Below are 59256 nucleotides of genomic sequence, written 5' to 3'. Positions count from 1 at the left end.
CACTCAAGGGGAAAACTATCATATGAAAGAGACACAGACTTGAGGGAGAGATTGTTGGAGTAGTGATGCAATCCTACCCCCCAAGGATATTGGATAAAAGACTCCAAGAGGATTGGGATAGAGCTGCTAAAGAAGGCCTTAGGGTTCTCATGAACCTCAGGGTAGACTTCAGAGCCCATGGGCTAAGTTTGAGTCCACTCTTCTTTGTAAATATTAGAATAGGTTTTTCCTTCTTTTGGACCTTGTATTTTGGTCATTCTAGTATTATAGGGCTTTAGCCTTGTATTTCAGGGCATTTTGAGTAGTCTTTGTAGTATGAACTTTTTTGTATTTTCATGTATTTTGGCATGGGCGTGAGTTTAGCTATTATAGGGGGTGTGTAGCTAAGCTTTAGTTTCTCATCTCAAGGAGGTGAGCTTAGCTATTAGAGGGGTGTGTGTAGTTAAGCTCTAGCTTCTCTAGGAATCTTCTCAAGGAAACTTCTCAAGGAGGTGAGCTTAGTTATTAGAGGGTGTGCGTAGCTAAGCTCTAGCTTCTCAAGGAAACTACCTAGGCTATAAATAGAAGCATGTGTAACACTTGTTGTAACTTTGATGAATGAGAGTCTTGTGAGACACACTTCAAAGTTCAACTTCTCTCTCTCTCATTGAATCTCAAAGATCCAGCCTCCATAGAAGCTTCACAAGCAAGCTTCCATCAAGTAGTGTGAAGTTAAATTTCACATCCTGAGTCTTAAGGCTTTAGGTTAAAGTGTGATGTCAAGTTCGTTTAAGTGGTTATTCATGACCCATTGATGTAAAAATAAAATCTCCCCTATATTTAACCCTTTCGATTTCACCACAATATATTTTGAAAAGGTGTAGCATCAAGAGGTTTAGTTAGTATGTCAGCTAGATCAATTATGGATATAGGTAGGACTTAGGAGATAAATTTTTTTGGACAGATGTTCTCTCACGGAAAGTAGGATTAGCTGCAATGAGTTGTGCAGATTGATTGTCACAGTAAAGCATGGCTGGAGTAGTGAATTGTAAATTTGTCGCTTGGATTCTTGAAGAATATATATTAGCCATTGTAATTAACAAACAGGAGGGGCTAAGGCCTCGTATCCAGCTTTGGATGAGGACTTAGATACTGTTGTTGCTTCTTTGGACGCCAAGAAACCAAGGATTCACCAAGGAGTATGCAAAATCCTGTGGTAGACTTGTCGGTATCCATACAATGGGCCCAATCTGATTCTGAAAAGGCTTTTAACTATAAGGTGGAGCTGGCAGAATAAAAGAGTTCATGTGCAAGGAGTAGCCTTAATGTATCTTAAGACCTGAATGGGAACTTGCTGGTGAAGAGTGGTAGGATTGCTCAAAAATTGGCTTAGCTGGTGGACAGAAAAAGTTATGTCTACTCTTGTAGTTGTGAGATATAGCAGCCTTCCAATAACTATAAGTCTTCTTTAGGAGTTAGAGCAGGTTTTGCAGCAAGAGTCCGGTATCAAATAGTATTTCCAAAGTATACTTTCTTTGGCAAATGTGAATACCAGATTTTGATCGACCAATCTCCAAACCAAGGAAGTATTTGAGATTTCCTAAGTCTTTGATTCTGCAGTTCTTAAGAAAGAAGTCTCTGCCAATTTTGTGTAGATGCCAATTTTGTGCTGCTAAAAAATCATAGAAGAAGCAAGAACTGAATAACCTCTTGTGATTGAATTGATAGAATGAATTACAAAAGACAAAGAGATTTGCTCCTATAAAGGAATACAGGAAAAAAGGAAAACCCATAGTCCATAAGAAACTCTATCTTTAACTAACTAAAGAAGATGTTATCTCTAATAACTAAATTAACCAACTTTAGTATCAAGATTTTGTGAGTCCAATTGTACTTAATCCAATTGCATGCATGGTCATAATAAAAAGTGGACAGCATGCAACATTATAACTGTATAATTTGATGCAGTGACTGCATGAGTTTCACATAGACTTTCAATCAGTATAATCTCTAGTTTAGGATTTCACATTACTTAGTCCAAGTCTTACGTGAAATCATGTTGTAGACTCAATGTTCAAATAATAAATATTAAGATAACAGGAAAAAAAATAGTTTTCAATCTATCCAAGGGGTGGTACTTGCAATTTGTAAAAGCAGTAAATGAATTCAATAACAACTTTTCTAGAGTCATACAAAGACAGGTTACAGATCAAACAATTGTCATTAAGTAAGGGTACGTGAGGCTAATATACAAAAAATAGCTTTTTGAGACACATGAGGATATTATGAATGACATTTTTGCCCTTGTTTACATGAGTTTGTACTTATATTTTTTATGATATTCTTATGATCTTATCTATAGCTCATTATTTGAAGATAATGTGGCCCCATTTACAAATTATATATTCTCACCCTTTTTCATGAGCATTATCTAAGTGTAGCTTTTCCATACCAATGGTGGAATATCTAGGCCATATATATACTTTCCATTGAAGTTGTTGATCCCTTAAAAATTCAAGCCAAGACAAAATAACCCATTCCCAAAATAGTCAAGACATTGTGACGATTCTTAGGATTACCTGGTCTTGTAAAAAAAAGGATTAGCTGGTTGTTATCGAAATTTTGTTTAAGATGTGGAAAAATTAGTGCACTCTTGGCATCCATGTTAAAGAAGGATGCCTTTCAATGGAGCTGATAAAGCTTTCTCTGCACTTAAATATGCTATGTTAACTACACCAGTCTTGCTTCTCAAGTGTATGTTGATATTTAAAATGGTAAACCAAATGAATGGTACAATGGTGTAAGGTCCTCCTAAATTCTGATAAATCGTTTTTCTGAGTGATATTTTGTATGAGTTTTTGTGTCATTTTGCATGGCTTTTTTAAACAGAATTCATGTTCATACACTAGTTTTTTGTTGTAGAAGTACAACCGTTCAATTGAGTGAAAAAGTTGCAAATTATACAAATTTATGAAGATTTGAAAACTCTAGCTGTGGTACATTGACCATGATCATGATAAACAACATGACTACAATAAAGTGATAGCAGTCCTCCAGAATAGTGTCAAGATCCAACAATGCTTGTTGTCAAATCATGAGGGTCGTGGTCAATTCATGAGAATTGTGGTTAACAAAGAGGGTCATAGTCAATACATAATGGCCCAGAGCTTCACTGTCAATTTTGACCATAGCCATAATGTACCTTTTCGTGCAGGTATCTTTAGAAAGCTATATATAGAGATCTTTGTCATTGTAAAATGAATCTTAAGCTTTATTTGGAACCAAACATTCTAATACTCAATCGATTGCATATTAGTGATCATCTACATGTAATTGGTAGATCTAGGTAGAGAATGTTTTGCACCAAACTGGATGATCAAACTATTTGGATAATCTTCGATAGATTAGTTAATCTTTAATTAATCATCCCTAGAATTGATTTTATCCTTTGACTTAAATTGATAAATCCATGATAATTGGAGTATTGATTTAAGACAAAGAACATCTTCTGACCTTGATCATAGGTTGTTTTAGTTGATTTTGGAAATTGGTAATTAACTGGGGAAGGAATTTCATTAGGACTATGATTTGGAAAAAATCGATACTAGTGAGTCCTAACCCTTAGTCACTCTTATTATAATTCAAAATCTCTCTTTATATTTATTTATTTGTTTTCTTATAAAAATCATAATCATAAAAATATTTAAATCCTCTTTTTAATTATCTCTATTGCTAATTTAATAAACTTGACTAATTGAAAATACAATTGGTGTTTTGAGTTCAATATCCAAATTTTTGAGTTCACATTTACTATTGGATAAGGTTCACTTGCCCTTATACAAGCCTAACATATTTTACGTGTCACACTCATATGTGGGAGAGAGATCTATTTAGCAAGAGAACCCGTGTTCAGTTCCTAACATGTGTAAAATTCTTTTGGACTAGCGGCTATTATGCATCACGAACGATATTAGTCTTTAATCCAATGAATTGAAGGAGACTCGCAATCTTTGACCTAGGACAAAAAAAATATTCAAAATGATAATAAATATAAGCAAACACTTGACCAAAAGTGTAAGTAAACTTTTAATATATTTTTCATCTAATAACTCTACTCAAATAAGATTATGTGGTGTACTTTGGTTTCTTAAGTGTATATATGTTAATATTTAGAGGTGTTAGTGATACTCTCTTTGACATTCTCTTTCTAACACTCTTCATGTGATTGATTGAAATTTGTTGAAAAATTATCAATTTTTATGGATCTTATATTTAAACAAGGAGATAGAATCATTAATGATAAGTTTGTTTCATCAAAATTTATTATTTTTAACAAACTTTAGTTAATCACAGGAAAAGTGTTGAAATGAAAGTATTAGATAGAGTGTAGCTAACATTTCTCTAATTTATTAAATGAAAAAATATTAAAAGTTAAAATGGTAAAATTATTTACTAAATATTTTTATTTCTGAATAACTATCAAACAAATAAATAGGTGAAGGATGTATAAATAATTTACAAATGATACGTAATTTTATAAAATTGAATAAATAAATTTATATAATTATAATAAATTGATTTAATAAATAAATTTATCATTTTAATTTTTAAATTTTTTCATTTAAATATATATATATATATAAACTTAGGAGATAAAAATGCAATTAATAAATACAATAATAGTATACATATATATATATATATATATATATATATATATATATTATATTTTTTACATATAAATTAAATAAGTTAAATAACTTAGTGGCTTTAGATTGTGCAGAAGGAAGGGGTCAAAGGCTCAAACCCCACCTTCATCATGTTTACCATTTAAAGACAAAACTAGTTAAATAACTTGCACGGATAATAATTTTATAATTTATCATTTTTAAATTATTATAATTTTTAATGCTTTTAACTATTATATTTTTATTAATAAAAATATAAGTTATTATTATTTTGGTATTTAAGATAGCATTTAATTTGTTTTTATTATTATTATTATCAATTTAATAAATATTTATGATAATTTAATAAAATAATGATAATAATAAAAATTTACCATAGTTATAAAAATTGTATTAGTGTTAATTAGATTTAAATTTAAATTAAAATCAAAATATATTTGTGTTATTAATTAATTTGAATTAGAAAATATAATTATTTATTAGTTAGAATATTTTAATTATGATTGGTTATTATAATTAGAATAATTACTTCAATTAAAATAAAAATATATATTAATGTTATTGATTAATTTTAATTATAATATGTAATTATATTGGCAAAACATTTTTTTATATACAATATAGTAGATAATAGATAGATAGTAAATAGATGTACAAAATTTTGAAATATAAGTTTAGAATTAAAATGTGCAAGAAAGGAACTTTAGGAGGCATATTTTGCAAAAAAAGTTAAAGTTGGACAAAAAAAATACAATATTTAAGCCTTTTATTTTGTGAAGTAATTTGACTAATCATTATAATTCCAAGAACTAAATTGATTGTTAATTTACAATTTCAAAAAGACAATTTTTCCATTTTAATTAGTTTAAGGACCAATGACCCTCTATTATAATTTCAGAGACTAAATTCATAAATAATATATCATTCAAAGGACCATTTTCTCCACTTTATTAATTTTAGGAACTAATTTTATTGAACAGAACTAAAAGACTTTTTTATGATTAAAAAGTCTTGTGGTATTCAATCAAGACTTTTATAAAATATAAACAAATCTTGTGGTATTCAACTAAGACAATAAAGATTTTTTTTTCAGGGCAACAAAATCTGTTGGTATTCAATTGAGATTTCTTACCACTTTTAAAATGTCTTTTGGTATTCAAAAGTAAATAGATTTTGATGGATTCTTTTGTGGAATGGATTTTGAGAGACTTTTTAGTTAGAAATACACATAAAATACTCCTTCAACAATCTCACCCAAACCCTTGAGACTTTTCATAATCTTCCAAAAACTTTTTCTTCTCCTGCCGAACAAGACACAAATCACTACGAGGTTCATTCTCTTACAACTTTTCAATCAATTTTACCTATTTTTTTAATGGCAATTGATAGTCAATATTGTTCATACTATATGTATATTACGCAAATCAAAAGAAAAGGGTGTTGTATATGCTTCAAGATTTCGTATTCATATTGTTTTCAACGTCCAGGCAATGAATATGCATCAAAAGAATGACAATTGATATGCATCAAGATTTCATATTGCTTTTTTTTAGTACTGTATATGCAAATCAAAATAAAAAACTCTTTTTTTTTTCTGTTTCTTCAACTTGTTTTTTTACAACGTCCATTATTATTATTATTATTTTCTTGTGTTATTATTAAAATGTTAATTATTAATGTGTTATTATTATTTTTTTGACAGCGTGTTATTATTATTATTATTGTGTTAATAATTTTTTAATTGTTATTTTGTTAATAGTTTTTTTTTAAAATAATTTTATGATATATGAGTATTATTTTTATGGAAAATGCTAACATGTGCCCTTAAGACACTTGTTAGTGTATTATGTATAGAAATTTTGTATTGAAAGTTGTGCAATTTACTTTTTTAAAAGTCAAAAATTGTTGTTTTTAAGACATAGTTACTATTGGAAGTATCCTTAACATGTGCCCTAAGTGCGCATGTTAGCATGACCCTTATTTTATTATTAGGTAGTTTTTTATTGGTTTTTCTATTGAATTGTATATTATTCGGGATATAGTCACTACACTTTTGACAATTAGGAAACAATAACTATTTTTGTCAAATAACTAGTTTCTTATATATATATATATTAGCGATCAAATGGGGGATTCACAAGAAAATAACAAAGGAAAGAGTAGAGACAAAGATAATTATGTATCTTGGACTATGGAGGATACCAATGAGTTGTTGCACCTCTTGGTGGATGCTATGAATAGGGGATTGCATGATGCCAATGGGTCACTTAGCAAACAAAATGTAGAACGAATAATACTTCCTCAACTCAATGCAAAAACTAAATTCTCTAAAACTTATAGTCATTATTTGAGTCGGATGAAGTGGTTTCGAAACCAGTATAACATGATGTCAACCCTTATGCGCAACAACTCTGGCTTTGGATGGGACCCAATTGGAAAAACTTTCACTGCTCATGAGGATGTATGGAAAGATTACTTAAAGGTGAGCTAAGTTCATAATCTTTTAAATATATTAATAGTTATAAATTTAGTAAATTATAATATTTGTAGTATATTAACAATGATTTTTTTTAGTCCCACCCAAGTCACAGCAAACTTCGAGGAAAAAGTATGGTTGATTATGAGTATTTGAAGATCGTTGTTGGGGGTGGAGTTTCTAGCGGGAATTTCTATCGTTTTTATTTTCTTTATTCAAACATTATAATTTATTTATCATCTTTTTCATTCACTTTTGTAACTTCCATTATTTTTTTGTTTAAAATGTATTAATCTTTCAAAATCTTAAAAATTCATAAAGTACTTTGAAATCTTAAAAATCTGTGTTAGAAATCCATTAAAATCTTGGGTTAAGAATCCTGATTGTAAAAAGTCTTTTAAAAAAAATCTTTTAAAATCCCACAAAATCAATACAATCCCACATAATCTTTTAAAATCTTCAAGATTATTTTTTTCAAAATATTCTCTCAAAATCCCAATCCAATACACCCCCTAATAATTTAGTTTATTTATAAACATAAAAGACTAATTTAGTACAAAATAAACATAGACTAAATTGAGATCATTAAATAGCATAAAACATTAAAAAGAGTAATTTCAAGTACACGGAGCTGATACAAAAGGCGATAGAAGTACACCAATAATTTGTTTGGAATATAATTTAATTTCAGATAATGCTAAAAATTAACACCAAAAATAACTCCTAAGTACCTTTTGTAGTTTAACGATATTAGAATATAATTAAATAGAATTAGTTTTAAAGTTAAAAGAAACTTTAAATTAAAATGTATAATTTTTATCGAAAGTTTTGAAAATTAATTTTTCTAACGATAAAACAAACTACACTTGAATTAGGAGTACTATTGCTTATAGATGCATTGTATTCTTACAAATGTACGTCCCAAATAGAGGTTCCATAAAATAATGATGTGGTAAACTTTCTTTCATGGAGAGACCCCATGCACGTGATGGCATTGCTGATTAATACAAATGGAGGATCCAAATTTGGAGACAAAATTTGGTCTTTAACAAATTTCAGAAAATAATAATAATAATGTTCTGAGGCTAAAAAAATATCTACGCATTATTATCGTGGCCTTGAAAATCCAAAAGTGCTACAGTGAAATGACCTCAACCATCTAACTACATCCATCAATAACTGAAAATCAAAATAATCTTTTTAGGCGCAACTTTTTAATTAAATAATATTAAGTGACAGCCAGAATATAAATATGCACAAAATGAAATTAATTAAAAATGTACATTGTAATCAGTTAATAATTAAAATATACAAAAATGTAAATTACATATACATATGTCTTATAAAATTTGTCACATGAGCCATCTGACATGAAACGACTGCTCTGTTTATGTCATTTATGCAAAAGTAATATAAATTTAAACATATAATATTGTTTAAAAATCATGTAAAATTAACAAAATTCGCGTCAAATGCAAACACGATGCGCAAATAATTTTAACAATTTTTTTTACTAGTTGGTGCATCCGTACGTGCGATGCACGGGTTTATATTCTTAAATTTATTTTTCGTTATTTACTTATTTCTTTATTATCAAGTTTATTGCACTGCATACATAAATATGACCTAAATTTAAGCTGGAACTTTATATTCTAATATTTATTTATACGCACAAAATGTGACACTCAGTATTTTGACTTTTTAAATTTATGTTAATATTTTCCTTTCTTTAAACAATTTCTTTGTCAAATTGAAGTAATTATTATATTTTAATTTATATAATATATTAAATTGAAATTAAATACTGCTTTTATAATATATAATTAATAATTAATTTAGAAGCATATTAATTTATATAATATGATACAAATGATCATTAAAATGTACATTACAAATTGAAATAACACAACATGAGATATAACTCTTCGAAAATAATGACACATTAAACGCTGTACGTACAGATCAATAAGCAAGTTCAGATTTCTGCATTATATAACAGATGAAAAAGGAACAAATATTTTATAACTAAATTTTATGTGGACGAATACTGACATTCAAATAATTAACACAACCACGTACTTTGTTTTGTATTGCAAAACCTCGGCTATATCAGGATTGATATGAAGCTTGGTGCCAAAAAAAAGCATTAGATATTCCAATAACACCTCTACAGTAACAGATTTAATAAGAATATTTGTTTTAGTTCAATGAATGCTGAAAATCATTAAAAATTAAAAAATAAGAAAGTAATTCAATGTCTGATATAAACCAAGATATTTTTCCGCTTGCATCCTTGGATGACCAAAATTATAGGGCCAGCATTTTCAAGTTTGTCAAGGTGCTGTTGCATTTGCTCTGCAAAATCTTCCCAACGAGTACATTTAATATAGAGCTATTCCTAATACACAATTTGAAACACATCAGAAAGTGCAATATATAATGTAATTATTTTTGGTAGAGGGTTATTGATTTATAGTTTTTATTCAAGATCCTGAAGCATGATGTCAATGAGTTTGCCTAGTTTGCAATTTTTACGTGTTTCTTTGATGTTGTCTTTCTCAACGACGTGACCGATGATGTCTGAAAGAAAATATACGATAATTTTTAAATATTATTTGCATGAAACAAAGTTAATTTAAACACTTAAAAAACGACACTTTATTAACAGATATTCCCTAGCAAGACATCTTCTCTTGTAGCAGCAAGTATGTCTGGGAAAATCATGAAATCAAACTGATATTTAAGAATATCTTCAACTATTTTTTTGCACTCAGATATACCCATAAAATTCAGTTTGAATTTGTGTTTGGTTGTTCTAAACTTATGATCATTTGCAGCAACCAATAAATTTTCAATCACGTTAGTTTGACCCTCTTCCAATATTGTTTTGAAATCATTTATCAAACTTTTCTTCACATGAGCATGAATCTTACCACCCTGAAAAATAATGTTATTAAAGCATCTAATTATAAAGTTGAAGTGGACATTTTGTGCTCTTAAATGGGACCAAATGGATTATTAGTGATTTCTAATGAGAAGCTGAAATATAAATGTATGTTCATACCTTTTCATCAACCAATAGCATCTCCAAGCTAGTTTCTGTGGACGGATTGTTGAAGTTAGTCACTACCCATAGACGCATTATCCTACATTTCAGCTTCCAATGTATCCTACTTGCGACAATGTTCGAAATGGAGGTAAACCTTGACGCCATACTCAATATCACAATGGTTAGAGTGAAACATCAAAGAAATAATTTTTACTACGGGTTCTAAAAGAGAAAAAAAATAAGGAAGATGAAAAATATGTTCTCAACTTTTTAATAACAATAAACATCAAAGTTTAAAAACTACCAAGAGAAGTAAAAGTGAAAGCTTGATAGGAATGAAGCATTGCACCAATCACGCGATGCAAGCACAAACCACTTGGTGCATTTCGCATAACAAATTACATTAGAGCTACTGAGCTGGTAGAATGTTAATGGTTAGGAAAAATATGTTATCTGATGCTTGTCTATGGAATATCCAATTTTTGTTATTCGATATTTCTATTCTGTTTTCGTTTTTGTTTTGGCAACATTCTTGCATGATGCTTATATATAGGAACTTATCATGTAATGAAGGACGACAGAGAGATAATACAATCCTTTTCCTCACCTTTCTCCAGGAGGCCCCTAGTCCTCAAAATCTAGGGTCCGTGCTTGAGTTGTTCCTTTGCACCTAACAACATATTTGGTGCTTTCCTTGAACGTCAATGGTTGACTCCACTCGTTCGAAATCCAATATGGAACATATTGAGGATGCTATCGCCAAGCTCACCTCCAACCAGCTTGCCCTTACAGCTACTCAAAACATTATGTCTACCAAGCTTGATGAGCTTCTTTAGAAGATGACCCTTCTCGAGACCACTCAACACTCCCCATCTTCTTCCTCTACAGACCCACACTATGTGTCTCCATCTCTGAATCCTCATCGTATGAAGTTGGAGTTACCCCGTTTTGATGGGTCGGGACCATTGGGGTGGATCTTCAAGATCACCCAATTTTTCGATTATCATTCCATGCCTGATCATGAACGCTTGCCTATTGCCTCGTTTTATATGGAGGGTCTTGCACTAGCTTGGTATCAATGGATGACCCGTAACCAACAAATCTCATCATGGCCTGACCTCCTGCAAGCTTTGGAAGCTCGATTTGCATCGTCACATTACGAAGACCCCACTAGGACTTTGTTCAAGCTAACCCAGTGTGGCTCCCTCAATGACTACTTGTTGGACTTCGAGATGTTAGTCAACCGCATTGTCGGTCTAGCCCCTCCTTTTTTACTGAGTTGCTTCATCTCGGGTTTGTCACTAGAGATACGCTGTGAAGTCCAGGCATTGCAACCTCCTACCTTGGTTCAAGCAGTGGCCCTAGCTTGTCTCTAGCTAGGAGGAGAAGTTTTGTGACTCGCAACAGTCGTTCCCCAACGAACCCAACCTCACTGTTTTGTTGATAAATATTTGTGTTTTAATTTAAAATTTATAAATATATATTAATTCTATTTTATAAAATAAAATATTTATTTTAGATTTTTTAAGATTTTGTTTTAATGAGTCAAACTAGTTTGTTAGATTTGTTTTGACAACTGTAGGTTGGTTTTCCAACGGTCATATTTCTAACGGTCATATTTTGTTGTTGCAAAATGCCTATATATATCTCTTTCCTCTTTTCTAGAGATGATAGACTGAGAGCTCTGGTTTCTTTCTGCCAACAATTTATCTCTTTCTTTTCCTATACAAAACTTAATTTTTGTGAGAGCAAGAGCATTGGTGTTCATAAGGTTCGGGGATCCTTTCGCTGCACACGATCGGAACCAACGGGTTGTCGTATCTTGGGAGAGGAGCGCAATCAGAATTTCTTACCCGTGCAGTGGGGGCGTTTTCTCTCTAAGGATAGCGTTTACGCGCTTCAACCCAGACTATATCTTTCTTCCCTTAATTTTTCTTTCTTGTGCTTATTGTATGTTATAATGAATTATTCGTGCGTTGTCAATTAAATTTAATTTGCTACTGCTATTTCGTTATTTAATTCAAGACTGTGCATCTTCTTCATATTTATTTTCCTTCATTTTGGTTTTATTTTTCCAACATGTTTCATCAGCCCCCTCATTCCACGGGTTCCACCACCCAACCCACCCCGTTGTTGTTACCCACACCACTGAAACAATCGCTCATATCCTTCAAACGCCTATCACCGAAGGAATTGGCGATGCGTCGCAAAAAGGGTCTCTGCTTCAATTGTGATGAGAAGTACCACAGAGGTCACAAGTGTGCTTTCAAGTTTTTCTTGCTAATTGCGGAGGAATATGACAACACGCCAGCGGACCATGTCTTTCTGGATCCGCCACCTGATAAAAGCTACCCATCACCTTGAGGGCAGGGGTTTTTTTGATGGGTCAGGAAATGATGGAATGAAGCATTGCACCAATCGGAGGATTTCATATAACAAATTACGTTAGAGGTATTGAGTTGGCAGAATGTTAGTGTTTAGGGAAAATATGTTGTCTGTTGCTTGTCAATGGAATATCCAATTTTTGTGTTATTTGATGTTTCCATTCTGTTTTCGTTTTGGTAACATCCTTGTATGATGCTTATATATAGGAATTTATCATGTAATGAAGGACAAGAGACAAAAAACACAATCATGTTCCTCACCTTCTTTCTCCAAGAGGCCCCTAATCCTCCAAATCTAACATCCTTGCTTGAGTTGTTCCTTTGCACCTAATTAACATTACAAATTCTACATTATTATTGTTTTTTCCTAATAACAACGTTAAACAAATTTTGCAGAAAATGTATAAGGACTCGACATTTTAATCAAAATAAGTTAATATCAATGTTTAAAATCCATAAACGTGATTTATATCACAGAAGTAAGAATGAAAGCTATAAATTGTTTGTTTTTAGTGTTTTCCTATTATAAATGGAAAATTCCAATATGAAGAAACAGTATAAGGATTCAGCTATCATATACAGTTTACATGAAGAGGAAGATGAAAAAACTATATGTAGAGGAAGGATACTTTAGAGAGAAGAAAATAAAAAAATATCATTCTGTTATATACTAAAAGAGAGTGAACCATAATTATAAATATAAAACTTAAAGGAAAAGGAAGATGAAAAAACAAAAGAGGAAGGAAACTTAAGGGAGGAGAAGATAACAAAATATTATATAAAAGAAAGTGAACAATAATCGTAACCAGCTGGTTGTAATTAATATAGTTTGGGGACCATGCAAAATAGGAGGAATACAAAAATGCAAATCAAGTTTCCAGAGAATAAAATATATCAATGCAATAACGTATATTCACATTTAGAAAAAATAAACAGACACATTTAATGTTTAATGTGATAAAAAACAACATACAAAGAAGAAAGAGCTTTAAACAGTGGACTTTCCTTTTAACGTTATCAACAGAATATTGGAATACGGAATAAAGCATTGCATGAAAACTTATGGAAATAAAAATATTTACGTTGAGCGAGAATGGAATAAGTGGGGAACTTCTAGGATTTATAATAAGAAGATTCTAATGGTGTTTTTACTACATAAAAAATAGTTGATCTTTGCTTTTCGTAACTGACTTTTAAAATCGTAAATTTTCCCTGTGTTTTTTAAAATATTTAAACTTAGTTTCTAAATTATTACTTTTGAGACTAAATATAAGACCAAAAACTTGTAATAAACACTTTTTTAGAGACTAAAAGTATTATTAACTCTTTCTTTTCACATGCTCTCTCATCTATATCTATATCTAATAACATTTAAGTTTAATGTACCCACGTTAAACATAATGAAATCATCTATTTTTAGATTTTTTTATCAGTAATATATTTTTAGATTAAAATACCTTTAGTTAATCCTCTTTTCTCTAAAAGGAATCATAATTTATATTTCATATTTCTCTGTGTTTTTTTAACTCTTGCACGTGATAGACTGTTGAACGACACATTTTCGGATCATGTCAACATTCCTCAATTTTTTTTACGGACCCTCAATTTTGTTTTTGTTGTACTAACATCATTTTCAATGATATTTTTTTAATACTTTATTTAAGTGAAGAAACTTGTTTCTTATAGTTTTTTTCTCTATTAAAGTAAATTTATAGGATAGAGAGAGTTTCTTAAAAATAATATTTATATCTTTCGAAAGAAATTACTTTTTAATAATAAAAAATAATATTTATTTGACACATAATAATATCATAATTAAATGAAAATATAAAATATATATAAAATTGTAATTTCTTAAAGTTTTCTAAATTTTTTATTATTGAAACAAAATTGTGTATGAATATAACAATGCAAAGATCACAAAAAATATTATAAAAACCAAAAAAAAATTATTTAAGAAAATCATTTTAAGAAATTTTCATTAAAGCTCTAAATGTTATTAATATAACATTATTTCTCTCTATTTCAAATAAAGATGCATTTATAAATAGCTATTAAAAATTTAAAACGTCATTGATCTTAAATCAATATTAGAAAGGTACATCATATAGTTTAATCATTACGTTATCAAATTATAGCACTTTAATTTTATACTCCCTCAGTCTCTTTTATACCACTTAAAATATAAGTGGTGACGAAGCATAATTTTTTTTTATAAGTGGTGACTGATAAAAAAAAGTTATGTAGTAAAAAAAAGTTATAAGTGATGTTTGAGCATTTTTGGGGACTCAAATCATAATATTTTTTATATTAATTATTTTTTCAGAAAAAATATCTTAATTATGAATTTTTTTTTGAGTTCAACACATAATGGAATACGTTAATTTTTTTTGCTTGTTTAATGATTAATTTGGAAACATATATTTACAAAGAATTATCAGGTGGTCATAGACTATCACCTAGTGTATGATTTCAACCAACTTTTACATGAAACTTCCTGATAAAAACTAAAACAATAAATATATTAATGATGGAGATATTGAAAGAATTAGAACTAATAATAATATTTAAAAAAAACAAAAGTATGAGTCATTAATATTAAAAATAAGTCTGAAAATATATAATTTAAAATAAATTTAACACTAAGTAATAAGTACTCACCAATTTTCTTAATTTTCGTGAATTAGTTAGTTAAGCCTTGTTGTGTTAATCAATAAATAAACTTTGCGGGATCAGGGTGGCATAAAAAAATAAACTTTAAGGGGAGAAAGATATTTTGACACGGTGGAGACGCAAACCAATGGCACGAAGACGAAGTCTTACGTGGCAATAACCCAGAGCACCAACAAGGCAGTTGCAGAGCGTATACGGTGAGGACGAGAACAGAGAATAAAATCTGGAATGAATGAGTGAAAAGCTCGTGATTCGATACCATATTCGTCACATCGTATCTCTGGCACGGTGCAGTAACACCACCATCTCTATTATAGGAGTCAAGAAAAACACACACTAACACCCAACAAAGCTCGTGAACAATATTAGAAAGAAAGAAACAACGCTCTCTCTTTCTTCTTCTTCTCTCTCACATTGGTTATTGATCTCAGTGAAGAGAGAGATTTGCGATTCGCAATGGCCTCTTCCGCGACAATGCGGTTCTCCGCGACCTCCACCGGAGCCGAGGCGGCTCTTCCTCGCCGCAACTCCGTCGCCGGATTCATCGGCGTCGCGGCGAGATCCTCCGCCAAATCGAGGCTCCGCTTCATCGGAAGGAACGCGAACTTGAGCCTCCGGAGGAGGATGAGCTCTTTCCCCGTTGTGAAGTGCGTCTCTGGAAGTGAGGCCAAGGCGCAGGATCCAGTGGCAAAACAACAAGGTCTCGAGTTTTTGCTTGTCTCTCTGCTTTTGCATCGTTGTCGTCACGTTTTGTTGTTGATTTTTGTTCAGCTATTCTCCAAAATCGAGTTGAAATTTAGCAACATTTAATTTGGAAATCGTCTATTAAGATGCCTTATTGCTGCTTTGAGTCAAGATAAGTTATTCGGGAGTTTATGGATTTGGATTCTTTTTTATGCTGAAATGGAAATACATGGTTTATTGTTGGAACTCACTAGCCTGTTGTTCTGATGAAATGGAAGAAAACAAAAGAGAGAAAAAAAAATTAAATTTGAAATGAAGGGAAAGCTTGCAAAGATAATTCTGTTTCGTGAATTTTCTTTTGTTTGTACTCTCTCTTTATTTTCTCTTTAAACAAAATGTAGAAATTTTCAAATTTAAAAAATTTTCTTTCCTTCTTATTTTCTTTCTCTTCATCCAAAGATGTAGTAGTTTAACATTATCCAGAGTTAATCATTAATATTTTGTTATCTACTCTTTGAGGGGTAGAATGAGGAAGCGAATTTTTGAAAGAAACTATTCCTAAGTCCTGACCTTTTAACAAGTTACCAATAGTTATCTTGTGTCCAACAACTTCATTATGACCTGATTAATCTTTTGTGTTTATTTTTTCTTTTAGAAGCTACAACCTCTCTCAGCTCCTTCTCGCCAGATGCTTCATCTATTGCCTCAAGTATTAAATACCATGCAGAGTTCACTCCATTGTTTTCTCCAGAGAATTTTGATCTTCCTCAGGCTTTTCTTGCAACTGCACAAAGTGTTCGAGATGCTCTCATTATAAACTGGAATGCTACCTATGATTACTATGAGAAGCTGAATGTTAAGCAGGCATATTACCTTTCGATGGAATTTTTGCAGGTTGGGTGCTACCATAATTATTTGAATAGCTTGGAACATTTCTGGCATCTAATGTTTGTTTCCATTTATTCTTCTATCTTGCAGGGTAGAGCACTATTAAATGCAATAGGAAATCTAGAGTTAACTGGTCCCCATGCTGAGGCTTTGAGCAAGCTCGGGCATAAATTAGAAAATGTGGCATACCAGGTGTGAATTTCCTATTGTATCTCTTCTTTCTCATTTTTAATTCTATAATGTGGAATGTTCCACTGCTCTCTAAACTTACTGTTTATATAACCAGAACCCCATAAGTCAACATCAAAATGACCTCTTCAGTTAAAAATATTTGATGTGCTTTCCAAAATGAATGTTATTAGTCAAAAAAGGACCAATTAAGTTTTTCTTCCAATAGCATGTTTGCAAATTGCAATGGAGAAAGTCAATTGATGTGCTTCATATTCTTAGCAAGTTCCTTTTTCTACATTTTTTCCCCAAAATGTTGCAAACTCTCAAACCTTTTTATTTTACTGAGCACCTACTGCAACAGGAGTGATCTAATTGAAATTCATATTTGGTTGCACTTTCTTAGAGTTGAGCAATTCATTTTGTTTGGCCTATGAATTATGATAGGAGCCAGATGCTGCACTTGGAAATGGTGGTCTTGGGCGTCTTGCTTCATGTTTCTTGGACTCTTTGGCCACCTTGAACTATCCAGCTTGGGGTTATGGATTGAGATATAAGTATGGCTTATTTAAACAGCGAATAACCAAAGATGGGCAGGAGGAAGTTGCTGATGATTGGCTTGAGGTATGTTTCATTATTTGTTGGCAAGTGCTAGTGGCATGTACTTAAAAATTAAAATTATAATGTTTGCACCAACACCAAAGTCTTTCAGTTCTGTTAATATTTCTTTCTTTGCTTGTGATCTCGTCTAACAGATGGGCAATCCCTGGGAGATTATTAGAAATGATGTTTCATATCCTGTAAAGTTCTATGGCAAGGTTGTTTCAGGGTCAGATGGTAAAAAACATTGGATTGGAGGAGAAGATATAAAAGCTGTTGCACATGATGTTCCCATACCAGGATATAAAACTAAGACTACAATCAACTTGAGACTTTGGTCTACAAAAGCTGCATCGGAAGAATTTGATTTGTCTGCTTTTAATGCTGGAAGGCATACTGAAGCATCTGAGGCTCTAGCAAATGCTGAAAAGGTTTGAATGATATAGCCAGTGTAAACTCCTTTATTTTTGGTAAAAGATCCTATAAAACTATTGAAATGGTGTAATTGGATAATGGTGTGAGAATAAGTATTGCAAAAAATAAGTATCATAAAAATCAATCCTCCCCATGAGTATAATGCATATTATTTCATATTGTCTTTGGAATCTTTATATAATGACCTATATGAGTTTGGAGTCTACGTTCTGTGTAAATTTTGTGGAAAATATGATTTACTTTTGATGATATGGAAGCTTTCCAGTTAATTTCAATTTGTTACAATCTGAATGCGAGTTAATAAAAGGACATTTTATATGGTCTTTTTTTTCTTTCAAATGCAGATATGCTATATACTCTACCCTGGGGATGAATCAATAGAGGGCAAGATCCTTCGTCTCAAGCAACAATATACTTTATGTTCTGCTTCTCTTCAAGACATCATTGCTCGTTTTGAGAGAAGATCAGGGACAAATGTGAATTGGGAAGAGTTTCCTGAAAAGGTTGCAGTGCAGATGAATGATACACACCCAACCTTGTGCATCCCAGAACTGATGAGAATCTTAATAGATGTTAAGGGCTTAAGTTGGAAGGATGCTTGGAATATTACACAAAGGTATTCCGTCTTACTTATTTTACTTTTTGTTTTAGTTTTTTGGGGGATAGAGGGATGTCTGGCGATCTCTTATTATCTGTTAATGCATGATCTATGTTGGTTGAGTGAGTATATACTATCTGCCACTGTGATCTAGGACTGTAGCATATACAAACCATACTGTTCTTCCGGAGGCATTAGAGAAATGGAGCTTGGATCTTATGCAAAAACTGCTTCCACGCCATATTGAGATTATAGAAATGATTGATGAGGAGGTAATACTGACATATATGCATAAACTCTTTTCTTTTGGGATACAAGCATTGAGTTGTTGCTGATATTCATGCTTTGCAGCTGATTCGGACCATAATTGCAGAATATGGCACAGAGAATTCAGACTTGCTGGAGAAAAAATTGAAGGAAATGAGAATACTAGAAAATGTTGAATTGCCTGCAGAATTTGCAGATATAGTGGTTAAGTCCAAAGAGGCCATTGATATTCCTAGTGAGGAGCTGCAAAGTTCTGAACAAGCAGAAGTAGAAGAAAGAAAAGATGATGAAGTGGAAGCAGTTGCTAAAAAGAATGGAACAGATGAAAGTTCCATTGAGGATGAGAAAGAAGAGTTGCCTGAGCCAGTACCAGAACCACCAAAATTGGTTCGTATGGCAAATCTGTGTGTTGTAGGTGGTCATGCAGTGAATGGGGTTGCAGAGATACATAGTGAAATTGTAAAAGATGAAGTTTTCAATGCGTTTTATAAGGTAAATATTTCCTTGGTCAATGTGATGTAGTGCTTCAATTGAGTAATGTTTCTAAATACATATCTGCAATGATTAGCTTTTTCCCATTTAAAATCACAAAATAACTCTTAGCAGTCAACACTTGTCTATGACCAATGGTAGGAAACAACTCTTTCTTGCCAAAAGGGCGTAATAGCCATATAAAATATGGATATTTCCACATTTTTCCTGTTTCAAACTGATTGCTCCATGCTCTTAGAATGTGGGTTATGAGCCTAAATCAGTCCTACAAAAACCAGCTTGTAAAGATGAGGGTTGTCCCCCACTTACATATTTCAATTTGGCCATATCACTAGTGATGTGGGATCATGGATACTTCTAATGTGCACTATGGTAACTGATATACACTAACACATGCATGCTTCCATTAAAAGATAAAAGAAACTTCTCACACATTTTATGACATGTATTTAGTATATGCACCTTTAATAGCATTTCATCCTTTTCTGTTTTCTTTAGATTATGACAAGGTTCTAGGAAAATTGTTTATATCATTGACCTCTATGCTATGTTTCTTGTAGTTGTGGCCTGAGAAGTTCCAAAACAAAACAAATGGTGTGACACCAAGGAGATGGATCAGGTTCTGCAATCCAGATCTGAGTAAAATAATAACCGAGTGGATAGGCACTGAGGATTGGGTCCTAAATACTGGAAAATTGGCGGAGCTACGGAAGGTAGTTACTATTATTTAATTTATCGTTCTTATCCTAGTCTTGAATTTTTCGTTGAACCTATCTGCCAAGCCCCTGTAATTAAAGCTGAGCACACCGGTGTCATTTATTACTAGTTTGTAGACAATGAGGATCTACAAGTGCAGTGGAGGGAAGCAAAGAGGAGTAACAAAGTTAAAGTGGCAGCATTCATCAGAGAAAAAACAGGGTATTCTGTCAGTCCTGATGCAATGTTTGACATCCAGGTAAGATGTTTCCTTTAGATTGGTTTTTTTCTTCTTTTTCTTTTACCACCAATTTTGATTGCGCTGTAAGTTTTAAAGATGGAGTGGAAATTGAAAAATGTCGTAACGGTCTCACATTGGTCATATTGTGATTATTGTAATTTAGTTTACAATCAAGGCACAGACTATTAGGTACCATGGATCTAGCCTTATTTTTGGAAAGTAGTGATTGTGTTTTGCCTATATAATGTGCAAAGTATCATAAGTAATGAACATTAAAATGTCCTTTTCAAATGCCTAAGCTTGCCTTGTTTGATGTATAGTCTAGGTCAACATAGGCTGAAAAAAGGCTAGGCTGTAGGTCATTGATAGGCCGCCTGTCATATTCCCATTTCCCTCCCCAATTATAAATTACTTTTAAACATCAAATCTTGTACTTTGAAGATACTATCCTTTCTCCTGACAGTTATGCTACTTGTGAATTCAATTTCTACCCAATCCATCAGTATTCCCTATATAGTTTTGCTAAACTATTCACTGTTGGCTTTATCATTTTTGTTTAGGTGAAGAGAATCCATGAATATAAGCGACAATTATTGAACATATTTGGAATTGTTTACCGATACAAGAAGATGAAAGAAATGAGTGCTGCAGAAAGGAAAGCAAATTTTGTTCCTAGAGTTTGTATATTTGGGGGAAAAGCATTTGCTACATATGTGCAAGCCAAGAGAATTGTGAAATTTATTACAGATGTTGGGGCAACAGTAAATCATGATCCTGAAATAGGAGATCTACTTAAGGTACATATGACTCTTTTAAAACATTTCTTTTTCATTTGTTGGTTTATGTTTTGTGCTAGATTTCTTAGGCATATTGTTCAAAATAAAGATGTAAAGCATTATTCCTATATCGGTACTTTGGCCTTAGGATCTATTTTGGGTTTTATATTTGACTTTTATGATCTATAAGCAAGTTGGTCATATGGTGTTAATTTGAAATCAATTTGCATTTTGTATAGAGTTTTTTTAGTAAAATTTAACATGAACACCACATTCGAAATGTAAGTCGTTATGGTATGGCATTCTACTATGCAAATATAAAAGAAAAAATATATGTACCCAGAGAAAGGAAAAACCTAAAAACAAGTGTATGGTAACATAACATATCATCAAACTCTGTATACACATTAAATATTCCAAAATACATGTAAGTACTTCTGTTGACTAATAAAATCATCAAATTTTCACCCTGATCAAAGCTTATTGTTTGGTCCTATGGCATTGTTGTTGGCATCCTTGGATACATTTCTTAGTGGATAATTTTGGTCCTATAGAAGAAATAATAAAACAATTCGGAGATATTCTTGCATTGTATATCCCCCCTGCTGCTGTGTACAGAGATCCATATTCTATTCAGTTGTTTGAATTTTAGACCCTCTATAAATAAGATTTTTCATCATATCAGTTTTCTAATGTACTAAATATAGAGAAGAAATTGCTCTGTTTTTGCCATTTAATTTATAGAAAACATTTAATCTTCTCAAAGGGGAGTAATTGGAAGGAATGGTTTGCTAAATTTCTACAAAGCCTGATACTTTTTTTTCTTTATTATTGCTTTTCTTACTGGACCAAACTTCTAAAATTCTTGGATACTTTGTTAACTTCGTACATTTTTTCAGTAAGATCATATTTTTGCAAATGGATGGTAAAAAATATTGTTAATTTGTTATTTATTTACTTGTTTATATTTAATCAGGTTGTTTTTGTCCCTGATTACAATGTCAGTGTTGCTGAGATGCTTATTCCAGCAAGTGAATTGTCACAACATATCAGGTAGTTATGTTTCATATAGTTGGTTTCCATTATTCTGTGGATTCTACACGAATGGTGATCTACATGTACTAATTAACATGATACTATCATTTGTACTGATTGCAACTGTGCAAATTCTGACATTAATAGCTTTAAATAGAAACTAATGAGTCAATTGCATCAAATTGTCTAATATTCATATGTAAATCAAGATGTAGCTCATATGAACAACTGCTGCTACTTATTTTGTGCATGGAAAATTGAACGTGCTATCTTGAAGAAAATAGTTGAAAAATTGTAAAAGGTGTTTCTGTAGTGTCCAAACATATTAGTGTATTACATATTCAACCTAGGTTTGTTTAAAAAGTATCAAGAAAGGTTTCTGGTATTGATAGTCTTTATCTTGACATATATGGCATCTTCACAATGTGAAATCAGAAAGCTGCGTCTACTGTCAGATCAGAATCTCAATATACTCAACTTCATCCCTTGAATTACTGGTGTTTTATAAAACCTATCAGAGAAGTACTGGCAATTTCCTGAATGCCTGTATAGATTGAGATTAGCTTGAAGGATCTCTGGCAACAAAACCAAGATTGCTACAATAGAGAAAATAATACAAAATTTAGAACCCAAACTTATTTTAAGTAGCTAGTATTTTAACTAAAATTGACCTTCTAAAGTCAGATTGAGTATACAGGTTTGTCTGACGAGAATGAGTCTGAAAATGTCATTGGCAACTGAGAACTGATTTATTGATGTTGACAGGTCCTTTTTCAGTACGTAAAGCAGAGGATAGTCATACATTCAATTGTCAACGGAACTCTGTATTAAGTATTAGGGAAAGCATTTTAATTTTGGTAAAAAATTTACCCAATATGATACAACTATTCATATACTTGCCCCTAACAGCTTAAACGTTTTGGCTGATTGGTTCTTGAAATGTAAATATGTAACAAAAGTCTTTATGGCGAAATGGCCAACAGTATGATTCTCACCTCTTCATTGAAATAAGTTTCTTCCCAAGGTGTCTGTGTCCTATGCATTTTGCATCATTGGAAGGAGGAGGGGGGCTTACAATTAAAAGTATTAGGGGATGTTCGATTATCTTTTCACATTTTGGCTTTTAAAACAGTTTTCTAAACCAATTTTTCATTCCTCATTATCATTTAATTTTCCACCCAAAATCTATTAACTTGTTTTCAAAGTTCAAATCAACTGTTTTAAAAACCAAGAAACAGAAATAGCTGGGAGATGTTTTCCTGTTTTCTTCTCCAACTGTCCCTGTTTTAACTTTGTCCAGTATTTTTCCTATGTCAAATTGGTGGACAAATTATGCAGTCCTTTGTTTTCAATTCCAGGGGATCAAAACAGTGTTTTTTTTACTAGATCAAATGGGTGAAATCGTGATTATCTTTTCAATTTCAAAATCATGATTTTGGTCCAAAAGCCTATTATGCACTTCTGGCCCCTGTTCTTGAAATTCCTGAGTCTATATATGAGGGTGGTTCTCACTTGGCAGAGAATTCAGTATTTGTTGATAATATGACCCATCAAACAAGTTTTTTTTTAGTTTTTAAGAACTGAAATCAGTTTTTTAAAAGAGAAATCAAACACACCCTTAGTATTTCTTTAAAAATGATTGTCATTTAACTCTCTTTTGAAACTTTGCCAGTTAGTGCTGTGTTTGGAAATCCATCCAGTCTTGACCAATGACATGTGAGAGTGAGATTGGCACTCAATGTGCATTGGGAAATGGAATACAGGTAAAACAGACACACTAATTTATGTTCCCTGTTTCTCTCGTGTAGTACTGCTGGAATGGAGGCAAGTGGAACTAGCAACATGAAATTTGCCATGAATGGCTGCATATTGATTGGAACTTTAGATGGGGCCAATGTTGAAATAAGGGAAGAGGTTGGTGCTGACAACTTTTTCCTCTTTGGTGCCAAGGCTCATGAAATTGCTGGGCTGAGGAAAGAACGAGCAGAGGGAAAGGTCTGTCTTAATACCAATGTTGTGAATTTTACTTACTGTGAAACATAGTTAATGCCATGCTGTTTGGGGGCATACCAGCATTGAACAAATATTCCACTGTTGAAATTCATAATATTCTTGACAAAATTTCTGAACAAAGTTCATTGTTTGAGGAAATCTTATTGGGCTTCTTAGAAACATAAATGATTATAAGTTAACCCAGTAGGTTTTTTTTTTTTTTTAATTCAGTTTGTCCCTGATCCAAGATTTGAAGAAGTTAAAGAATTTGTCAGAAGTGGTGTTTTCGGATCTTACAACTATGACGAATTGATGGGGTCCTTAGAAGGAAATGAAGGTTTTGGTCGAGCAGATTATTTCCTTGTGGGCAAGGACTTCCCCAGCTACATAGAATGCCAAGAGAAGGTTGATGAAGCATACCGGAACCAAACTGTGAGTGTATAGACTTTCTTCCTCTTTGCTGACAAATATTTGTTTCACCTGCTAGCCTGTTGGAAGCACGCACCAATTCCATGTTTATTATAAGCATGTTTCATCTGATGAAAAATACTTGCTAACACACGATTATTGTTGAATTTATTAAATAGTTCTCACTTTATATTTAATAAGTCTTACTCATGATTTTTTAGTTTATAAATTTTAGCCAATAGCAGATAGCTGAGTTTGAAGGAGTGTGTTAGAATGTGTTGCTAGCAGTCCTTTTCATCTGATATTCACTCAACTTTTCTTTTGGTCACAAGTATTTTCCCTCGTCTACATGTTCTATTATGAATTGTATTCAGTTGGTATAGCTCTATTGTCCATGGTTATTCTGTTCCTTCATGCATCATGCTAGTTGCTCTCATGGTATCTTTGGCATTAACATTTGCAAACTATATGGGTGCAGAAATGGACAAGAATGTCGATATTGAACACAGCAGGCTCATACAAGTTTAGCAGTGACCGCACGATTCATGAATATGCCCGAGAGATATGGAACATTGAACCAGTTCAATTGCCGTAGAAAAAGTATATATAATAATGAATGAATAGCAGAGAATTGGTGCCACGTGGTTGTGATGATGATCACTGCTTAGCTTAATTCCTCGAAGCAGAGAATAAAATATAACTTTTGCATAGAGACGCGCTTCATGGGGGTGCGCTCTTGGTCAAAATAAGCTTGCAGTTCTGTCGGTGTAAATCAAACCTCTGTCTTATAATAAATATCAAATTGTTTTAGCTTCAAACTCAGTCCCTATATTGTCTCACGCTTGATTTCTTAAGCCTGCCTAAAATTCATTATTATTTGAGTTTAGTTTTTATGCACCGACATGATAAAAATAAAAGTTAAATGGTAGCGTGATATAAATGCATTTGAATTAAATTTTAATAATTTACTATATTCATTAATATATTGTTACTGTAACTTTTTTTCACATAAGCATCTAATAAGAATCTATCTTATAATATTATTCTATTTATTAATATGATGGAGTTGTAGCCAATTGATATTGAATGCTTGTGTAAAAAGTTTTACATTAATGCATATAAAATTAGATTTAGTTTAATTTTAATGAACTATGAGTACAAGGAGTTTTTGATAATTTTCTTATCATGCTAGTTTATAATTAAATGACGATAAAAAAATTACATTGTGAACTAATGATTTCAAGATACTTTTTTGAACTGTTGGTCTGTTGTCTCAAATAAATGTTCACTTGCAATATGTAGTTGGGTAGTCATGGTCTTCAACTGTGGTTAACAATAATTTCTACTTAAGTATCAGCTTTTTGATATTTTCATAATCGCGTCGAGCTTTCTATTATATTTTTTTGGTGAGGACTTACTATTATAATTTGTATCTGAACTTTAGTAATATCAGGGATTATTACGTAACTATGATTACAAGTCCAATTTAAATGTTAGATTTGATAGGATAATCTTATTAAAATGGAAGACAATACTTAACAATAAATATTAAATTGAAAACAAAATAACTAAAATTTTTATAACAAAAATATTTAATATTTTTATTAGAAAATTACTAAAAATGATTTAGAAAGATTTAGAGTTATATGTGAAAATCATATCCCAAATTGAAATTTACATGGATGAACATACCCTTCATATTTCAACATTAAGAGCAACTTTTATGGTTGGAGTAGGTCCAAATTTTTCTCATGCAGAAATTTCCAAAACATTCATCAAACAGATATTAGCACCAAACTAATCAAATAAAAAAAATCCTTATAAACTTATAACAGCCAAACAGTATTGGATTGCAGTACAAGGAAACACAAAACATATGGCCTCGTACTTTCCCAAAATTTATACTCATTTATGCCAACTACTATGGGAAAGTGAAAAATGGCAACCAAAAAATTGTTCCAAAAAAAAAATTATTAGTAATAAAATTGAACCAAATTGAATGCCTCGATCCTTGAAATCTCTCTCTTATGCCACAGCTGGCATGTCCTTGAGCCATGGATCCAGTGGCTTCCCAATTGAGTACACAATGAAACCAATATCACGTAGCTTCTCCACATCCACAATGTTCCTTCCATCAAAAACAAATGCTGGTTTTCTCATGTTGTCATACACTTTCTGATAATCAAGAGTCTTGAACTCATCCCACTCAGTGAGAATGCAGACACCATCTGCATCCTTTGTTGCCTCGTATGCATCCCAAACCACACTAACTTTCTTCTCAGTTGTAGGACTAGTTGGCTGCAAGTGAATAGGGTGGTCCCAATCAAACTTGTTCATCCATAAATCCCTCTGAATTTGGTCCTCAGTGACTTGTGGATCATATATGCTTAGGCGTGCCTTGTCACCGAGTAGTCCCTTGCACACATCAATTGCTGGTGTCTCCCTTGTGTCCCCAGTGTCCTTCTTGAATGCAAACCCCAGAATGGCTATCTTTTTGGTTGCAACTGTGTTGAACATCGACGAAACAACACGGTTCACGAACCGGCTCTTCTGATAATCATTGATCTTGATCACTTGTTTCCAGTACTCAGCCACCTCTGGCAGGCCATTACACTCACAGATGTAGACAAGGTTCAAGATGTCCTTCTGGAAGCAGGAGCCACCAAAACCAACACTAGAATTCAGGAACTTTGGTCCAATCCTTGTGTCAGTGCCAACAGCATAGGACACTTGTGTGACATTTGCCCCAGTGGCCTCACAAAGTGCTGACATAGCATTCACAGATGAAATTCTCTGTGCCAAGAAGGCATTAGCAGCAAGCTTGGACAGTTCAGCAGACCACAGGTTTGTGGTTAGGATTCTTCCCTCAGGAACCCAATGAGCATATACATCCTTCAATGTTTGAATGGCTTTTTGGCCTTCTGGGGTCTCCCTGCCTCCAATGAGGACACGGTCCGGATTGAAAAGATCTTGGATTGCAGTTCCCTCAGCAAGGAATTCAGGGTTTGAAAGGATTTGGAACTTGATTCCCTTGCCATTGTGAGTCAAAATTTTCTCTATGGCCTCAGCAGTTTTCACAGGGACAGTGGATTTCTCCACCACAATCTTGTCACTCTTGGATACATCAGCAATCATGCGTGCTGCACTCTCCCAGTACGTTAAATCCGCGGCCTTACCGGCTCCAAGACCGCGAGTTTTTGTCGGGGTGTTGACAGAGACAAACACTATGTCTGCCTCATAGACATGTTTCTCAACATCAGTGCTGAAGAAAAGGTTCTTGCCACGACATTGCTTCACCACACCATCAAGGCCTGGCTCATAGATAGGAAGCTGGTCACTGTTCCATGCTGCAATCCGGGATTTGGAGATGTCAACAACAGCCACTTCAATGGAGGGGCACTTCAGAGCAATGACTGCCATTGTTGGACCCCCCACATATCCAGCACCAATGCAGCAAATCTTCACCATTTTTTCTTTTCTAAAACAACCTATCCAATGAGGGGTTCGAATGCATCAGTACTTAAATACAAGTATAAATTTAACATCAGATATCTCATTTTCTTTATGCGTAAATAGTCTATGCATTGACAATGTAAAATTTACATTGTCATCTAATCACAAATTATTATGTATGGTAAGTTTGTAGACTTTTACAACAAAAAATTAAGACTCATGTCATGTCAACCATAATTTTTTATTGGTTGAGAGTGTAAAACCATGTACACTCAGTGCATAGAAATAAACTTTTTTTTTATAGTACTAACACTACATAATGAGGGGGAAGAACAATTTGCAATCATTTCTATTTTAGAGAACTATCAAACAAGGCTGTCAAGGCACATAGCTTGTCTTCAGAAGTTCAGAAAAGAATTCATACACGTTGGTGGAAAATGTGAACAGCATACGTCAAATTTATGTGAAGAATCAACAGACCAACAATGGCACAGCCTCACTGGTAAGACTAGCCAACAGAAATTACATGTTACTTTGTTCTAACAGGATACAAATGAAACCAATCTATTTCAAAATTAGAACCAACACCTTGTGGAATCTGAAAAGTGACATGGCGTCAATGAAATATGAATCAACTCATTTTCTTCTAATTATGCAGCAAGTACTCAGAAAAGAGATTAAAAGTATGCAGATCTAACAGATGCATCCAGGGGATGATGACTTGATGAAAAACTTATACATGACTATAGGTTGACCACTCAGAGACCAATCCTAAGAAAGTATTGTCGGTGGATCTAGCAATCGGTAGAGAAAAAATAAATGCTTGATATTTCTATTAATACTTTAACAACCACTGATTAGTAGATCCAATGCCATAGTGGTTCAAAACAAAGCCAATGACAGAATTGAATCAAACATAAAAGTGAACTACTTACCATACAAGAAAGAGAAAATGGCAAAAGATCTACACACTCATACACAAATTAGAATCAAACCCATCAATCAGCAAAAACTAACTACACCCCACCATAACTATTTAAGACCAAATTTACACCCACAATGATTCAGCTCATAACATGGTACCACAGTAAAAAAAGACTTAAAATTTGACAAAATCTTGAACACAAGACACCAAATCAGGAAATGGGGTGTCAAGTAAACTTACCTGCAGAGATGAATCTCCTTGACTAGGGAAGAAAATAAGGAAGAAGAACAAACAGAAAGAGAAAAAAGCTTATTATGTGGAAGAAGTGCCAACAAAGGTTATTATAAATACTATAAGCAAATCCTGGTTTGGTAGATGTTATTACCAAAAAGGACAGGCTTTCTTTGTGAGAGAGATGTGTTTGGTGCAGAGAAGCTTTCTATTGCATTGTGGTGGGGCATTGTTCTAGAGTAAAAGAGAGGGCAATATTGGAAACATAAGTCAATTCACAGAAGTGCCCATGAACGAACATCTTCGCACGTTTCCACTTATTTTTTGTGTCTGTCTCAGATTGTGTCAACTTCAAGCAAATTGTCAATGTCACTAATCACAATCATCAACTCACCTTCTTCCTAAGACGATCTCTGACTGAGTCATGCTAAATTTTTCTGGAAATTGAATATAATAAAAGAATCTGACACTGAAAAATACAATATGTCTGGGAATTGAGTTTTTAATTCAGTTTAATAACATGGTCTTTTTTAATTGAGTTTAATAATATGGTCTGATTTATTAGTGGAATAACACTATGTTATTATTGTTGTTTGAATATAATAAATGCCTTTCGTGTGGGTTTTCTTCTTTTTATTTTTCCTTTACCTCTTTTGGTTCAAACTTAGATTTGTAACTTTTTCACTTTTCTCTGAGGAATAGTTAGTTTTTTTTATTTGAAGGCAAGAAACAGATATTTTTTTTATTAGTTATAGCTGTTTTGAGTTCTAAATTCAAAGATATGATGCTAACTACATTCTATTGGTTTCAATCCATAAGCTAAGAGACCATAACTAATAGTAATAGATACAATTTATTGTAAGAGTGTAAAAAACAAATTATATGATCATTTACAAGTTGTTATATTAGGTAAGTTTGTTAATTTTGGAGAGAATTTTTTGAATTATATAAAAAAATATTGACAATTTTATTATTTTAAATATTTGCAATATAGAATTTATTTATTAATAAAATATAATTAAATGTGATTATTTTCTAACACAACTATAAATTTAAATTTGACAATATACTTCTCCCAAAGTTAAAGAAGTTTGTATAAAGAAATAAAATTACATAATAAAACTCAAATAAAAATAATATAGTTCTCCAAAAGTCATATTGGTTACTTTAAATGACGTATTAATGATAAATTTTTATTAGTTGATTGTCAAGGATGAATCCAAAGGGGAGGGGGCAGCTTGTCCTTTCTTAGGACCCTTTGTGTAAATATGAGGAAAAAACATTAAAATTTTAAAAAAAAACAGATATATATATATATAAAAGAAAAAAATAAGATTTTGAGTTGATACTTAAATTTTTTTAGTAGTAGATCATATTTCTAAATTTTTCATAAAATTAATAATAAATAGCTTTATAACTTATTATTTATTAAATAATTATTTATTAGAAGTAAAATATTTAAATAATTATGTAAAAAATATTTGATCTCCTTTTATGTATATTAAACCCTTATTGTAAAGTATTCTATAATAACACTGACTAGACACATATAGTTCAGTTGATTTAAGAATGTTCTAACTTACTTATCTAGAACTCTTAAATTTGAATCATATGCAGCTATATAAAATACTCAAAAAATTGTTGCTGCTAGATCACACTACATAATAAATTAATGATACACTCAGTTTATTGTAAAGTAATGTATAATAAAATTAAACATAGTTACACTTGTTTACAGCTGATAGGGGGAGTGAATTAATCAAAGAAGGCCAATTTCTCTGTCTCTTTTTCCTATCACATCTCTCGCAATTCTCATTTTAAATAGCAATTATATTAAGTTATTATTTACGAAATTTGCATGGCTGGTTTATGTATAAAAAAATACGACAAAGTTACACTTGTTTACAGCTGTTTCGCCCTTATTTTCAACATATTTCTTAAGCATAATTATTTTAATTTTTAATATGTTAAAATCACAATATACTTAAATTAAAATTAATAATATGTACCATAAAAATAAAATTAATAATAACTATGTTCTTACTTAACTTCTTTAAAAGAGCCTTTTTCATTCCATTTCTTTTTATAATATATAGTTGGATTTAATTTTTTTTATTTTCTTTTACAATAAGTGACAACCTCGTAAACCTTGAATTTTGTTATCATGCTTATGTTAATATGCTAAATACAAACCGATCGATTTCCATTTTTCTATTTTGAAAAATTAACGGAGCAACCTGAATTAAATCTAGTTATGTCATCTTCTTTAGAAAAGCAAGTTACTACAACAATCTCAAAATATAATTATTGTTAGGGGTTCCATGAGCAGGACTATCCTGTGCGCTTAGCAAGATCTAGGTTAAAATATTATGATTTTACGAAATTGAAGCACATAGTGCAAACTTCAAAATCAAGGATGCACTTTGCTTCAAAAGTTAGAAAATGTTGAGTGCGCCTGAAGCTAGAAGGAGGAAACAACCAACAACTCAAATATATATAAGCTGAAAGAAACAAGAATTATGAGAAGATCTGGTCGTGATGCCTTAAGCAACTGTGTAAGGTACGAAAATAAAAGCTAACAAATATAAAATAAGAGAGTTTTTACAGTACCCTCATTAATTTAGGAGATTTTGATACTTTTGTTTTTCAACCAATTATAATCAAGTTACATTATTTTTACATTTAATGATAATTTTATTATATATATATATATATATATATATATATCAATTTTTAATCCCTGCATAATTAAAATATTAAAAAAAAAACTTTTCTCTGTGTATCTTTCTCAAGGTCTAAGCGTTTAAAGTGCATCCAATAATCAATCTTTATGAGAAATAATACCTTTTAATATGTTGTTACTCCCACACAAATAAAAATTTGTAATTAACTTGCACATCACACACTATGATTGCACTTATTGTTCAATTCATCTAAGAAAATAAAAAGCTAAAAGCCAAATTTGATGGATGAATTTCGTGTAGTACACACGGCACAGAAGAGTATCCGAGTATGCAAAGGCTGGTTGAGATTTGAGGATAATAAGAGTAATAAGAGAATGCATTCTCTTTGATATACTCTCGATGATTAACTAAAATTTGTTGAGTGATTTTGTGGGTTTCATATGTTATTTAATGAGTTTTTTTCTTGATTTTATAACTTTTAATAAATTCTAACTAATAATAATGGAGTGAGTTAGAAAAATATGTTAGAGAATTGTGTTGCTAATACTTTCAAAGTAATGCTATATCCACATTCCATTTTTGAATGTAAATATTTTATTATTATATTTATTTACATATCATAGTTAAATTCATTTATTTACTAGATGTTAAATATGGAGGTATTTTTCGATCATTTTTATATTAATGATTGGTAGGATTAAATTGGTAAATAATGCATGTGGGTTGGACTCAAAGTCCAATCCGCTTAACATGACATATTAGTCTAAAGAAAAAAAATCAACACAAAGTATAAGACTATTATAACATACTTAAGACTTAAGAATAAAGAAGTCTATTTCGACTTAGAATATGTCATAGCGTTTTGCTTTAAAATAGGTTAACATTTTGTCTATGAGGTGTTGAACTCATTTAAACTTATATTTACTCAATTTATATTGTATTCCTTATTATTTTTTTACCCTAAAAAATTTAAAAATAATTTTTGTTGTTTCAAATTTTTTACTCCTCAAAATCAAATCAAATAAACCCCTTGACCCCTTTTGTCCAAAAAAAAATCGATATATATATATATATATATATATATATATATATAATTTTAATAAAGTTAATTAGTTATTTTAAACCAAATAAAACTATTTAAACTTATATTAGACCCAATTTATACCAACAATTATTTTTTCTACATCCAATAAATCTCAAGTGTCACTTCCTTTCCAATTCGAATAGGATAATCCAAAATATAAAATTATATTTCAGGTTAATCCTTCTAAAATGGTAAGACAGTGGTGCTTGAAGTATCCAAATATATCTATTAGGATTAAATTGTATCATTTCATAGATTTAATACACAAAAATGAAATCTTTAGAAAACTTAAATTACCAAAATAAAATAATTTAAAAAACATAATAGACTCTTGACACCAAATTCATCCAATTAATTTTAATGGTTTTTTAGCAAAAACTTTAATATTTAAAAGAAGAAAAGCTGTATACAAAAATTATTATTTAATCACATAATTATCAGTATTATGTGATCAGCAATAAACTTGGCCCATGATAAATATAACGGTCCAAACCCTAAATAAAAACAGAATTTCAAATCACGGGTATAAAAAACCTAACTCACGAAAACTAGCCGTTACAACAAACAGCGCCTCTCTCGCTCTCTCTCTCTCTCTCAAGATTCCTCTCTACTCAAAAAATTCTCACTCTATTTCATTTTCAGAACTCCAAATCCAATTCAATCAATTCCATTTTCAACTCTCTCTGATTCTCAGAACCAATATCGATTCCGAAAATGGCACTAGCAAGCACCAACACCGATCAATCCACAACCACCACTGCTTCAAAGAAACCCTCAAAAAAATCTGAGAATCTGAACCCTAACGTGCCTCATCATCGAAGCCCTTCTTCAAAGTCCCCTGCTTTGCAATCTTCCAAGTCCAGTACCAGCAACCCAATTGCGCAATCCACGCAGAACAATATCCGGCAGAAGAAGTTTGTGGTGGCGAAGAAGAAGAAGAATCAGAAGGGTACTCAAAACGACGCCTTTTCGTGCAAGTGCAAACACAACGGTGGTGCCAAGTGTGTTTGTGTGGCGTACCAGACTCTGAGGGCTTCTCAGGAAGAGTTTTTCCTCAAAGAGAAGAAGGATTGTGATTATGATTTTGACGAAGAAGAAGAAAGAGAAGCAAAAGCTGAGAATGCTATTGAAATCAATGGAACAAAAAGTGAAACAGTGGCAGATGAAGAAAATGAAGAAATGGAGGGTGGTTCTACTGTGAAACGAAGGAGAGAGAGGGATAGGTTGTTGGAAGAGGCAAGGAATAGTGTTCCTGAAAATGGGTTTGGGAGGGTTATGCATTTGGTCAAGGCTTTTGAGAAGCTTCTCACTATACCTAAGAGTTCAAAGGAGAAAGATCACAAGGAGGAGCATGATAATGAGCATGAAGAGAAAGAGAATAAGAGCAAGGTGATGAAATGGGCATTGCCAGGGTTGCAATTTCAACAACATACTAAGGCACTTAAAGCAAGTACTGAAGATGCTTCCGGTTCTGGTTCTTCTTCTTTTTGTTGTACTTCTGATTTGGGCCAAGGGATTTCAGTTTCTTCGTCTTGGGATTTTAGCCGTGCAAGGTTTGGCTTTTGGCTCTATTTTGATTAGATTAAGGGCAAAGCTTAGATGTAGTTCCTTAGGTGCTTTTGGTGCACAGTATTGTGATTAGATTAAGGATAAAACTTCTCCAATCAAAATTAGAGTTTTACTTCAGTAATCCTCTCTGTGTTAAAGGTCAACATTGATTCTTAAGGAACTTCAATTCTGACTGTAGAATAGCACTAAACACACCTATGGATGCGCTCACTTTTCTTGATTTGTGTGTCGTTTGTTATTATTTTGGTTTTTGTTGGTGCTGCAGTGTGTCTAGTAGGAATTCTGGGGGTAGAAGGAGCAGGAGAAATGTAAGACTTTAGATGCTGTTTTTATTATATGATTAAGTGCTAATGAAGAGTGGTTAATGATTCACCAATGGGATTTTGAGTTTTGAGTTTTATTGATTGGGTTTCTTCAGAGCTCGGAGTCATCTGGGACTTTTGGTGGGAGGAGGTGGAAGCAGAAGGAGAAGCTAAAAGTTACCAGGCAAAAACCATTCAAGTTAAGGACTGAGGTAGTTTATGAGAAATGATTGGTTATCAAGGCAGTTTTTGTTTTTAATTTTTCATTGACTTTGGAGTGTGGAGAGTAACATTTTTATGGAATGACAATGATACTGTAGCATAGGGGAAAGTTGAAAGAGGAAGAGTTGGTGAAGAAAGTACAAGAGATGATGGCTGAAGAAGAGAAGATGAGGATACCAATTGCACAGGGTATTCCGTGGACAACAGATGAACCTGAGGTGAGGTCATTTTTTCATGCAAGTACTTAGCTTGGGGTCCATATGACAGATTTGGCCTCATGTTTTCTTAGCTTAATATCACTCTTTTGGTGTCACTTGTTACAGTGCTAGTCATGTTTAATTGTAATGAATTACTTAGCATAATATCACTCTTTGGTGCCACTTGTTACAGTGCTTGTTAAAACCTACAGTTAAAGAAAGCACAAGGCCTATTGACCTAAAGCTTCATAGTGATATTCGGGCAATTGATCGTGCTGAATTTGACCAACAGGTGCTTCTTTCATCCATTTCCCCCTTTCTCTTTATTTTTATTACCTAGTATTTTCTTTGGTTTTATACATTATAAAATGTAATCTTTTGTGGGTCTACATACTATTACTACTGGTCTTCATGAATCATGGTTTTAACTACCGAATTCAATTGAGCTACTGATATCCATTTCCCCCTTTCTCTTTATTTTTATTACCTAGTATTTTCTTTGGTTTTATACATTATAAAATGTAATCTTTTGTGGGTCTACATACTATTACTACTGGTCTTCATGAATCATGGTTTTAACTACCGAATTCAATTGAGCTACTGATATCATTTGGGAAAAATACACGATTGTTGAAAACACAACCAAGTATCTTTCATTTGTTGGATGTTTAATTGTGTAGGTGGCAGAAAAAATGAACTTCACAGAACAACTCAAGTTGGAAAAGGAAAGACAACATAAGGTACACTATCTACTACCTTTCTAAACATGCTTCCATGGAAAAAGGCATGCACTGAGTTAAACATTGATGCCTTGTACTTCACTCCCTTGTGTAGTTAGAAGAAGAAGAAGAAATCAAGAGGTTGAGGAAGGAACTCATTCCTAAAGCTCAACCAATGCCTTATTTTGACAGACCATTTGTCCCAAGGAGGTAATGAACTCATTCTTTTTGCAAGGTCTGTCTCATTTGTTCCATTGTTCTCTTTAGAAGGTGTCTCACTATTATAGTATTATTATTCTTTCTCTATTGCAAGGTCAATGAAGCATCCAACCATACCTAGAGAACCCAAGTTCCACATACCCCAACATAAGAAGATCAAGTGTTTGGTGTCAAGGAATGACATGAACCCCTACTCCTCCTATCTCAACTAAGCTTCCAATGGTCATTTGCTGATATGAAATCAATGAATGCTTTCATTTCTCCATCATTCTCTCCACAATTCAATTTTTTACATGGGCAACTCAATATATAGTTGCAAATTCTTTTTTACCAAGTATATTTTAGTACACATACTGTGACTCCAGGAGCATCACAGTTGGATATAGATGGTCGTTGCCAAGTATCTTCCTTTCATTGAAATGAAATGAATTTACTTTGGTTTTTTTTTTGTGAATTTGTTATTAATTCAATTATAGAGAGAACAAGAGAATTCATTACCTCCTTGTTACACACTTACACCCCTGATTATCATTATAAAAATGCAAATCAATGGTAGTGTATTAAGATATTATAAAAAAAATACAAATTAATGTGTTACAAACAAGTTCAAAATTTTCTTAAAAAAATAAAATACGTTCAAATTAATAATAAGTTTTTTTATATTATTCTATAGCTTTTTTTTCAATATTTATACATAAAGTTAGACTATATGTATCAATGTTCAAAAAATAAATAAAAAAGGCTACATTAGCAATAATGTCAATGTTGTTTAAGATTACAAGGCATTTTAGGTAAAAGATTAAGACTTAAATATGTTTTTGTTCGTATAAGTTAAATTAGTATTTTTTATTTTTTTGTTCCTATATAAGTTTATTTTTCTAGTTTTGATTTTATAAATTTTTTTTGTTCATTTTTAGTCTTTATAAATTTGTGTCTTTTCAATTTTAGTCTCTTTAATGTTTCAATGTTTTCATTTATAATTATTATAAATTTGTATTTATAAGGATCAAAATTGAAAAAATATAAATATATAAGACAAAAAAATGAGCAAAATATTTTTACAAGGACAAAAATTACAAAAACATCAACTTAGAAGGATTAAAACCAGAAAAATAAATTTATAAGGACCAAAAATAAAAAAATATTAACTTCTGGACTAAAAACATATTTAACCTAAAGCTTAAACATAGAATTTACTCTTTATACGTGTTTCAATTCTCAATTCGATTCATATATGTAGAAATTTATTAAATATGCTCCTATAGAATACGCTACACATGTGGGGACTAAGTTAAGAATGTATAAGAAAGTTATACTAGGAACTAAACTGATAACATTTGTACATATAGATACTGAATTTTGTGCTTCTTTTGTAGGAATCAAATTAAGAATGTGTATAGGCATAGTCAATAAAAATTTGCAATTATAAACTAAAATTAAAAATATATTTAAACCAAAGATTAAACATATATTTTAGTCTCTATATGTGTTGTAATTCTCAATTTGATTCATATATGGAGAAATTTAATAAATATGTCCTTATAGAATAGGCTACACATACAGGGACTAAGTTAAGAATGGATGAAAAATTTAACCATAGTAGGAACTAAACCGATAGCATTTGTACACATAGAGATTGAATTTGGTCCTTCTTTTGCAGAAGCCAAATTAAGAATGTGTATAGGCATAATCAATAAAAATTTACAATTATAAACTAAAAATAAAAATAAAATAAAGCAATATATTTGATTTGTTGCATATATTCTAATATCAATAGAAAGAGAACATAGTGCACAGCACAGCCAGTGAAAGAAATTGGAAGGATTAAAGAAAAAAAAAAAGAAGCAAAGCAGAGTAGAGCCCGTTTTTTCAATAAATAATAATAATAATAATAATAATAATAATAATAATAAGAATAATAATAATAATAATAATAAAAAGGTGAGAGTGTAGTTTTGTGACAGGTGGACTATTTTTTGGTGGCCAGACAATTTTATAGATACTATTGATAAGTGATATTGTATTTTATAATATTAACTTTTTTTTATAAAAAAGACCGGAGTTAGTATATCACTCTAGTTAATTCACTAGACAATTACCCAAATACATTAAGCAAGATTAAAATTTAATCAGATTGAGAAATTTTGATATACTAAAGTTGAATATTGTTGCGAAAATAAAGGAGGAATGCTTGGGGTTCAAGAAGTAGGGTATAGTGGATGTACTATTAGATAAGAGATATGTCTGGTCTGGGTCAAAGGTTGGAACTTGGAAGAAAAGGAGAGGAATCACAAAGCACTTATTGGAACAACAGGAAAATATTTTATCTAAAATAATTAAGTATCCTATTTTTTGTTACAGATAGTTTTGTTTACTTTTTTATATGTATTTTACAAATTTGCATTGTTAATTGATCGTGCTTAATTAGTTTTTATTTTACAAATCTCCTAACATATTATTGGTACTAGTAAAATTAGATTCAAATCTCTTAAAAACATCTTTATTGAAATGCTCACATGAATGCTTAATTTTAAGTAACGTTATTTTACTTTTTTTCTATTAAAACAGATTATATAGAATTGTTTATATAAGCAATGGTTGCTTAGAATTGTTTATATAAGCCACAGTTGTTTAACAACATTTGTATTATAAATAACATATTTTTCAAGTATTGTATGACTCATAAAATTAAGTTAAGCATTTATTTTAGGAATCTTAACATTTGACATTTGAGTGAATTTTCATAAAATATTTAAATCTATATAGTATTGTAAAACCCACAAAATTAAAATAAATAACTCATCTAAATTATGTATTGTAGATTTAGACACAAATAATAAACTTTTATATGGACCTATGGTACCTTAAGAAAAATATGAATTCATAATGGCATACTATCATTGTTAACATTGACTTGTGATTTAGGTGTGAATAATGAACTTTTATACAAGAACAAGAAAAATTAACATATACTGCATAGCTTTTGGTTTTTTAGATCAATTTGCCGATTTAAAACAGTTTGATTTGCTTTTGAACACCCCAACCCCAGTACCCATATGCTGTTCTTGTTGAGCATTAATTTCCTATTCTATTGCTTTTCTCCACTAGTTTTCTTAACGGGTCAGGAAAAAAATCCTTGCTGAGAAGGGGCAATCATCACTTCAATCCATATCATTCAATATAATGTGGGAGATTGGAGAAGATAATGCATTGAGAACTTATCAAAACCTTAAGACCAAAACTCCAAACTAGAATAAAGGTTAAAAAATTAACAAAAAAAATTGTAAAAGTCTCAGCAAACAATACTTAATTTTTCCTTAATAAAAAAACAAAAATCCTAGAATATGCATAATCAGTTCTCAATAACATGTTTGATCAAGCAGCAACCACTAGAAGTGATTTTCCTGCCTCAAAAAAAAAAATTGAAACACAAGTATGTCCTCAAGAGTTTATGCAATATACAGATGGAGTCAATCTCAATCTAAACGAACGTGACTCTTCAAAGTATTCAACAGGGAAGTATTTGGTCTTTTCTGCTTACACGATATTGTGTTACAAGGGAATTCATTTTCAATAGTGTGGGCACATCGAGATTCTATCAAACTACTGAATTCATTTTCAATATTGTTGATTTGTGATACAACTTATAAATATCGTCTTCTGCTGTTGGAAATTGTTGTCACCTCAACAAACATGACTTTCATTATTGTCTTTACTTATTTAAGTTATGAGAGAATGGATAATTTTGAAGCACTTTCTCTATGTTCAATTGTTTGACTCGGAAGGAAGACAGTTGAAATTAATAATCTTTTTGTATGTTGAATGTGGCCCAGTACCCGAAGCGAAGTGGATGACCATTCCTGACATGGGTTATGTCATTATCAGTCGATATAATGTTGCATTGGTCCACTTATCTAGGTTGCAAAGTTGGATCTTCTTTTCACTTAGGAGTTTCACGTCAGTTGCATCCTGTCTTATTGCAATTGGATTTGTTCATGGAAATCACTTTATGTAGGTATACATTATCCACTAAAGACACCATTTACTTTTGTAAGTTAATGCTAATTTATTCGCTAACTCAAACTTTTGTATGATAATGTAGCTTTTTTTAATGGATAATTGTCTCTTACCTCTTGTTGTACCACAATAGAGAAGATATTACATACTCAAAGCTCGTTCATGGTAAAAGCCTTGCATGAAATGCATTCAAACTTTCAACTAAATACAATTTCTATCAACTAGAGGATCTCAATATATAATAAATTTTTCAAAGGATTGAAATAATTTTAAGCATTCAATATGTATCCAATTAATTTTATGGATGTGTACCTCAATATGTAATAGATATTTTTATGAAATTTCATTTAATACATCAGTTTTTTCTTTCTACGAAACATATCTATGTAACTATTAGAAAAACAAACAAAAAATGTAGAATGAAAATATGATTTCATTGCACGGTGTACAGCAAAATCATACTTCCATTGTACAATTTTTTACAAAAAAAAAAAATTACACAACGAAATCACGATTCTGTTATGCAACTTTTTTCTGTAAAAAGATGCAATAAAAGTATGATTGTGTTGTATACTGTGCAACGGAATTCCGTTGCACGTGTCATATTTATCTCCCCTGCATAACTCAATCGTGATTCTATTTTGTATTTTTTCCTTTACCCTCAATACATAAAGAAATTGCAATCTCATTATGTTTTTTTATGTGTCTCTCTAATGCAGTAGAATCGTGATTCTGTTTTGCCTTCAGAGGATGAAGGTAAACTTAAAATTTTTGAATGATGGTAGAGACCAATAACAATTTGGTTGAGACCAATAGCAACCATAGTGGTTTGAACAATTCGGACCATTTAGATCTCCATGAATACTATTGTTGAAGAAATGGTAGATATGGCCAAAATGAGAACGTGGACGTGGAGTAACGTGTAAAAACATTGTTAATATTACATCCGAACCAATAGATATCCTTAACCATCTAACTACGCACACTAAGATTATTAATTCACTAGAATATCTGCACAATATATTCACTCAACACAAAGCGATGCTTTAACTACAAGTTTTCAAACATCATAAACATCATGTTTTATTCAAAATTTAGTCTCTTCAAATCAGGAAAGTCAACCTTAATTGTTTTTTGACATTAGCCTCTTTAAATAAATAAAAAAGGTCATGCACCTTTATGTTTTTTGGTATCATTGGTTGATTTGCTTTTGTTTTGTTTTAGATATTAATCCTTCTATTTTATTTATCTATTCAGAGTCTCTTCAATTCAGGAAAGATCATGTACCTTTATGTTTTTCGGCATTAGATACTTAGAGGCACATTGTAGCGGTCCTTGTTAGATACTTAGAGTTTATGGTTAAGATGAAGTTCTTCACAATCTTGCATTGTGCTGGGACTATTTGAAGTGCTTAAATGCACAACAAGAACACAAAGGAAAAGCCGTAGGACTTAATTTGTGAAAATTTCATATGCTTTAGTTTATTTTGGAAAGCAACTTCTATCAAATTACCTTACAAACCATTCCAATTAATTAGTCATCCAATATCCAGAAAAACTAACATAAATTAATAAGCAGTTTGAGTTGGTTTAATTCAGTTTTTGCCTGATCAGCTTTTGGTTTTTACGGTTTTAACAGTTAGATTTGCTTTTGAACACCCGTAGTACCCACGTTCAGTTCTTTTGAGCATTAATTTTCATCAGATAAAATATAATTTTAATCTCGTTACTTTTAATAAAAACTTATACTAATCCCAATCTTTAACTTTGATCAATTTGATAACTAAAATTTATGAAAGTTAAAATTCGGGGACTAGGGGAATAAAATCAAGTTTCACTGAAAATACAAGGGGGCTGAAAATATATCGTTATTCTATTGCTTTTCTCCACTAGTTTTCTTAAAAGAACAGTGCAATAGAGGGATCGGAAATTGGGTCAGGAAAAAACCCTTGCTGAGAAAGGGCAGGCATCACTTTTGTCCATATCGCTCAATATAATGTGGAGATTGGAGAAGATAATGCATTGAAAACTTGTATCAAAACCGTAAGACCAAAACTCCAAACTAGAATAAAGGTTAAACATTTAACAAAAAACAAATTGTAATATTCTCAGCAAACAATACTTAATTTTTCCTTGATACCATCTACTGATAAGCAAACATAAATCCTAGAATATGCATCATCAGTTCTCAAAAAGATGTTCAATCAGGCAGCAACCACAATTCGCCCAGCAACTTGATCAAGATCCCTTCGACCACTAGATGTGATTTTCCTACCTCTGCAATTAAAATAAAAGGCACAGAAAGCTTTGAGTACTAAGTATAGAATAAGCATACAATGTGCTTAACAAATACTGAAAGAAACAATGAAATGAAAACAATCAATTGGTGTCTCCAACTTCATGTCAACGCAAGGTCTTTTGAATCAACCTAGCAATTAAATGAAGCACAAGTATATCCTCAATCCTAAAGTTAAAATACCTAGCAATTGTTCCATTAGCATTTTTGGCATTTAAGAATTAATATCACAACACAACTTACCCTTTTGTATCAATCTCAACAATGCTCATGTTTTGCAATTGTTGCAGAATGTGTCTTGCAATAGCCCCACTGCTCTTGCAGAAATGTGGGGGACGGCTTCCATTTCTCTTGCTTCCACCATAGATCCTCTGGAAAGCCCCAACACCAAGACCGCCTCTCAAATAAATCTTTCTTGCCATTGAGGCTGTAACCAAGGTTGAACACCATTAGTTTAAAAGTAAATATGACAAAAATATTTACCAACAAAAATGTGTAGAATCTGCCAAACTTGCACTTAGTGAAGTGTAAACTCACCAGCCCTAACATAATACCAGTCAGGATCATATGGAGCCAATTCCTTAAATTTTGCTGTTTTTACAATATCAGTCCACTCAGGAAGCTCCATCTGTTGACAACCACACACAAATCAACTGTTACAATGGAAAATATAACCTTCAAGTTCAAATGTCAATAACTTAGCACTTAATTACTTCACTCAAGTAAACACATAAACTTGTTACAAGCAACATTAATAGGCATTCACAGAAGCACCAAAGCAACACAATTCAACTTCAAATTAAGAAGCCAAAAAACAAATAGCAGACACCATTCTGGACTAAGGAATGAAAAATCAAAGCCATCAAATACCATCTTCCATACACCACTATGCAACAAACAGTGTTTCCCCAATTTCCTACCCACAAAACAGCACACATGGATTAATATTCAAGGTTTTATAAAATGGTCCGCTACCACAATTGCACTCACACACCATCAAGGTTTTTGAGATCTCCACTACCGCAATTGCAGCCACATTTGAAAACAAATTTGCAACCACAATTTAAAACATATTAATATTACATCCAAAACAATGGTTAACCTAAATCATCTACTTACCCTCATTGAGAATATGATTCACCAGAATATCTGCACAACAATGGATTCATTCAACACAAAGCCGGGTCGTAACTAGTAACTACGATTTTCCTCTCATCATAAACACAAGCCCAAGCAAAAAGAAATTACTATCATTACTACTAATTCGAAGCGCGTGCAACCCAAACACAAAACAAAAACAAAACGTACAGCAACACAAACGACCCAAATGAACAAGAGCATTGAAAAGCGAAGAAAGAGTGGAAATTCGAGAGACCCAGAAAGAGAAAACGATGACAGAGATGGCAAAAATTGAACCTTGCCGGAACGCTTGAGATGGGAGGCGTAAGCCTTCACGAAATCGTGAGGCGAAACATCCTTCACGGTCCTCGCGGTTGCCATTGATGAATCAAAGAGAAAAGTGGTTATCTCAGAAACTCAATTTCTCTCTGCGTAGGCGAAAGGGCATGACACTTTTTCAGGGTTCTTATATAAATTGATCTCAAAATTAGGGTTTCCGCTTCTTTTCGGGTCATGCCTGACCCGGTCTAAGCCTAAGCCCATTGGGCTTCACTTCGTTCGAACTTATGTGTCCAGCAGCCAAGTCTCAATTTTCCTTATTTATTTTCTTTTTTTTATGAACGGCTAAATTCCTTCTTTCCTTAGTACTCATTTTGTGAATGGGAAAATATACACTAGTCCATCAATTTGTTAGACAATGACAATTAGGTCTGCACAAAATAAAAAATAAAAATTTTATTCTAAATGTATAAAAAATACGAACTAATCATATCGTTAAATCAAATAATTGTGTTTACGTGACACCTCTTACAATAATATAGTCAATAGACATCATATGTCAAAAAATTAACTTTTTAAGTTAGTATCTGAACTTAACAATTTATTATCATTTTAGTCCTTAAACTTGATTAATTCTTGACATATTGGTCCTAAACTTAATTACGTTCTATTACTTTGATGTCCAAAAATATTTTTAAATTTTTAATTATGTCTCACACTACATATGAATTATTAGCATAGTAATAATAAATGACATTTATTTACAGTAATAATAATTATTTATGGTGATATAAATTAAATGAAAAATAATTATCAGGTATAGAAATAAGAAATATTATATTTTGTATTTAAAATCATTATTAATTTATTTATTATATTTTATTAAATTGAAGTTATGAAAAATAAAATTATAATAATGACAAACATCAGTATAACTAAACTGAAAATAAATAAACATATAAAAATTAAATTTAGTTTTTATAAGAATTAAATTAAAAATGTATATTACATAAAGAATAAAATATATTTTTAATCTTTAATGGCATATTTTTAATTTGAATCCTCCCACTAAATGTTGAATAGCCTTGTTCTTAAAGTATTCATCTATTTATCTTTTCATCCCTCCCGCGTGATGGCGTGAGAGCTCCATTAAGAGTTGATTTGTCATTTGATGCAACAAATTGGTAATGATCACGAGTTAAAGGGGTAAGATGTGTAAAATTTTTCTACAATAAAATATGATCATATATATATAACAAAATGATTTTAGTTTAGAAATTTTATGTTAATAATTTAATTGTATGTAGGATTAGGCTAAAATTAAATAAAATATAATAAAAATTGATCTGCTTACGCTCCTATCTACTAACGTACCTATTGAAATTGAAATCAAATAAAATATATTAAAAATTCAAATGATATAAAAAATTACTCCGTTAAATTATAGGATTTGAGGTTAATACCTGTACAAGACAGACATGCGTAACTAAGCTAGTTAACTAATAAAGTGTATTGTTGCGAGGGACCAAAAGCTAATCAAAAAAATGGCACCAAAGCTTCAATCGGAATTGTTGTTGGTAAATCCCTAATGTAGAGTCGCGCACAAAAGTGGGAAGCTACTCTCGAGGGCCACTTTAAGGTCCAAACAGCTCAAACAAAAACTTTAGGCTCTCAAAAAAAAGTTCCAATTTTTTTTTAAAAATAATATACTTCAAAAAAATTTATTGTAAAATTATATTTGAAAATAAATTTTAATTAAAATATTATAAGTAATTGTTAAATTTTTTATTGGTACCATAAGTAACCATCAATGAGTAACAACTCTTTACTAATATCGCAGCTTTCCTTAGAAAAAGAGATTTAATAGTTAATAATTAAAGAAATCCAAAAAATTTTCTTTTATTTCTATACTATTTTTTTTTAATTCAATTTTAATTTTGTATTCTTTTCTCACTGTCTTTCATACTTCTCTGTCTTCTCACATGTTTCTTTAGTTTACTTGATTATCGGTGAAGAGTAAATAAAAGATTTCATTCTTAAATTTATTTTAGGTCTCTCAAATCCTTGAGTCACCCCTGAGCTACTCATCTTCGTCTTCGACAGCAATTTAGTCCACCAAGTCGTCTAGGCCCAAGTTGCAGATGCGAGAGTGTGCACCCACATGTAGACACGATGATAACGATGATTATGGAGAGAAATCATTATTGAAGGGTGAAATCGTTAGAGAAAGATAACCAAGATAGAGAAAAAGAGTAATAGGTTTTTCGAGGTTCAAACCCCTGGATACTGATTTTTCTACTAAATTGTGTGATTTTTTGTATTTTTTCCTTTTATTCAAATCACTTGATTCTTTTTTTTCTAACTTTTTTCTAGATGTCTAAAAAATTAAGTAAAAATTTCAGCTCAAAATTCGTAGCGATCAATTCTCAGTAATTTTTACGAGTTTGTATGTTCAAACTACCAGCACCAACGATTTTAGACTTCGAATTTTTTAAGCATAGTATATTGATTGCCTTGGGCTTACTTTCTACCTTCCTATGTATGTTGAACTCACTAGGCTTGTTTACCACAGTTTTAGGAGTTAAATATTCACTTAGGATCAAAATTTCAGCCAACAATTCAATCATTAAAACTCAAATTCATAATAGACACAATCATAAGAAAACCTAAAAGTTCAAGAAAAGGTTCACAAACAAAGACTCTCTAAGAATTTTGCATGAACATGTTAAGGAATAATTAACATACAAGATTTGACTCAAATCAAATAATAGGCTAAATGAATTTCATACACTCATGAACAAATGAATTAGACAAAGAAACAAGAAAAATAAAATTCAGCACAACATAAGAAATCTTATGTGACAAGTTTCATGACTAAACATGACTTCTATGACAAAACTACAATAGGTGAACAAGTCACTCTAGATTTTTGAGATTTTCTTATACTTTAATATTTTTGTAAGAATTTTATGATTTAGGTTTCAGCCAAAAAAATAACAAAAAAAAAACTCAAAGAAACCTAAACTTAGCACAATTCATGGTTTTCCTTTGATGTTATTATAGTGCATAGTGCCTGATTGAATCTTTGCGGGTTCAATTTGTGTTGAGGTTGGGTGTTTTGTTTTTACTTTTATCAATCTTTTTAGCAACTATGTGGTATGCGTTTTGTATCTGCAGGTTTATCCACCTCACCGAGACTTGTTTGTAGATCCAATTGGTTTTGTGAGCGAATCATAAAAGGTTGCCGTGAAAAATTCACCTTATTAGCTTTATTCCAAGACCAGACCATGAATTTGACACATTCCAAATTGTGCCGCATATTATCTTTATTTCCTTCTAGTTTTTTTCTGGAACTTAGGGGAGTGTATTTTATTTTTTTTGAAAGAGGATATTCTTTAAAAACAATTTGAAAAAGAATATTTAAGCAAAGAGGGAGAGTGGATATAGCAATCTCAAAAAATTCAAACCAAATTAATTGGATTGATTTGGGTGGATTTAAATCCGTAGGATTCTCACACTCATGAATACCCTATATATCCCTAGTCTTGAACCGAGGATTTTTTTTTCCTTCTCTCCCTCCAGCAATTGGTTCTTGAACATAGTTACATAATTCTTCAATACCCTTGCGCGTACCAAATTTATGGTATTATATAATATGCTATATTCTCTTTAAAGAAACTCTTGTAATAAAATTTAAAAGTGCCGAACTATGTAGCTACACTCTTTTAGTGAAAGTGTTTTTTCATAGGATCTTCTTTCAAGTGTTTCTTATAGGGTCTTCTCACAAGGATTTTTCAAGTGCCAAACTTTTAACAAAAAAACTTGGTAAGGTTATAAGATCTTAAAGACCATAAAGGAGTGTTTCACAATCCAATTCAAAAGTTTGAACAGTTGGTTCTTGAATATAGTTACATAATTCTCTCAGGAATCTTGTTATTATATCATATATGTGTACTAGATTTTTTTTAAAGAAAATCTTATAATAATAATAATGTAAAAAGTGAGAAACCACATTATTACACATATTACATATATGTACCCATACTTGATGAAAAAACTAAATACAAATACGAAACTAATCATGGCTCTTTTGTTTTACTCTCCACGGTTGCAATTTAAAAATCATATTTATATTTGTATTTTTTATGCTTCACTCAGAATTTAATCTCTTCAAAATCAGCAAATGCCACGTACTTTAATGCATTCAAAACTTAGATTCTTTAAATCAAGAAAAGTCGTGTGCCTTTATGTATTAACAATTTAGTCTCTTCAAATAAAAAAAGATCATACATCTTTATGTTTTTTGACATCACTGCTTGATTTGTTGTTGTTTGTTTTTAGATATTATCCCTTTTATTTTATTTATGATGTTCGGTGTGAGTGTCATTTGTAATTTTATAATTTTTAAGCAATAAATAGTATAAAAAAAAGTTACTACTATTAGTATTTTCTAAATTATATAATCTATGTTTATTATTGTACATCATGCACAAAATATTTCCTGGTGCACGTTATCGTTAAGTCAAAAGTGTACTCTTCTTTTGTACATACCAATGATGATACAATACCATATTGGAAAAGTCAAAGACCTACAAAATCGGCCACGATAATAGCAAAAGCAGTGGCCATAGATCGATCAGTGCACTTGGAAGCTGTTTCGATCGTTGAAGACACCAACGTTGTGCACTTGGCTCTAGAGGGAAACATCAAACATGTCTCCGAGACAAATGCAAAATCAGTGACTACAAGCCACGACATATGGTTTTTATTGTTGTTTGTTGCAAGTTAGTTAAAACTGTGTCACATTGATGGTTATTGCACCACTTGCATCGTAATCATCGAAGCCACACTTGTAAAAATCTAAACTAAAACCAAACCAAACCAAACTAAAGTGTTCCAATTCTTCTTTGTATTCTCCATCCACCCTCATTGCACTTTTTAGTTTTTACCCTTTTTCGGTGTCTTCTCATATTCCTCACACGCACACCCTCTTCGATCTCAACGCCTCTTTGGCTTATATTCTCACCGACCCACATTGCCATTCTCACCATTCTTTGCAGATCACGCACCCCTTTAGGAAGAGAGGAAGGAAAGTCTAGTTTTTGGTTCGTGGGGGTTGGTTTGCGAAATGGCCTCTTTCTCGGTCCCATGCCCCAAGTGTCCTACAACTTCTTCTTCTCCCCCTTTGGGGTTGAAATCTCTAAATGTTTCATTTCAAAGGGTGTTGAGCTTGAAGCCTTCTCTTTCATTCGGATCTTTGTCTGCTGAATCTGCTGCATCAAGGATTCAGGTATGAGTTTTGATAAGAGAAAGAGAGAGAGAGTTCTTTTGCTTGTGAGTTCCTGTTTGTTGTGAACTTGTGATTCAAGTTTTGAGCGTCTAACCTTTTAGTGTGTTTGGGTCAACATTTTGCAAATTTGATTTGGAAGTGACATGATTTATATTTAAACACTCTTATTATAAAAGCAAGTTAATAGTGAAACTTAATATAATATTTTTTACCAATACAAAAACTACTTAAAGTTGCATTAACTTAAAATCAATTAGCTGATATTTCAATGTAATTCTAGACCATCTAGCATGAATCCAAACATGTTACCAAGGATGACACATTATTAATTCACAGAAAGCATAGTATTTCTTCTCTGATTATTTCGGTAGTGTTACTGTTTTGTTCAATTGATTTGTTTTAGTAATAAATAAAGAGCGATACTTTTATCAAGGTCCCCTTTAGAGTGTCTAAAAGAATGAGTATGTTGAATCTGGTGTTGAACATAAATGGCCTTTAAATTGCAAATACAGAAAAGCATAGCAATATGTTAGATTCAATTTTGCTTGAGGTGATCAATGTTTTTGTCAACAGTTATGACGATATTTGCAGTAATATACAAGCGTGTATATCTTGAAGCCTGGTAAATATCAGCTTTATAGTTTATGATGTTTATTAATTTTCTATGATTCTGATAATGATCCTTCTATACTTGATTTTCCTACATGGGACTACAACAGAAGTTTTTCAGCATGTTATCACTTTCAGAAGTTCAATATATTCACTGCTATTTGATGGCTTTGAAGCACAACTGCAACTAAAAGTTCAAATTTTTGAGCTTGTAATCTTAAACATTAGGTTCCAATGAGCTTAAAGTTGAAGAAATTATAACTTGTCAATTAGAACTATTTCATTTCATAGATGGTGCATGATTCACTGGATAAATAATAAATTTCTTTTTCTTGATTGATTAATTAATTATTTCATTGTTACTTGTTGTCCCTTGCAGTGCCTTAACAGGAAGCAATTTTCTGTTCTGAAGGTCAGTTTGCATCAAGTTTGTTAGCAGAGTTCACATTGAGTTTTATTCTGAATGAAATTTTATTCTGCTGTTCAAATGTGTTCTTCATTAGATTGAGAAAATGTCACCATAAGTTACCCTGCTATGTACATTGTAGGCTACTAAAGTTGAAAATTCCAATTCTGCCCCTGTAATGGTCAATGGACCTAATGTTGCTTCATCGAAAGAAAAAGAAGTGCATAATGGAAAACTCTCTGGTGGTACTATCCCAGATGATGCTTCAATTATTGCATTCATGTCTCAAGTTTCAGACCTTGTAAAGTAAGATTAACCAGCTTTCACTTTACATGCAATCACTTTTTTTTTTTAATTATTGTCTATATTAAGCCTGTTAGGGCATGCATTTTTTCCATAGTTTTTCTTTTAATATCATTTCCTTGGCCAGACTCGTGGATTCGAGAGATATTGTGGAACTTCAACTTAAGCAATCAGACTGTGAGCTCATGATAAGAAAAAAAGAAGCATTGCAGCCTCCACCAGTTATAGCCCCAACATCCCCACCAATGCACTATGCCACAGTTCCTTCTCCGCCACCACCACCAGCAGCTGCTCCTGCTAGCTCTGCACCTCCAAAAGCAGTTCCTGCCTTGCCTTCCCCTGCAAAAGCAGGCACATCTTCTCACCCAACGCTGAAATGTCCGATGGCAGGAACCTTCTACAGGAGTCCAGCACCTGGTGAACCTGCATTTGTCAAGGTATGCAAACATGCATGGTTTGAATAGCACACTTTTTTTTCTGTTGAGGTGTCAATTTGCAAAGGATAACTTATGAAACTAAATTATCGTCATGTTTACTGTGACATCTCTACACCCACATATATATACTTAAGAAAAACTTTAAAATTCGGAATTTAATTAAATCAATTTTATTCAAATCACTTAAACAACTTCACGTGGATAAAAGGGTCATATTCACTTCACTATTACCAAATAAAACTTATTAGAAACATTTCTAACTCAAACCAAGGTCATCCAAAACTCCAAATAATGAATTAAAGACTCAGCATGTGAAACAAAATGATAAAAACTACATGTCTAGAACTTTATGCAATTAATACAGAACCCCATATTCCAATATCATATCCTATTAGAGCATTGTGCTCCAGCGTCCTCTAGCATGAGGTTCTCCATAGTCATCCACCTAACCATCTGCGCCCACGAACACAAAGTTCGAGATCATCACAAGATCCAAACACAAATAGCACACAGGGAATAAGTTATCGCATTCCTAACTAATAGAGAGAAACGGGACAACATAGATATACATATCATATAAATGAAATAGAACTTACTTTAACACAGCTCATGTCATTCCATCACTTATTGTGTAACATCACATCTCAACACTACACGTCTCACACATTTTCACATTATTCACGTACTCAAGGATCAAAACACAATATCACTCAATCAATCAATCAATATCGATAAATACATAAGTGTTATGCAACAAATATACTAAATCTCAATCCTTTATGCAATGTGATATCATGTTGGTGAAAAACCTCATCGAGCGTCCAAGAGTACATGACAAGACAGACCACTCTGGTAAGTCAAGTCACTTTCACTAGGTAAAATCATAGGTAGACCAGTCAGGGTCACTCTGTTTTACGAGAATGCTCTAATCATATGGGATCAACATAGGCTTCAAGGAACATTCAAATCAAGTGTATTTACCCCAAGGCCTACACTCCGAAAAGTCCGTCAGGGCCTCTCTCTCCTGATTTAAGTTCAACCCAGAAAATATTTTAGCACGCAGACTCTATCTATAAACTATACAAAACACAAGACTCCTCAATTGTTCTCAAAATAATTTGAACTCGTCGTGTCTCAAAGTGATTAAACTCGTCGGGTTTCCACAATGGATCTGATCACAATAATCGTTGCGCATTAATTCGTCACCCTTAAATGATTTTACAGTTATGTGATTATACGGTTCATAGCTCACAACTCAATGCACACAACATCTTAATATACATATGATCTCATAATTTAACACATACTCAACTTGTCACTTACACATAGTTCATCACACTTCCATAATTCCAAGACAACGCATTATCACGCCTCATGCATTATATACATGTCACATAATAATAATATTAATATGTTAGGTTTATATGATTAAACCCCTCAAACAATTTCACATAATCATATCAAAATCAAAAGAATCAAAATCATAGGTCAAAAACATGAAAATACCAATAGTACTTAATTTTATCAACCAATTCGCATCAAGGTATCAATTGACCCGTCAAACACAACAATATTATAATTATAATCATAAAGAAAGAATCACAATACAGTAAACGTCCCAAAATAAATCTTAATTTAACCCTCTAACAATCCCTACACATGTTCATTCTAACCCCAATTACAATAAACTCGTCTCTTACCTCTAAGTGGACTCACGTGTGTAATCCAGTAGTGATAGCGGTGTCTCTAGAGGTTCCATAAGATTTCTCAAGCTTTTCCTTTGGTTGCTCTGTTAGGGTTTCCAAGCGTTAGAAAGAAGAAAAAATTGGAGCCTCAATTTCATTGTTTCCTTGTGAGGAACATTTCTCTCACCATAGACATTATTGCGTAAATCCCAACGATAAAGATGTGCAAAAATGAATTTCAAACTTGGTGTTTAAATTCACGAAGATCCAACGGTTAACGATTTCGGAATCGTAATTTTACTAAGACAAATTTGAACATATGAAAAAAAAAAGGATTTTGAGAGAGAGAAGAGAAAAATAATTTGAGAGAAAGAGAGAACGTAAAGACTTATCGTAAATGTAAAAACCTAATATATCTATATTTATAACTAGGATACTTTCAGCTTATTATTTATTTTATTTTTTTATTTTATTGTTTTATAAAAAGAAACTCTATTTTACTCAAATAAATAAAACACTATTTTTTTATTTATTAAGAACATATATTTATTTTATTTACCTTAAAAAATTATTTTAATTAATAAAATAATTTCTCCTTATTTTATGAAAAATGGATGTTGCATTTACCAAGCTAATCAATGAAGAGACTAATTACTTTGCCGTTGCTTCAGGTGGGAGATAAAGTGCAGAAAGGCCAGGTTATTTGCATTATCGAGGCTATGAAACTGATGAATGAAATTGAGGTATGTGTCTTTTTAATATATTGTTTGCGTTCCCATATACTTAGGATATTTGTCCCATTGTATAGATTATCCTCCCGTATAGTAATATACAGAAATCGTTAATGCAAGGATCTTGCAGTTAACAAATCTAAAAGCACAGACCTGGTAAATCTGTTTAAAGACTGTTTTTGTTTCTGTATTGCTATCTGTTTGAGCTGCATTAACAGTTTAACACGCTACGTACAAAGTTGAGTGGTATCAGTATGAATGGATTAGGAAATAAGTAAACTATGTGGTAGTGGAGAACATGGGAATGCATGGAGTATGTGTATAGTTGGTGTTAGGAGATGAATAAAATGAAGGAAACATCCAAAGTGAGTTATGTGGAATATTTTATTAACATCTGGGAGGAAACAGGACCCTCTAAGAGCCTGTTGGACTCAAACTTTTCTACTGTAATATAAAGGTTCTCCTTCTGAACCAATTTCTATAAATCCTCTAATTTTTTGGTTACCTTTCATTGCTTGGTGGCAGGCTGATCAGTCAGGAACAATAGCTGAGGTATTAGCTGAGGATGGGAAACCAGTCAGTGTGGACACGGTATTCTTTCTCTCTCTCCCTCTCTTTCTCTCTGTGTGTGCGTGTGTGCACGTGCGTGTATGTCTGCTACAAACTACATTCTTGATTTCTATAACTGATATACTTGTGCTTCATGCAGCCTCTTTTTGTAATAGTTCCATGAGTACCAGAAGGGACCTTACTTCGAACTTGATGTGAAATCTCCCTTGTTGGAGCAGCATGGTATTCGATGACTTAGACTCTGTGTTCAGAAATTTGTTGAGTGGTAATGTTTGTCTCATTTTAAGAAATCCTTGTCGTCTTTAGCCCCCACCCCTCCTCTTAATTTATTGAGATATTTTGGACATAAAAGCCCCAGCATATCAGAATGAGAATATTGGACATTTCAGTTCTATAAGCAGTTTTGACATTTTTAGTAGTATTTATGTTCTATTTTTGTTTTCTGATTGCCCCCTCTTTCTTGTCTGAACCTGCTGGCTGGATGTTACATTACCGCAGTAATTTATTATACATCTTTGTGGCCAATAAGATTATTTATATTCAAAATAATCTTCTTCCTTTAATGAAAATTAGGCCCATTTTTTGGGTTGTTGTGGCATTCCAACTTCTGAATCAAAATTCCTTGCCACCATTGTGTTCAGAGCAGTTTCATGAACTGATATGGATTCATTTCAAAAGAAATTGTTTACAATTTGTTGCAAGCATGATAAATAGCATACATGGAATTTGAGTTCTTGTTGAATTGAGCCATAACTTCGAAATCACGTTGGTGATATTGACTACTGGTTTTATCTTGAATGGGATAAGATAAATTTGTTCAAATATAGTTGAACTCATATTACAAGTTGCAAGCTTCCAATGTCTGAGGCTTACAGAAAATGTATTTTCAAATTTCTAGAGTAAAGAAATAATAAGGGAGCTATGATCCTTTCCTTTTGGGGAATCCGGAAAGGGATATTTTAGGGAAAAGAAATAATAAGGGAGGTACGCTTATTAATTAATAAAAGTCTAGTTATCTAATTACCACAGACGCTAGACAAAATGTCCCCTTTATCATGGAAACATTGTTGATATTGTACCGGAGAACCTTTTTCTCCCCTAAACATTTTACTCCCCAAAAGTGCTTTTTAACAAAAATCATTATGTTATAATATTTACATTATAAGTTATAATATTATAATACTTAAATTTTATAACTATTATAAATTATAATTTAAATATTATAATTTTATAGTTTATAATGTAAATATTATAACATTGTAATTCTATAAAGTTATAACATAAATATTATAATATTTTAAATGTATATAAAAATTATAATTTTATGCATTTATTTTAATATTATAATATTTATATTATAAATTTATAAATATTAAAATAAAGTTATATAAATTAGTGATGTGGTAAAAAATGGTAACAGAATAGGATAAAAACATATGAAAGCCAAAGTGATTGTATGAAAAATATATTAAATAATAAATTATATAATTTATTTATTAAATATATTATTTTTATTTTTATTGATAAAATTATTCTTGATAAAATAGATTTAACATAAAATAAATATTAAACAAACAATTAACTCATAAATAATGTATATAAAATAGTGTTTATAACATAATTCAAACAAGTAAAATGATTTGGTGAGTTAGGTGGTGATGTGAACAATTTTCATATTAGCATGAAAATATTATATCATGGTCAAGTAACGATCAACAAATGAAAAGACTGAAATTATGCAATTTTAAAAATTAAGAGACCAAGTTGTAGATTAGGAATTTTAAGGGTCTAAAAGTTATAATTTAATCTAAAAAATTTCAAGACAGAGGAATAAGTGTTAAAATTTCATACATATATTTTTTGCTGTTAAACTTTTATTATTAAAAGAGTAATTGAAATTTAAGAATAAGACAAAAAGTTTAAAAAAAGTTATAAAAGATTTGGATTGGGTCTAACATATGCAAATCTGATAAGCAATTCAACCCAACTTTTTTTAATTAGGTTGATTGGGTTGCATAGTTTAATCCGGCCCATGTTTCCTTGACTTGAAGAAGAATATTTTTATTTAGTTTTCATGAGAAAACAGAATATGTTGTTTTGAGATATGATATATGTATAATAAGTTTTATAATAATTTATACAACATTATTTGATGTGTCTATCTTTTTTTACCATATCATTTATTATATTTTAAAAAAATTTCTTTCCTCTCACTTTTTTTCATTTCTCTTTGTTGTAAGATTTGTTGTACAAGTTGTTATACAAGTATCAAAATTTTGAAAACTGAAAAAAGAATGAAAATAATGTCACTGTATAATTTTGAATAAAAAAGTATCCGGAAAATTTTAAAAAACAAAACATATATATATATATTAAATTAGAGTAAGCAACACTCCCCTATCTGAATAAATACTTAAATTACATTGTCCTATCATAAAAATTTATGCCCCTTCCCCCGTGATTTATGCGTCACACTTTAGTTCATTTCGATCTAAACAAGCATTTTAAAAATATTTTCTTAGAATGATTATCAACGTCATCAATGCTACTTTCAAACCCTTGCTATTAATTTCAAAAATTTAAAGTTAAAATAAGAATCTTGAATAAAGTTTTAGTAGGTAATAATAAGGATATTTAAATCTTTATTTCATCTTTCTAAGCTATAAAATTACTAATAAGGTATCTATTTAGCCTAACAACTAATATTAACTATTAAGCTCCGAGAACATGTTTGGAAACATGTTAATTTTCTTGTGTAATTTTTTTAAGATAATTTCATATTTTATAAATGTCATCCATCTAAAAGAGAAACATTCCACAACCGCACCTCGAAGTGGTAAGATTTTCCTCGTGGATACATACTGTTGATGTGAATCTTCACATGCGCTTTTTCATTTTCTATTTCAAGGTAAAAATATCATTTCTGCACTTTAAAAACGAAGTAAATTATCATCTAGTCGTGACCGTGTTTTCAATTTACAAATAAATCGGTTGAGTATTTGACTATTTTTTAAGGTACGGTACAGAATATAGTTTCAATCATTATTTTTTATAACTTACTTTTACCTTTTGTTCCACCACTCATCTTTTCTAATGCATCTTATAAAATTTGTACATGTTATATACGAGTATGAAGTATCATTATTTCCGTCATAGGCAACTTAATTCGTAGCAAACCAAGCTACAGATAACAACTTTTGTGCTATGGGAGCAAAACCAGAAGAAAACAATCAAATTTGATATTAGATAGCTAAGATAAATTTTCACCAACAAAAGAATGAAGCCACTATATTATAATGCAAATTACAAAAGGAAACAGAAAAAAATATTATTATCTAAAAAGGCAAGGAGTATTCCAGGCCCGTGCTTCCCTGCATTCTGTTTCCTTTACCCCTATTCTGTTGGCTCTCATCCTACTCTGTATTTTTTTTCTTCCTATTTAATGTACAAGTTAGCCTATCTATCATGTACTTACATCAATCAATATTGCCTTGAGTTTCTAAGGCTACTCCTGCGGCCACTAAAACTTATCTTGTGCATCTCACTTCCACCAGTATAATCCCCATCATCATCCCCATCATCGTACCCACCTGCCACGTATACAGGTTTCCGAACTTGAACTCTTCTTGGTGTGGCTGTAGGTCGCTTTCGTTTTATATTTGCAGTGTAATGTGAATAGTCCACAGTGTCTTCCCTCAAAGCATGTTTAAATTCCTGGTGCAGCAAATGAGAAAAAATGGCTAAAGAAACTCGCAATTGAATCAGGTGCGTCAAATCAAAGCTCAGAACCACAATACCTGATATCTTTGTATCAATTCTTGCGGACTTGTAGGCAAACTGAACTGTGAATCACCGATATTAAAAGCAATATTCTGTCTGGAGATAACCTCTCCAGGTTTCGGTTGTTCGGTAGGAGAATAAGCCTAAACAAGTGGGAGCACATTCCAAAGAGAGAACTGTTAGTTTTCTGTTCCATAATATTCTAGTCAAGGACTCAAGGATACACAATATTTAACTCTAGGTTAAGTGATAATAACATGGGTTATATAATTTTACCTGACAACGGGCATCATCAAGACTATACATGATTTTCAGGTGTCTCTTGAGCTTCAAAAGAAGCTGCAATGCAATTGCTGATAAACAATCGGCCTGTACAAGCATAGGTAATAAAATGAATGACTACATGTGAATGAATACAATAACAACTAATCCAAAAGTGCATCTTCTAATATTCGGAGTATTAGGAAAATATTTGATGTTTGACATTCTCCCTTTGAGCGGGACATTCCATTAGCAAAACTTTAAATGATCTTCCTCACAAACAAATCATAACTGACAAAATGAATGACTGCAGGTTCCAAAATACCTGAACTTTCTCCAGATCATCATTTGAGAAGGAAAAAGGATCTGTGTAACCTGCAGAATGCAGCTTTGCTTCTGAGCTACCCATATACGATAAAGGATAATCTGGCAGTTGATGATTTGATCCATTTAAATCCAGGGTTCTCATGTCATTGGAATTTGGCTGAACATCTACATTTTGCTGAAATGTTCCATTCAAATCCAATGACATTACTTGGCTTGTAACAGTAGGCTCATCTGGCCCCTGTTGATACATTCCATTCCCATAAGGTGAGTTATGACGTGAAATGCTTGAACTCCAGGCTTTAAAGTTTGCTTCTAGTGGTCCGGCCCTTACTTGAACTACTCGATTGATAGCATAGATTAAATAAAGGGGCTCATCAGGTGAAATGAATGGCAGCAATGCTAGGACTTCTGTGCAGTATCTGCAGAAAAAATCAACTAAAAGGTCATTTATGAACCCATATAAGAAACAAAGAATAGGAACAGATAGAACTTACATTAAGAAAGCTATTACTAATTTATTCCATCTTGGATTATCAAATTTCCGCACGATTGAGGACAAAAATTTGTTCCTTGATACCCGATTCCCTCGGATGAGCTTGTAAATTCGAGAAACCCCAAGTTTAGCTTGAGCAAGTGACCCAGCCTCAGGCTTCCCTTTTCCAGAAGTAGGGATCTTAGATTGAATCTTATGATCAACATTTTCAGAACTTCCACAAATAGATTGCATAAACATAAATGACATTTGAAGTCCATCACCCAAGCGGCTTTCAAAAAATGCAGGGTACCTGAAAAGATGCTTTAATTAGCTAAAGCAACCAAGTTCACATGTACTAGATCACCAAAACTATACATAGGAAAATATACTTGTCATTCATATTCATCAGAAGATGATGAGCCAACTTTGAATTCGACTCCAGAGGATCTGTTTCAAGGGCTATAAGGTATGGAACACAGGTGATTGGATGAACAAGACCTTGGCGCAGCACAACTTCAACAATCTGCAGTATTAAAAA

At 31.8% G+C, this 59256-nt stretch overlaps 6 protein-coding genes across 7 annotated transcripts in view; 3 read left to right on the top strand and 3 right to left on the bottom strand.

Moving 5' to 3' along the window:
• The first annotated feature begins 15520 nt into the window (after positions 1 to 15520).
• On the top strand, positions 15521 to 25347 carry LOC100800659 (alpha-1,4 glucan phosphorylase L isozyme, chloroplastic/amyloplastic). The gene is made up of 15 exons (XM_003543890.5): positions 15521 to 15949; positions 16589 to 16827; positions 16912 to 17013; positions 17437 to 17613; positions 17745 to 18020; positions 18369 to 18640; positions 18777 to 18894; positions 18974 to 19381; positions 19942 to 20094; positions 20208 to 20336; positions 20879 to 21115; positions 22071 to 22147; positions 23938 to 24124; positions 24353 to 24553; positions 25008 to 25347. Exons 1-15 carry the CDS (start codon positions 15706 to 15708, stop codon positions 25122 to 25124), a joined length of 2937 nt encoding a protein of 978 aa, XP_003543938.1. The 5' UTR covers positions 15521 to 15705; the 3' UTR covers positions 25125 to 25347.
• Positions 25348 to 26327: 980 nt separating this feature from the next.
• On the bottom strand, positions 26328 to 29486 carry LOC100802280 (UDP-glucose 6-dehydrogenase 1). The gene is made up of 2 exons (XM_003543892.5): positions 29148 to 29486; positions 26328 to 28017 (listed from the first exon to the last, which is right to left on the bottom strand). The coding sequence occupies exon 2, from the start codon at positions 27995 to 27997 to the stop codon at positions 26555 to 26557; it is 1443 nt and encodes a 480-aa protein (XP_003543940.1). The 5' UTR covers positions 27998 to 28017; positions 29148 to 29486; the 3' UTR covers positions 26328 to 26554.
• Positions 29487 to 33469: 3983 nt separating this feature from the next.
• Positions 33470 to 36634, top strand: LOC100791493 (protein WVD2-like 4). The gene is made up of 8 exons (XM_003543819.5): positions 33470 to 34459; positions 34741 to 34783; positions 34894 to 34989; positions 35098 to 35217; positions 35390 to 35488; positions 35877 to 35936; positions 36031 to 36125; positions 36229 to 36634. The coding sequence occupies exons 1-8, from the start codon at positions 33621 to 33623 to the stop codon at positions 36344 to 36346; spliced, it is 1470 nt and encodes a 489-aa protein (XP_003543867.1). The 5' UTR covers positions 33470 to 33620; the 3' UTR covers positions 36347 to 36634.
• A 5487-nt stretch (positions 36635 to 42121) lies between these two features.
• On the bottom strand, positions 42122 to 44011 carry LOC100805469 (40S ribosomal protein S19-1). Its single transcript, NM_001289265.2, has 4 exons — positions 43863 to 44011; positions 42984 to 43074; positions 42690 to 42873; positions 42122 to 42427 (listed from the first exon to the last, which is right to left on the bottom strand). The coding sequence occupies exons 1-4, from the start codon at positions 43944 to 43946 to the stop codon at positions 42355 to 42357; spliced, it is 432 nt and encodes a 143-aa protein (NP_001276194.2). The 5' UTR covers positions 43947 to 44011; the 3' UTR covers positions 42122 to 42354.
• A 4461-nt stretch (positions 44012 to 48472) lies between these two features.
• On the top strand, positions 48473 to 54316 carry LOC100807065 (biotin carboxyl carrier protein of acetyl-CoA carboxylase 2, chloroplastic). Its single transcript, XM_003543896.5, has 7 exons — positions 48473 to 49134; positions 50123 to 50155; positions 50292 to 50455; positions 50580 to 50889; positions 53246 to 53317; positions 53831 to 53896; positions 54015 to 54316. The coding sequence occupies exons 1-7, from the start codon at positions 48973 to 48975 to the stop codon at positions 54036 to 54038; spliced, it is 831 nt and encodes a 276-aa protein (XP_003543944.1). The 5' UTR covers positions 48473 to 48972; the 3' UTR covers positions 54039 to 54316.
• A 2819-nt stretch (positions 54317 to 57135) lies between these two features.
• Positions 57136 to 59256, bottom strand: part of LOC100792021 (sister chromatid cohesion protein SCC2) — a 20079-nt gene continuing 17958 nt past the window's right edge. For both annotated transcript variants that reach the window (XM_006593627.4, XM_041008691.1), the window contains 6 exons: positions 59108 to 59241; positions 58738 to 59028; positions 58242 to 58662; positions 57932 to 58024; positions 57673 to 57798; positions 57136 to 57589 (listed from right to left, as the gene is read on the bottom strand). In XM_006593627.4, the coding sequence (XP_006593690.1) occupies positions 57356 to 57589; positions 57673 to 57798; positions 57932 to 58024; positions 58242 to 58662; positions 58738 to 59028; positions 59108 to 59241 (1299 nt within the window). In that variant the 3' untranslated portion in view covers positions 57136 to 57355. The remainder of the gene's footprint in view (positions 57590 to 57672; positions 57799 to 57931; positions 58025 to 58241; positions 58663 to 58737; positions 59029 to 59107; positions 59242 to 59256) is intronic.

Source organism: Glycine max, chromosome 13 (assembly GCF_000004515.6).
Source record: "Glycine max cultivar Williams 82 chromosome 13, Glycine_max_v4.0, whole genome shotgun sequence".
In the NCBI taxonomy this organism is placed as follows: Eukaryota; Viridiplantae; Streptophyta; class Magnoliopsida; order Fabales; family Fabaceae; genus Glycine; species Glycine max.
The sequence above is the reverse complement of the archived record's forward strand: the minus strand, read 5'-3'. Positions and strand labels throughout refer to the sequence as shown.

Coding starts and splice junctions, on each gene's coding strand:
- LOC100791493 (XM_003543819.5), top strand. CDS start 33,621: ATGGCACTAGCAAGCACCAACACCGATCAATCCACAACCACCACTGCT. Junction 34,460..34,740: donor TGGGATTTTAGCCGTGCAAG/GTTTGGCTTTTG, acceptor TTGGTGCTGCAG/TGTGTCTAGTAGGAATTCTG. Junction 35,937..36,030: donor AAAAGGAAAGACAACATAAG/GTACACTATCTA, acceptor TCCCTTGTGTAG/TTAGAAGAAGAAGAAGAAAT.
- LOC100807065 (XM_003543896.5), top strand. CDS start 48,973: ATGGCCTCTTTCTCGGTCCCATGCCCCAAGTGTCCTACAACTTCTTCT. Junction 50,156..50,291: donor AGCAATTTTCTGTTCTGAAG/GTCAGTTTGCAT, acceptor TGTACATTGTAG/GCTACTAAAGTTGAAAATTC. Junction 53,897..54,014: donor AACCAGTCAGTGTGGACACG/GTATTCTTTCTC, acceptor TGCTTCATGCAG/CCTCTTTTTGTAATAGTTCC.
- LOC100805469 (NM_001289265.2), bottom strand. CDS start 43,946: ATGGCAACCGCGAGGACCGTGAAGGATGTTTCGCCTCACGATTTCGTG. Junction 43,075..43,862: donor ATCTCAAGCGTTCCGGCAAG/GTTCAATTTTTG, acceptor GGTTGTCAACAG/ATGGAGCTTCCTGAGTGGAC. Junction 42,428..42,689: donor GTTGAGATTGATACAAAAGG/GTAAGTTGTGTT, acceptor TTTTAATTGCAG/AGGTAGGAAAATCACATCTA.
- LOC100800659 (XM_003543890.5), top strand. CDS start 15,706: ATGGCCTCTTCCGCGACAATGCGGTTCTCCGCGACCTCCACCGGAGCC. Junction 18,021..18,368: donor CTCTAGCAAATGCTGAAAAG/GTTTGAATGATA, acceptor TTTCAAATGCAG/ATATGCTATATACTCTACCC. Junction 20,095..20,207: donor AATTGGCGGAGCTACGGAAG/GTAGTTACTATT, acceptor ATTTATTACTAG/TTTGTAGACAATGAGGATCT.
- LOC100802280 (XM_003543892.5), bottom strand. CDS start 27,997: ATGGTGAAGATTTGCTGCATTGGTGCTGGATATGTGGGGGGTCCAACA.